General features: G+C 38.5%; 1 protein-coding gene and 1 long non-coding RNA gene across 2 annotated transcripts; both read left to right on the forward strand.

Moving 5' to 3' along the window:
- The first annotated feature begins 22,840 nt into the window (after positions 1–22,840).
- On the forward strand, positions 22,841–25,061 carry LOC122719347 (potassium/sodium hyperpolarization-activated cyclic nucleotide-gated channel 1-like). Its single transcript, XM_043945084.1, has 3 exons — positions 22,841–23,073; positions 23,431–23,595; positions 23,876–25,061. Exons 1-3 carry the CDS (start codon positions 22,841–22,843, stop codon positions 25,059–25,061), a joined length of 1,584 nt encoding a protein of 527 aa, XP_043801019.1.
- A 20,493-nt stretch (positions 25,062–45,554) lies between these two features.
- Positions 45,555–59,406, forward strand: LOC122719356. The gene is made up of 4 exons (XR_006347566.1): positions 45,555–45,619; positions 45,718–45,880; positions 56,687–57,139; positions 57,528–59,406. It is a non-coding gene; the product is annotated as an uncharacterized LOC122719356 (long non-coding RNA).
- Positions 59,407–72,089: the final 12,683 nt, after the last annotated feature.

Here is a 72,089-nt window from a genome sequence, read left to right on the forward strand (position 1 = left end):
ATACAGGGATATCTGTGAGTGTTCTCTCATTTGGTATTCACAGAAAAAAAAAGAAAAAAAGAAAAATTGGAACAAACAACGTTCTCTCTAAAAGTAAATAATTTTTTAATTTTCGAGGAAAACGATTATTCTTCTTCTACGACATCAATTATCCTTCATCTCGATCATTGCGATTGCATTCCATCGTACACAATTTTATCATCGTATCCTCGCAAACACATTACATTAGCTTCCTCGCATTAACCAACGAAAAGGAAGAAAACGACGAGGAAGCGGAGAAAGCTCAAACAAGTTGTTCGTCACCGCCATCTGTCTTCCCCAAAAATTCAGAGACCTCTCGACTCGGAGAGAATCACGCGAGAGCCAACGGAAATTCTCCTCCCTTTCCCCCCTCTTTTTCTCGACTGTGTGCATGGAGACACGTAGAAACGGCCTCGCGGTGAACCATCGCGAAATACAAGTATTGGGAATAGCACTCGAAAAACGCACGAGATATTCGAACGAAATAACGTGGAAGAGGGTGTATCGCGTCACTCTGACGATTGTCTTTCAATAATACGGGGACAGTCTCTTTGTTTGTCATCCTCTCGATTTATGCCGTTTTCTTGTGTGCACGGAGGGTTGGGATTGTTATTACCAAAGAAATTTCGTTCTTCCATATTTGATATTTCGCGTGTGATATTTTCTGGTATTCTGAATCTGAAATGTTCAATGAACAATAAAAAGTCAGTTTAGACTTCATTTAATCGGATGCAATTATGTAAGTATTCCACGAATTAATACTCTGCACGTAATGAAAAAATTTGTAGAAAATATATTATATTATGTATCATTTAATAAAGTTACTTAGTCCGATAGATTTATAAATTTTACATTATTTTATTTAATGCAAAGATTTGTCCCACTATTTATAATCATGCGAATATCTTTATAGATAGATATAAAAAAAGTTCCTATATTATAATCTAGATATTATAAAAATAATAAAAAAGTTCACTTGATAAGATATTATTTTTCAAATATCCCACGAATATATTAATAATATATATAGATATCGACTACGAAAAATATTCAAAAATATTCAATATAATACTTCGTATAATTTAATAAATTTAATTATTTATCGTATAAACTTACATTATTTTACTTAATTATTTATCGTATAAACTTACATTATTTTACTTAATTCAAACATTTGCTCCACAATAATTTATAATTCATGCGAATACCTTTATATAGATTTTGAAAAGTTAACATAAAAGAAGTTCCTATACTGTACTTACATAATACGGTGCGTTGGAGACTGCGACCCTAAAACCTCGATCACAATCCCACACCACGATTATGCATCGATTCGCCCATCCCGCGCCGCGGGATATTCTATTTTCGAGATGAACATCGTTTCGATCCGGTGCGAATTTTCGTGTAACCCACGTCGTCCCCTCTCCTCCTCTCGACAATCCCGAGAGTTATGTAAAAACGAAAATGTCCGGGGAGGGCCCAACTTCTCCGCGCCATTCAGAATCCAACAATGAAGTTTTCTGCATAATACGCGCGCCACCCGAACGTTTCGACCCGAGGTTTGACGAGCACGGATGGAAATGGGGGATCGCCACATATGCCGCGTCCTCTCACACGTATTATACCCGTTTACTCGATACACCACGAAACTACGAATGGCTTTCTGGCCCGGTCGAATCCTGGTCGCGTTCCATTTCCTCTCCCACACGTGACATCCATTCCGGGACGGGGTAAATTAATTAACATCGTTTCTCATTTTGTTCCCTTCCTCTTTTCATTTTGAGAACTCGAAGGAGCGATTTTGGAGATTTTGTTTCGAAAATTTATGATTCTCGATTCTCGAAAGTTAATTGTTAAATTAATTCAAACATAATGAGATTGGTTGATTCTTTAATTTGAACGATCACTTTTAAATAGTAAAAAATAGTATGATTTATTAAAAAGTAGAGGAACATTGTGAAACGTTGTATTTTTCGAATTCTGTTGAGAAACATACGCATATTTCGATGGGCGCAATTAATAAAGGAGAAGAGGAGATTCCACGAGACGTGATAAAAAAAGATCCATCTCATCACGAGGTCGTAATGGGGAGGCGAAACTTAAACGGAGGCGAAGGATCACAGGTACACACTGTTGGAATAGCCCATCCTCTCTAGTGATAAACTACCGCCCTAGGAACAAAGCTACGCTCTCGTAAACATCTTCTCACTCCCTCGACGTTACCTCCATCCGAAGTTCTTGTCTCATCGTTTTTTATCGTGCCACGAACGCCAGCAGCAGCAGCAGCAGCAGCAACAGGCAGCACGTGTCTCTCCCTCTCTCTTTCTCTCTCTTACCTCCTCCACCCCCGCGCTTTTCCACCTCTTGATCGCGAACCACGCGTTTCTTCCTTCCTTCTGGCTCAGTGAGGCGAGAAAAATAGCTTGGATTACGTATTTCTTTCTACGCCACGTACGTGCGCGTAAATAAAGAAAGAAAGAAAAAAGAAAGAAGATATCGATCGCAATCGAAATACGCAATCGAGACGATTACAACGAGGATCGTGTATAAGTCGCTTCTCAAGTGTGCGAGTCGTTCGTCATTGTGGAGATCGTCGAATCGAATATTGGAACACACTTCACGTGTCTTTACACTTATATAAGTTGTTTTTTTCTTTTTTTTTTTTTAAGGAATTTTCGCACTTGACTTCGCAAATAAAACTCCGACTAAAATCAGACAGAAAAATGTTGGAAAAACAATAAGGAAAGGAATCAAGGAAAAATTGTTGAATTAACAAAAATGAAAAGTATATATATTCGAATATATATATATAGAAAAATTATATAAATATTTCCATATGAAATTAATTAAAGCTAGTTAATGATCGTATTATGGGATTATTGGAGTTTTATACTACACTGTCACTTGGTAAATGCTCGTCGATATGTCGGAGGAAAACATGCATGCATAAATCAAGCTAATCGCGCAAAGAAACGTTGGGCGACATTTATTGGAAAAAATGAAGTTCTCGAACAGATGGGTCATCAGGCCGTGAAGAATCGCACGCGCTCCAACTGATTTATATTTCGTCCGCGTGGGTGGGCCCTGCTCGCTTTCGGTAGCGAACAGGAGAAAACTCTTTAATAGTTTCACGCGTGCTGCGGTATCGGTGCCTGGTACAGAACTACCGACCTGTCAAAAGGGAGGAAAAAAGAGAGAGAGAGAGAGAGAGAGAGAGAGAGAGAGAGAGAGAAAAAGTAAGTAAATGGTTTCTCTAAAATCATTAATCTCGAACGGAAACTGAACTTCCAATTTTAAAATCATTCCTTAATATATTAGATTTAAAATATTTTTTTTTTACTAAATTTAAAATTTACTCTATTTCTCTCTTTCTCTATTTTTTTTTTTTTTTTGAATTTGGAATTTTATTTCTAGGATAGAAATTATTAAAAGAGTGCAGATGTCCGATGAAAATCGGGATACGTCGATCGGCACGCGTCAGAAAGATGCAACAGCCACGAAAAAAAAAAACGTGGATCGAGAGTCCGAATAATTTAAATCGACTTACCTGAGATTTCTTCTTCTCCTTTTTTTTTTCTTTTTTTTTCTTTTTCCGCCAAACAACTAGCAGATGCGATTTCAACCACGCTTCGATGAACATCTTACTCCCCATTCAGGATGGTCACGTGCTGTTTTGGATTAATTTTTTTCGTCATCCCCTTGGACCTCGTTCAGGAATGTGGGCTGGTGCCAATAATAGCTCTTCAACATTACCATGTGGATCCATGTTAATCTTGTAAAAAAGAGATTTCAAAGACTCGATTATCTCGCAATCTATGTATTCATAAACATATAAACGTACATAAAAAAATCCACAAATCTAACTATAATTTTTAACATTCACGATTTACAGTATAATTCATGAAAAATGTTAGTTTCGATACGAGAAAATTCGAAATTTTTAATTTTCAAAAATAATGCAAAAGATTGATAGACAAATTTTTCATTCCTTCAACGACACAAATTATATTTGATAAACTTATATATTTGAGGAGAAAGAAATAAAATTTAATGAGATACAGTTAAAAATTACAGTTCCCCCCCCCAAAAAAATCGTGATCACCACGTTGGCGCTCACCACGGATACAAAACAGCTGGGGTTATTGAAAAAGCGATGGCGGTCGGCGCGGGATATATCAAACTAGGGCAGGGGGGAAGGGGGTTGGTCCGCATTAATTGGTGCTTCACCCACTAAACGAGCAAAGTTTCGAACTGATCAAGTTTCCTGCTGGATGACGGTCGCCCACCGACCCTTGCAACCCCCCTTAATGAAAGAATAAATACTTGATGCGGCTTGGATCCTAATTACATCGCGGCCGGATCAACTTGGAGGCGACCACCACGGATGAATTCGAAAGCCGAAGTGGAAAGGAGGAGGGAAATTCGGAAAAGGGGGAGAGGGGGACGGGTGAGGTAAGAAGAGGGTGCGCGCTTTAAGAGACTCTTAAGAAGGTTTCACGCTTTCGATCGGTGAATAATTGATCTGGATATCGGGGCTTTTCTTTCTTTCTTTCTTTTTTTTTTTCCTCGAAAACGTTAGCTACTTTTTAATTTTCGCGCCATCGAGATGAGCGGTGAAGAAGAGAGAGTGGTTAATAAATAAAGAATCGTAAGCGTTGAAATATGTCGAGGAGGAGATTCTCTAAATGGATACTTTGTATTAAAATTCATTTCGATTGGCCAATGAGATAAGTATTTTTTTAAGTAGTGAGAAAATTTTATTGTTATCCGGATCGTAATTTGTATGCGTATATTATTTTCAGATACGCGAATGTTTATGAAAAAAAAAAAAAAAAATACGCGAAATGTGAAAGCGATAACGGCCAAAGAAAAGTGTGTTCATAAAGTTCGTGTATATTTGCACAAAAAATTGCTTAGAGGAAAAAAAGTTTCAATTTCGACTTTTGATATTCGTTATATACAAAAATCACTATTGACAATATTAAAAACCAGCATTAAATTGAATCATAGAAAATAGATATTTCAAATTTGAGGTTTGAACATTAATAAATAATTGTTGTAGATCAACAAATGTTACATACTGATTCCGATTCCTCCTGATTCTGATCTAAAATTCTGATCGAATACAGCCGGAAAATGAACCATTAGAGGCAGAAAGAAGGATATTGCTTTACCGACGGAGCAGCGCGAGAACTAATTTCCAGTTTCTCTTCAACGTTACCACACGGCATGATCAAAAGGAATATTAGATTTTCGTCGAAGCTTAAAGGGCACGAGCAATGGCCGCCAAAGCAGGAATATATATATATATATATATATATAGAGAGAGAAAGAGAGAGAGAGAGAGAGAGAGAGAGATCTTGCACCCTTCATCGTTCCACCATAATTTCCGAGAATGAGATAAGCTACATCTCGCTGGACCCTCTCTCGTACGATGTTATGGGGGCTGCAACCCTCTCTCCGACGCAACCCCCTCGGTCTTTTGGGCTGGGGTTGTATCCGAAGAGAAGCTTTCGTGCAACTGACCAATGCGCCATTGGCTGGCCCGCTACTAATCAATAAATCGTTCTTTGCAGCGACCAAGCGAAAGCGCGCTTAGACACCCTTCGTTCTAACAGTGTCTTTCCGGTTCACCATTATCGCGAACGAGGGAATGGAACCTACCCACCATTTCCATCCTACATACGTTATGTTCTCGTTCTCGTTTACGATATTATATCTTGACGTTTTCATTCCATGCTTTTTGCGCTTTCACGAATATTAATTTTCAATTCGTCGTTTCCTTTTTTTTTCATTTCATTGTAAATTTTCTTCCATATCTTTATAGAATTATTATTAATTAATACAAAAGTATTATGGGGAGTAAGTAAATTAAAGAAGAAAATACTTATTATTGAGAATTGCATATAATTATATATTATATTATATCTAGTAAAAATCAACTACTCGACGAAACTTCAGAAATCTTAAGAAAGAAATTAATATTATTTCGTCTTGATAATTTTTTCTAGAAATCGTAAATATTTATCGACATTGATTCGGCAAGAAAATAAATCTATCCGGCAAGAAACAATGATAGAGGGATGAAGTAGAGGGAAGAAGTAGAAGGTGGAAAATGGTCAAATGGATAAGGAAAAGTATTCGACTTCGTGGAAACATCTCCTTTCCCATCGTTTTCTTTCGTCTTTACGAAAAGGCCAGGGCCATTGATCGATGGTGATGGAGATGCGAATAAACAAAAGTTTGCGGTGCAGGAAGAGGGTGGCCAGCATCATCAGTCATCGGTTTTGTCATGTGTGTTTCTGATGCCGACATTCTATAGCACATCCTTCGTATCGTGGCTTTTTTTGAAACCGCGAAAGGTGTAATGGGAAAATATCTACCCGTGTTATCGGACTTTACGTATGTGTTTAGAGATAATCCTTTCTTTTCAATCTTCTCTTTTAATTATAAAACAGTCGAAATTTTTTCTATTTTTAGTAAATTAATTTTTAATTAATTTTAAGTAAGAAGTATCTTTTTCTAAAGAGTGCAACACTAATTTTTTGGCAAAATTTTGCATATTGATAGAGATTATGAAAAATTGAAGATCCAAGTTTTAAAGTGTATACTTTAATAATTTCAATATCGAAATCTTCTCTATCAATTAATTTGAAATTATAGATTTTCTAATAATAAGAAGGAAAGATTCTGAGATGGAACTGAAATCTTTTTCATTTCCATAAAATTTTACTAGAGCTTGAAAAAAAAAAAACGAAGCACCCAGTTTTAAAAATTTTGCTTTCTTTGCCTTGCAGAAGGATCCTTTCTATTAATAATAATTATAATTAAAAAAAAAAAAAGAAAATAACGCATTGACAAGGACTTAACCTTCTCTCATGGTCGAGAAATTGAAAGGCGTGCAAGGGATGGTTTCATCGTATCGCCTCGCAGTTGCTGCACGTGAGCTCAGTTTGCACAATCGGCCGCGTTTTTCTGAAAAGTGGAGGGTCAACAATAGGCTACACCCTGGCCAGGTAAGGCCATTTTGAATACGCATAACGATCGCTCATTGTGATCCCCCGGTATAGTCCGTTCCTTTTTTCAAATTTCTGGAAAATTGCGGGAACATTACGCGATTCCAACGTTTCCGCGATGGGAATGAACGAAATCGGGGGAGAATAAAAAAGGGAAGGCGTTGAATTATTTTAATTCTACGAAACAGAGATGCAACAAATTGTTTCCCAAATATTTTCTTTTTCGAATAATGATAAAAAATCATCGCTCGAAAAAAATAAATAAATAAGAAAGAGCGATCGTTAAATCAATTTATATCCTCATAAAAGACGAAAAAAATCGAGAATTCAAGCAAGAAAAGGATTAAATAATTTGAAGAGAATTTAAATGATTGCTCGAAAGATTGCTAATAAACGGATAAGATTCTAATTACGTACGAAAATTCGGAAATTAACACGTTGCTTTTTAACTCTCTGTTAATTGAATGAAATTGGTTAAAAGGCGAAAGGGCAGATTTATATTTAGACGGGATGGATCGAGGGGTGGGATCCGAGCGAGGAAACAGTAATCCATTCTTGTAAGTAAATTTCTTTCTTCCTGTTTTTTCTTTCGCCTCTCGCGCTCGCCTCCCTTTGGGCATTACACGTTGTTCTACCGACTCGAAGTTTGTTCCGGCAACTTAAGAAGACATCTAGAAACGCTCTTAGGACTTCGGAGGATGAGATAGGGTCCGGTTGCCCCTGGATACCAAGTCGAATTTTCTTTCCACGGTTTACTTACCCGTTTACTTCCCTGCCGAATATGAAAACTTGCGGTATTATTGCCGTGTAACCAGACGTTCTAATATATTTAAACGTAAGTATCCTCGATATCCAGATTGAATGGATCATTCACGATATTTTAAACGTGTTCCATCTTCGTCTAAAAGAGAAAGATTAGACTGTTGAATTGTAAGTTTTTTTCTTTTTAATTACAGAACATTTTTTGTGATACAACAAATTCTTACTTAACACTATTTATCAGAGTTGTTCCATAGTTTTTACAAAATTTGAAATAAAATAAAAATTTGAAATAAAACATCCTTAATTTTATAATATTGTTAAATTTATTTCGATTAATAAAAATGATAAGATTTTATTTACATTTCTCGGATGTTGTAATATTTTAATTAAGGGTATAATGTATTGCATCTATTGAAATAGAGGCAATTATTTGTTTCGTCAAAAATAAAATTGCCATTTTTCCCGTTTTCCTCGTTTTCACTTCCTCTCCACTTCCGTCTCTGTTTTAATCGATCCTGTTCTCTGCGACGAAATAGAAGGATACAATTGTTCTTGCCGAAAGACGATCTTTCTATCCGGCGACATTCATCCCGACAAAAGAGAAACGAGGCAGACGCCATTTTCATTATGCCCTTTACGTGCTTTCACAGACAGTTTCGATACGAATCTTCAAAGACAAACTTCAGAATTTTCTTTTTTTTCTTTTTTTTTTTTTCTTTTTCCCTCCATCCTCGGTGAACTTTATCAAGGAGAGGGCAACTATTCAGGGTATATATCAGTGCATCACACTTTTCAATCGAAGCCAAATATAATAGTTGAGAAACACTGTCTTAAATTAAATATTCTATACTTTCTATATTTTCTTTGCGTATTTTTGATCGAAATCTCCTTTTAGAGATTTTATGGCATATTATAGCACTTATGTCCTAAATTTTTAGTAATTTTTATTTTGTCCAATCAATAAATTAGGTTATTGAAGGTTATTATTATTATTAGGTTAGGTTAGAGGCAATTATCGATTAATTTCGATTAATTTCAGGCGAAATATAATTTCTTAATTTTTTTATTTTATTTTATTGTATAAATGGACGATAATCATTAGAAATAGAAATTTCGTATCGCTTAATCGAACGTCTATATCTATAGACGTGAAATATTTCGCGTGTACGGATTCCGTTTAGAATTAACACGAAAATTGGAAGCCTGTGCCCTACATATGCGGATTAGGATCTCGCGTAACTTTGATAACGATCGGAATAACTAATTTAGGGGAACACTTTTAAGGATTGCATCACGTTTGAAGGGATTCCGAACTAAACGAATCCTGCTTGAATTAAAAGTTTTTTTTTTTAAATTTTGTTTTAAACACACGTTTAACAAAATCAATCCTCTTTCAAAAGCCCCCTTCACTTCCATTCAAGTGAAAATAAGAAATTCGAAACACCTTGATCAACTCACTCTTAATCAACTCGACAATTTTTTTCCAATCCATTTGCAACAAATTTCATCCCCTTCCCAAATTTCACTTAATTTTTATCCCATCCCTCTGAGAAACGAAACTTGCCCGGATTGTTATTAAGATATTATCATTCTCATGGTTCCTCGAATCTTATCTCGCCGTACGAACAATTAAAATCGCTCGGTAAGATGGCCGGGTATAAATTAAAAATAAATTAAATTCTCCCCCTGTCCCCTCTTCTCTGCCCAGGGAAAGAGGCAGGGCACAAAACGCGGCCGAACACAATTATACGTACTGTTCTCTCTCTCTCTCTCTCTCTCTCTCTCTCTCTCTCTCTCTCTCTCTAAGAGGGTAGATTGATAGAAGTTTAATGAAAAAATAACAAAGATAATTACGGGCTACGACTGCGGGGGTAAACAGTCGCACCCACACAACTCACGATCTCGGAATATACCTTGTATATTCCGACCGAGAACGGGATCCCTCCCTCCTCCCCCTCCTCCCTTTATTATTATTATACCGTACACCTGCATTACCGCCAACGAGATCATTACTCGGCGCAGCTTCTTTTTAACCGTTGTTCAATTTTCATTGGGAACACAGGTAGTCTCATAAGAGTGGAAGGGAGTTGTAATTATTTTCAACACCGATTAAAACGTTCGCCACGAGTCAGGAGATAATTCTTGGAAATGGATCCTTCTTCTTCTTCTTCTTCTTCTTTTTCTCTTTCGTTCGAGAGATCGTTCCCCTCTTTTTTTCCTATTTAACAGATTTTGATCTTATCGACTAATCAGAAATTTTGGGAATAGATAGAATTTCAAGCTGTTTTTTAAATTAATTCTGACGATGTATTCGATTTCTTCGTTCTGTGAAATTTAAATCAATCATATTTGGATACAGTGGATAAATTGAAATATTCAATTTCACTAATATTTTATCGCCTTATTAAATTTAACACGGAACGAAACAAATTTTCTTTCTAAATTGCCTCTTTAAATTTTAAACGGAGTTTAAAAGTTTCTTTGCTCTGGGAGCGTTAAAATGGCGCCATGTTCCGCCATCGTGCGTCGCTCTAACGATCCCGCGCACACGGATTACGTAACAGCGTCGAATAGGGGTTTGTTCCTCTTCTGGTTCCCCGTAGGAGAGCGGTCAGCTCTCGGGGTAAAAGGTTTCCTCCTCGTGCAGCTGTTAAACCCTTGACCTTCGCAGTTGCGTTCGTGTAAAGGGGGGCAGTGGGTCCGATGAAAAATTTGGAAGGTGAAACGCAGAAGAAATTGAGAAAACGGACGTTGCCCACTGACCGACGGGGTGCCCACGGTCCATCCGGATGACCGATTATGTTGTTCGGGGATGAATTCGTGGCAGATGCGCATGATTTGTCTTGGCGATCTTGTCTTTCAATTTTTTGTCTTTCACCAATTTTTTCCCCTTTTAGAAAAATTGTAATAATCACCATTCGAAGATTCAAAATTTGGAAGCTTTTGCTTTTTTTTTAATCTTCGTTTCTTCTTCGTTTTTTTATTATATCTAGTTTTTTTACATGGGATGATTATTCCAGGAGTTCGAGCCTTGTTTAAGTATGATAAATACTTTAATTAGATTCTACTTTTTTAATAGATAAATTGTATTGTTGCATCCTCAAAATTGACCAAGTTACGACATGTATTGATCTCGTTCCTCGAAGGATATAGAAACTGATGATTATCACCGAAGCCCTTCCTATATTCGAGTATCTAATATTATATTTTCGAGGAATAAATAATAATATTTGAACGATAAACAGGTAAGCTCCATTTTTTTTAATCGTGTTCATAAAAATTTTACACGAAAATTAAATAATTAAATTAAAAACTTCCATTCCAATAGAATCTATTTTAACTATCTATTCTTCCCTCAAATCTACACGTAAATCAAAAATAACTATAATTGATGAATTTAATATGTATTTAAAATTTCTCACTGTCTATTAAACCTATTAAATTCTGATCAAAATTGAAGCGAATAGAAGGAAGGGTGCTATCAAAAACACAACAATTAACATCTCATTTCCACGAAGAAGAAGAAGAAACTTTTCACAGCCATTACCGTGTAATTAGTAACGATGATCGCTTCCTGTTCGCACCCTCGTCTTCATTTTCACTCGCCCCTCAACCCGCGAGGTAAAAAGGAGAACCCACCACCCCTCGGAGGCAAACAACATGGTGACGACAAGCGTGGTGTGTCGCTGAACGAAAAAAAAAAAAAAAAAAAAAAAAAAACACCAAGAACGGCTGTGCGACAACGACAATTGTTTCCCTCCCTAGACATCAATCCGGCAAAAACCGCAAGAACCGCACCCTCTCACCCTCCTTGATCGCGCGCACGCGCGTCCTCCGCGTATTTTTAAACGTGGCTCTTCTTTTTTTCCCTCTTTTTTTTTTTTTTCCAATCTTTGCGTAGCACGAGCCAGCCTTCAATAATAAAATGATATCCACTCTATCTCTAAGATTTCAGGAATATGAAATTTACGATCTTGGTCCGAGGATTGGAGACAGTAATGGAAAGTAAATTTTTCTTAAGATTCTTTAATTATTTATGCGTTTCCTTCTTCAAAGTTTTCTCTAATGTTGAAAGAGAATAAACGCAACAATTGATGAAATGATAACGAATATATATATATATTTTTTTTCTTAAAAGATATTTTTCTACGTCAATTTAAATCAATGCCGCGAATTTTAAAAGCGTTTCGCTTTGAGAAAAAATCTTGGTGCAGTGTTCGGATGTCGACGCCGAAACGACCGAATGTCACGCATCGGAACTATCACGTGCGAACCATAAATTGTTTCTCGCACGTTGCCTCTCACGCAACATCCCATCGAATAACTATCGAATAGGCATCGAGCCACGATATTAACCGATAGACCCTCTATTGATTATGCGGTGCGTTACGCTGCCGATAAATTACGTTCCTTAATCCACGAAATCGATGCGGTTAACATCTCTTGCCCACCTTCTTTCCTCGTACGAGATAATCGTCAAGAGACGATTCGATTTCTATTATTTCTTCTTAAATTTATTTTATCGATAATTCTTTCGTCATCCTCGTTCGGGATAGGATAGGTGCATGTAATAATAAATTTTGTTGCAAACTGATAATTTTCTCATTCTCGTTTACATAACACAATATAGAAGATATTCCTTAACGAAATTATCCTAAAGAAAATTAAAACAACTCAAAAGATAATCCAACTTATCTTACCAACTTAACTTTATATCATATTTATATAATTGCTACAATATATTCAATTAAGAATGAAATGAAACATCCTTTCCAATTGATCCAATTGATTCCACCACGAGTTTTCCCCTGGAAAATTCTGGAAGAAAAAAAAAAAAATCAATCTCCAAGAAAAAGTACGCATCGGTAGAAGATATACCGAAATAAAGCCTCCTCCCTTGGAATTTTGCATCCATGGTTTATGAGGAAAACGGACAATGACAGGTTTACGATCTGTTTGCTATAAACAGCTCCATTTCCAGGAGATTAAAGGATTAGGTGTAAGGAGTATACGCCTGGGTTGCTGTCAATAATGGAAGAACAATGGCCTGTCCGGTAGTAAGACGGCGGCAAGCCGCGCTTTCAACGATTGTCCGTCGTGTTTCCCTAAACAGGGAGATTTCGATTCCTCTCGCAAACGGAACGGGAACAAGAACAGAGGGCTGAAAACCAGAGAGAGAGAGAGAGAGAGAGAGAGATATCGTGTCCATTCTGCGCGTCCACGCCTTCGAATCCCCTTGGAATCTTAACCAAGGACATCCACCACGCTCCAGTAGCCGAAGGGGAAGGGATTGTGTGTCGCGGACCTTAATGCTTCTTACTGTCACTGTAATACCGGGCTAATGGGGGAAGGGCAGAGAGAGAGAAAGTGATCGGGCATCCCGGCTCGCGGATAATTTTTCTGCCCAGCCACAGCGACCAAAGGTCGCCCCCCTTTGTCGTGCCGATACTGGAGTGTAAAATAGGATTTTGCTCCGCGTCTTGCCCACCTTGCTCTTATTATATACATTCGCACGAGCTTCCTTCCTACTCGCATTCTTCCATTTTCGCTTCTAACCGCGCGTTAGGCAGCAGCAGAGCTGCTAGATTATCGATAGTTTGGGATCGCGGTCTCAATAATGTATTTATCACTTCTTCCTTTTGTTTCAACTGCGATCTTATCATTACTTGGAAAAGAAAAAGTATTTATATAATATAATATAGAAATATCCTTTAACGAAAACAAACAAGATATCAGAATCTAAAAGATATCGTGGATAATTTTTGTGGATGGGTATTTGGAGAATATATATCTAGTACGTTATGCTCTTCTTTATAATCGTTGTTAAACAATTATGGAAATATTTCTTTTTCTGCGATGTTATCATTACTTGGAACGACGAAAAGAAAAAGTATTTATATAATATAATATAGAAATATCCTTTAACGAAAACAAACGAGATATCAGAATCTAAAAGATATCGTGGATAATTTTTGTGGATGGGTATTTGGAGAATGTACATCTATGCTATGCTCTTCTTTATAATCGTTGTTAAACAATTATGGAAATATTTCTTTTTTCTTCAATATCTTTTTTTTTTCTTGCTGTTGCGAACGAAATTTTGGACACTTGGATTAAAAAGCGGGCATTGGAGATCGTTTTGAAGGAGGGGAGAAACTCCTCAAAACAGGGGATGTTTTCTTCTTAAAACAGTTAGAAGGAGGAAGATGGGGGAAGGAAGGTTAAGGAAGGCTGTTTTTCGAGTGCATCCTATTTCGGTAACGCAGGTGGTTACGTGGGTGGAGCGGAATCATGTGTTGAGTGTGCGTTATGGACCGCAAGTGCCGCGGAGGCCAACCCTTCGGTCGTCAATCATCCCGCCTTGCCGATACGCTTCCTGGACAGGGTCGAAAAACGGTACACGATCGAGAAACTACTTGCTTTTGGCGTGTGCTATATACTCTCGAAAATTGGACGAAGTTTAAAAAAAAAAAGAGGGAATTAAATCGCAATTTTTATATAATGAATTCTTAAAGATATTTTAGGAGATATCGAGATATATTTTTCAATCGAGTGAATTTCGATCAAAGAATTTATTCGAATTATTTTTCCTTTTTTCCAGTTTCTTATAATTCTTAAAATATCTAGCCAGTTTATATAGAGAAGATGATATCGGGGAAAAATTGTATTTTTCCAGCATGGGCGCGCGTGACTTTTCGATATGTTGATCTTGGGTATCTGTCCCACATATTGACCACTCGATCCCTCCTTACCGGACATCCGCTTTCACCGCTTTCGTAGCGCCGAGGAGAGCACATGTAAACGGCCGACAGGAATCGGATTACGAAGATCCACGATGTGTTTTCCTCGAGGAAGAGCATCTTCCTTGTCCCGTAATTTGCCACCGGAAATGCACGTGGTGCTCACGACGACGTAACGTGAGAAACTTCGAGAAAGAAGGGTACTCCTGTTCGACGACGATCGTTTATAAAAATACGATAATTAGTCGAAATGATCGAGGAAACATAAACTTCTTCCCGCGAAAGGTGAAACTATCGTGTAGATTAATCGCGAATTACGTGATGTTTCAAAAATTATTGAACTTGGAGTAGACGGATCTTTTGATAAAATTTATCTTCGTAGAGTGATAAAAAGAATTCGCGAGGACCCCTTTCGTATCGAGAAAGAATTCGAACAACGCATTGAGGAGAGGATTGAAGTGAAATATCCGGCTCGAGATTTCTGTACAATATAGAATTGTACAGAATCGTACCGATCTTTTTCGAGTCGGTAATTTTGGTGTTGGATACGCCGCCGTGAACTCTTAACTCCAACATTTGGACCCCGCATTTACGCGGAAAGGATAGGAGTCGAAAGGGATTCCGTGCGCGGTTGGAAGGTGATTTTTCGGGCAAACGGACGCCACGAGTGAGGAAATGGCGGCACGCTTGATCGAATCTTCTCCTTCTTTCATCGCGTATAATGCCTATGTTTGGACACACGGACGAAAAGGCTTGGACTTTCCCCCGGCTCGGGGACAAATAAACAGTCGTTTATCTCATTGGACCGCGAATAAGCCTGGTCGGCCCGGCCTTTTGCCCTTTTTTCCCTATTTTTTTCGCTTGCAACCGTGCATCCCGTGCAGATCGTTGTTGCCTCCATTCTTAATCCAATATCCAAAGAAACGAGCCTTTAACTACGAATCCTCCGAGGAATCGTATTTGGTGTTTGGAAACGAAATTGACGATGGGATTGGATAGGGACCCGATCTTTGTCGTCGAGAGATTTCCTCTTTTTCGTGAATTTTGTGAGAAGGTTCTTCTTCTTCTTTTTTTTTTTTTTAATTTGAAAGGGTTGGAAAATTTTTTCGCGCGGCAAACGATTCAATCGTAGAATTGGAACGAATGATATTTGATGCTTTGTATCCAAGATGCTTTGTATCAAATTGTAATATAAAGCAAGAAACTCGTTGTATATAACTTCGGATACAAGAAATGATGGAAAATTATTTCAACTTGCTTCGAAAATTATTGTCCATAATTATAAAAAGAAATACATTTTTACAAAAAATTCAATTTCTCTAACCAAAGATATTTTATTTTCATTTCTCAAAATATAAATAAATTTTGCATGTCAACTCGTGTGTTTATTTTGACTTCTAGAATCCAAATAGAATTCCAAGACTGTCTCATATTATTAATACTTTAACACATGGAAAATCTACAGTGATACGAACCAAGAATGATTCCCCAAAAGTATCCGTATCTGAAAACTGTAGAATGAATTTGTGAATAAAACGACGAAAAAAACCATATTTACGAAGATGATTAATAGGAAGCCTTTTTCATCGGTTTTTTTCAGGCGTTCTGTGTTTTACGTGAGCCTGGCACACGCCACGAATCTTGGACACGCTTTCGAGGCACGCGCGCCATATGCTCTCCTCGATAACTGCGTGGCCACGATAATTTGCGAAACCACTCACGAAAAACGACTCGTCCTCTCGTACTCTAATCTACAGTTTGAATGGATCCAGAAGAACCGTCATTGATACTCGATTAAGTCGGGTTTTGAGAACACGAGTTTCATTTCTTTTTTTTTTTCGAATTGATGGACACGTTACAACGATTGCGTGTTTTCAATCATCTGTTGGATAGTTTCTTCACTGTCTCCAGAAACTCGAATTTAAATGTAAATCATTTAAATCTTGAATATAATTAATTTAACTTATTCTATAATAAAATAAATGAAACGTCTCTTCTTTAACCAAACTTCAACAATATTTCGTATTAACAATATAACCGATCTCTCCTTCGACCTAACCTCAAAATAACCATATCCATTTCGAATAAATCCAACATAGGATCGTATCACGTGTTTCCAGACACCGACAATTGTCTAAAATTCTCTGCAATAAAAATTAGAAAAAAAAAAAAAAAAAAAAAGAAAGAAAGACGACCACGAAAAACACGAAAAACCCAGAGAAAAAAATCCAATGGATTTCAAGAGTGGTCCGGTTGAATTCGAGAGAGAGAGAGAGAGAGAGAAAGAATATGTAAAAAAGCATACGCGGAAGCTGTCAGACGTAATCAGCGTCAACGGTGAGCCTCGGTATTGGAAATTCCTCTTTTTCTTTTCTTTTTTTTTTCCCCTTCCACCCGATAAAAACGCCGCCGGTTTTTCCAGGGAGGCGGCGGGAAAAAAGGGGGGCGAAGGGTCGACACGGGGCGGTTCGATTCGAATCGGTGGCCGCGTTTCCACTTTTCTTTACTTCCTTGTTGCGGTTCGCACGCGGTAACGTTACGCTTGTATCGTGTTACTTTTTCGAATCGCTACGGGGCTACATACAGGGTTACATAAAAAGGTTACGAGAAGTTGGGCAAAGTTCTCTTCATCGACTCTCGGATGAGACGGATGGACGATCCGTATCACGGATTTTTAAGGAAGGATCGGTCGGTCGGTCGGTCGGTCGGTCGGTGGAAATTTCACGAAAAACCGGGCCACCTGACGACACTAGTCCGTCGACCCGTCTCGCCTTACTTCGGAATTTTTCTCGAATCGAAGCAAACGCCGTTCCTTCTTTAACCGTTCGCAGAAACTCGAGCCACGCCGTGTGACGTAACAATGGCGATTGCTCCTTTTTCTTTTTCTTCTTCTTCTTTTTTTTTTTTTTTTTTCTCCGTCTCTGGGGACAAAACTCCTTCCGCCCACAATACGTGCCGATCTCTTATCTCGATTAGGTATACGTATTCTCCCTTCGATCCCTCTCCCATTATTCCTTGCGTAAAAGTTGCGTAAAAGATGGGATAATTTGTGCCAGAAATGTTTTTCTCTCTTTTTTTTTTTTTTTTTTTGTTTGATTTCCTTCTTCGAAAAACGCGACGCGCGCTTCGGACGGGTGATTTAAAAAATTGTTTCGCACGCGAAATTTGAGTAAAAATTTTAACCAAATTTTTGCGTACGTTATCGGTAACGATAAAATCTTCGTTTGTATTTCGATTGATTTCCATCTAAACGAGATGTAACGAGATGGAAAGGAGAAGAGGATAAGGATTTCTTGTCCAAAGATCACAATGATCCTCGAGACGACTTCTCGTCATTTTTTCCAATCTTTCTCTTTTATTCCCAGGCGGGTGTCTCGTCAAAATATCGTAAAGACTTTGCTTTGGGGTTAAAAGAAAGAAAAGAAAAGAAAAGAAAAAAACGATCCCCATAAAGTCATCATGGACCGTGGCTACCGTCCGAATCGGTGAAAAATTCAAGGTGGCTTCGTCGGGTCCAAGAAAAGGGTAGCGGTAAAACTTTGAAAGAGACGTTACGAGCTATCGGTTGGAAAGTTTCTTGGAATAAAATCATACGCGTTGCAATGTCGCGATGTTCGTTCGATTCGAAATTTAATTCAAATTGAGAAATGGATGAGGAATGATACTAGCATCTCCCTCTTACGATTACAATTCAATTTTATTACAATTGAAATTCTATTATATAATAATAATTGGAGAGGCTCACGTGAAAATAATCAGAGACAGACACCTCTGATATTTACCAAATCACTTTTTCCATTAAAATATAAATAAATCTCCATTAAAATATCACATCCATTTATCCATTCGTTCCGATCAATTTGCCAAATAATTTTCAAATAAATAATTTTAAAATTTAATAATTTTAAATTTAATTTTAATTTTAATAATTTTCAAATAAATAAATAATTTTCACAAAACGCAACATCGAAACGAGGAATTAATAACGCAAATTTAGCCCGCCTCGAACATTTAAATAAGCATTCAAACGATGAACGGACACGACAGCTACCGCAATTTCATTCTTCCTAGAGACACTGTCCCGTGTCCGTTTACCCCGGAGGTGCACCGTTTCCTTTTTTTTCTTTTTTTTCTTTCTTTCTTCCCCCTCCCTCCCTCCCTTTTCGTGAAACGTAGCCCGCGCCCTTTGTCTAAAGCATTCGAGCGTGCTCTGCCTCCTGGCGAAGGATGGAGAAGAAAAAAAAAAAAAAAGAAGAGGAACAAGATGAAGAAGAAGAGAAAGAAGAAGAAGAAGAAGAAGAAGAGAGAAGGACTGGTTGCTGGTCGTCGCTGGCGACCAACAAAAGGGCCAAGGGCAAGAAAAGGGAAAATTTATGTATGTACCGTGGCGTAACAGCGCCATCTGCGTGGAATTTCTTCTGGCCCATCAGTTTTTCGGTTTTCCGAAAGATTTGGGTCAAGCGGACAGTTGCGAGAAACCCAGTCGCCCCTTTTTCCCGGGCTTGGCCCGACCTAAGTTCGCCTAATGATCCCCGATTTCTCGGCGAGTTAAGACCCTTTCGAGAAACCCATCCTTCCACCGCGAATTCGCCATTAATGTATATAATTACATCCATGCGTATCCGTGCTTGAGCTTCTTTCATACAGCCGATTCGAGATGATAAAACGGCTTGGACAAATGAAACGAATGAGTATCGAGACGATGAAGAGTATATATACATTGTACACTCTTAGAATCTTAGAAAATTTGAGTAAAGGTATACGCTTTTTACGAGAACAAAAGTCTCGAGAATCGGTTAAGGGAGTAGGGTTGAAATGGATAGGTTGACAACACGGTCAATGAAAATGTTGTGTTGCGCTTGGGAAAAGTAGATTATTCTTTCTAGAGAATTTTCGTATCCTAAAGAGAAATATTTTCGAGAACAATATAACGTGTGACGTAACGAATGACTTAAATTTATGGGTTAATAGAAAGGTTAGAACTTCCAAATCTTTTGAACGAACCTCTCTCATTCTCCAACATCCACGTTCTTCCATAGAAATTTCTCAAGGAATGAGATGTGAATCGGCGGTGAATTTATTCGTGGACACGTGGAAAATTTGCGTAAAACTACTATTTTGTTAAAAATTGACCAGGAGAGAAGTAAGATGAAATGAGAGAGAGAGAGAGAGAGAGAGAGAGGAGGAGGAGGAGAAGGAGGACAGTTGGCCCATAACGACGATGGAACATTTATCTCGAGTGTCACTTCACCCAACTTTCACCGGCACAATGTCACTCCGTTCGTTCCTTGCCCCTTTTCCGCCCCCGTTTTTGTCCACGTCGAAAGTGGTGGCCCTCCAAAATCGTCGTAATGGAGCTTCATTCAAGCGGTGTAGCAACGTCGTTTGCATTTCTTGTTATTTATCTTCGTCGTTGGTACTCCCTTGAACGGGAGTTGGGCCACTTCTCGGCCCTTTTGTCGTAATAGATCCGCGATGATGTTACCGGGGATCAAAGTGATCCACCAACTGTCGTCCACGCTTTGAGAAAAATGGATATCATATCGTCCAATATATTATTTTTGTGAACGTGTTTACCTCTTCTTCTTCTTCTTCTTCTTCTTCTTCTTCTTCTTCTTCTTCGATAGAAATATCTTGTAATCATATTTTCGATCAGTTGGATAATTGAATTTTTCTACGTACGCTTTTAACGTAAAGGAAGAGATCGAGAAACTTTTATGAAATTTTAAAATATCTTCCATTTCATTACTTATTAAATTAATTATTTCATGAATTAAATATCTCATATTATACATTTTTCATTAGTTGGATTAGAATAGAATTTCTCAAATATTTTTTAATAGAAAGGTAAAGTTTGTATGAATTTTAACAATATCTTCGTCTATTTCATTATTCAATTACGTAAATTTTTAAAATTTCCAAATTTGTTGCTCAGAATATAATATACCTAACTATTATTATCTATTTTATTTCTATATATTGTATATTCGCATTAATATTATTTAAAATATTTTCTTGTAATCGATAAGAAAATAAGATCTAATATTTAATATCTGAAGAAGTCTATCCATCTTGAAATCGAGCTTTGTGGATCGAACATTTCAATTACCTCTGGTCACGGTGTCACTTTAAAGGAACGAATTATCTTCATCCAATGTCCGCCGGAAAGGATTGCGTTTTACGAAGCCGACGATCTCTGTGGAACGAATTCTTTAACGCGTAACTAACACGAAACCATGTTGCTCATGATGACTATATAGAGGGTTAACAATGCCATCCAGGTCGCTTCATGAACGTTCACCCATAAATAATTACAAAAGCTGCGACTAAACTTCGAAAGTAACCACTCCTTTCAGGAAAAAGGAAGAATTACGCTTTATTCATTATCGAGACGAATGTTCGAACATTCCTAGAAAGTCAACTTGTATTTTTCGTACATTATTATTATTGAAATTTATATCGAATTTTTTTTAACACAATATGTATCTTTTTCAAGAAGTATTATTAAAATAATTATATTGTTCATCTTAATATTTTTTTTTAATTATATATTGAATACAAAATTAATAATCTCGCTATTTTTTTTAATTTATGTTATACGTAATTTATCAATAAAATGATTTAAATAATCCCAATTACAAAGTACAATATTATAAATATAATATTGCTTTATAATAAGAGGGATAATAGTTCAAACAAGAGATAGTATAGCTGCATTATCTAGCGGGAAAATTTAGAATTAAAAGTGATAGATAGAATTTTACCCATAGAATAAAATGACGAATAATTGTAAAACGATGAAATTCTTGTTGCTCTTTCCATTATTATTTTTGTGTCATTTCTAACTTTATCGATTATCATAAATTAAGATTCTGACATTAGTAGTAGTTGGTATAGTTTTTCGTATAAAAAAACTATTTTATCATTATTATGGACAGATGGAAAGTTGCTGTGTCAATATGTTATCTGCAAATAATAAGTATTTTTAGCACATTTTTTTACAAAAGATAAATTAATTTACTTTTTAAAAATTTTATTAAAATTAATTTATCAATAAATGAAATTCCTAAGCAAAATATTTTAATTATTTAGACTATAAATGAAACATATATAATATACAGCATAAATATATATATACATAAAATAGATAAAATATCAACATATAAAAAAAGAAATTTATAAAAATATATCCAGAGAAAATCCATCATCATTTCTGTTTTGATTATTTAAAGAAGTGGAGATAAATTCTTTATTCTTATCTTTTCTTAATGCTTACTACTGCTTTTAAAATCTTTAGTATCTTTAATATTCCAGAGATGGCGTTTATGATCAATTCTTACATCTTTATCTCTTTCTAAATTTGAGGCTTTTTCTTCTTTATATTTCTATTCCATTATTTATAAGAAATTTATGAAACAAATCAAGATTTGAAATTGCCAGTATTATCAATAGAATTATGTTTGACAATTCTTGCTTTAGATATTGAAAGGTATGTTGTTGTATTTAAAGAAACTCTGAGTGACAGATGTAAAATAAACATTGATGAGATTGAAATAGTCCGAATGTTGATTTCAATTTTCATATGTCTATATTATATTGAAATTATATATATTAAAATTTATCATTTATATTTTGATAATTTATAATGTAATATACGTTCTTTTTTGTATTTCAATTTCTATAGATGTTTAACTATTTTGCTAATTTTTTATATTTTATCTTTATAATATTTTTTATATATGATTTTCACGCATTATCACTTTTTTGCGATAAAATCTAATAATTTATATCTTTCCAAAATATATCTTTTAATTATGCAACATTTTGTTATTTATAATATTATTTTACAACAAATCTGTTTTATGATTTCTATTAATATCTAAAGTTGATAAAAAAAGAAAATACTTAGTTTCCTTTTTTACCATCATCTCTCACATATTCGATATTATAATTAAGTTTCCTACAATAGATGTCACTCTAATACCATTTAACTATTTCGACATTTCATTTTTACATTGAATTGTAATATTTTTACATCGTTAAGATATCTGTTATCTACGTACAAGTTTGAATTATTTCATATTATTAAAATTTATTTTTTAAATTATTTTTTTAAAAACAAATACTTCAAATTATTTTTCTGTACACGAGTATTCTTTGTAAGTCTATGTACACTTTATTGTACTATTAATCAAAAGAATAAGCTGAAAATAACCTTTTAAATAATCTCATTATATAACAGCTATCTTTATTCGCTTTTAATCCTTAATCTTTACAAAGGATCTCCTTTCTTTCATCATGATGCTTCATGCGGAACACGAATGTGAAATAGCTGAAGAAGAAAATGACATACTGTTTCTTCCCGGTAGAGGTATATTTCAAAAATTGAGAGACATTTTATATCTCTCATTGTTACCCTCGCGGAAGAATCCAGCCGCTTTTTATTTTTTGCGAAGCAGTGCTGCCATAACTCAAGAAAAACGTCGTCAATGGCGAAGTTTTCCGAATATCATTCATCCATTCAGTTTATTCAGGTACACACTATAAGACAATATAAGACAAGATAAGTGTTATCGCCATCATGCCATTTGATAACATCCATTTAGAAAAAATCGTACCTCTTGTCTTCTGACATTTATTAATTTTTAAAATTTGTAGAAATTAATTATCGCCAACAAGATTTCGAGATATTAATTCTAAATAATATTCCTTTCATATTTAATAATCATATATTGTTATACAAATTCTTTTTTATAAAATGTACAAAAACAAATGTACATACATACGTATATATGAATGCAAAGGATACATCGTCTCGTGAAAGCTTTCAATAATTGTTCGCGCATCCGGTCTATCTGATACGCGCATTATGCTTTGGATCGTTATTACAGGCACATTTGGGACATATCGATGATAGTCGTAATATCCCTTGTACTGATCATCATCCCCTATCAGGCTTCCTTTGGAATAAAGGAAAAGTTAATGACTTGGACCATTATAAAGAACATCATGTTGTTAATCTTATGCTGCGACGTAATAGTGAATCTTAGAACAGGGTAAATATCTTAATTAAAAAATGTACGATTTTACAGCAAATTTTAATAATCGATCAATCAATTTTTTTTTTTTTTTAATCCTTCCATTTAATCCTTTAATCCATTTAAGACCACCAATGCTCGATCCTTAAGTATCCCAAAAATCTTGGATCCTCGAGATAAGATAAGATTTCTTTCTTTCTTTCTTAAATTCCTAATCCACTGTAAAAAGTTAAATCGTTTAAATAAAATTAACTCATTATCCTCACCCACAATCGAAAATCTTAAATTTATCCTTCAGGTACTTCGACAAAGACATGCATTCCACGGAGTTGGATCCAAAGAAAATAGTTGATAATTATCTAAAGCGTGGCACATTTATCATGGATTTCATCGGTTCCTTTCCAACCGATCTATTCTATTTAAGCGCGTTAGAGCTAATAGTAGCTCGCAAGTGGACATCCCTATTATGCATCTTCCGCGTTTTCTCTCTCGCCAATTACATCGAGAAGATAACCTCCCTCTACAATATACCACTAGCCGTCAAAGTGTTCGTCGTGTTAATCTTCTGGTTGCTGTTGTTTTTCCACTGGCAAACCTGTTTGCAATGGTTGATACCATTAATATCTAAATCGATGTACGAGCTGCAACGTCCCGCCAACACATCGTGGATCGAGGTGGCAAACTTGTGGGAAGTCTCCAAGAGCGAACAGTATCTGAGCAGTTTAATGCGCGCCATAACCACGTTTATGAGGGTCGGCCTGATTTACACACACCTGGACAACGCGGGTGAGGTTTATCTGATCACATTGACCCGTATATTGGGCATGATCGTCCCCTGGTTCATAGTCACATCCGTGTTGAATTTCCTCAGGGGTAAGAACAGCTCTCGTTTGAGGTACCAGGGTACCGTGGCCCAATTGAAACACTTCATGAGCCACAAGCAATTACCGTACTCCACCCAGAAACGGATCATCCAATATTACGAGTTCCGTTTCCAATATCGATTCTTTCGCGAATCCGAAATTATAAACACGATCTCGACCCAGATGCGTCACGAGATAAGGATGCACACGTGCCGGAAATTGGTCGAGAACGTGACGTTCTTTAACAATTTGCCGTTGACGTTGCTCGGCCAAATCGTGGCTTTGTTGAAGTTCGAGATATTCTTGACCAACGACGTGATAGTCAGGGTGAATCAGCCCGGTGATTGTATGTACTTCATAGCCTCGGGCACGGTGGGTATTTACACGGATTCGGGCAAGGAGGTGTGCCATTTGGACGACGGGGCGCACTTCGGCGAGGTCGCGCTTATCATGCCCAACGAGCTGAGGGTGGCAAGCGTGGTGGCTGTCGAGATATGCGAGTTGTACCGGTTGAATCGTGCCGACTTCATGAGAACGATACATCCCTACCCTATGCTGTGGGAGAGGATCAAGAAGATCGCGATCGAGAGGCACGAGAAAACGATGATACTCACTAAATAGAGGATTATTCTTTCCTTTTATAAGAGATTTTCTTTGTTATCAGTGATGAAGAAAGAAAGATCATCGAACGATTGATTGGAATCGTGTTATAAGGAATAATTTCCTTGTTTTACTTAATATTTAAGATTAACAGAGAGATAGATCAGTGTACTTACATATTAATGATAAGTTGCATAATTTGTTATGTAAGGTCGATGATTGTATTTTCGGTTTTTTTTTTATAATTACTGCTTGTAATTCGATTAATTACTTGTGTATAGAATTATTATGAAACTGGTGGATGTAAATCTCAATAAATATAAAGTTTGATATAAAGTTGAAATACGTATTAATTTTCTGAATCTTATCAAATCTTAATTTTTCTATGGCGATATTACGTGAAATTAAAATTATCATTTCATAAAATCCATTTTTCTTTTCTACAAGATTAACGTTAGAATTATTAAACAGTTATTTCCTTCTTTAATCTTTTAATCGACCTCTCTTCAAGCTTGCCAATGCCTTCAGTCTAATAATTTAACTTTCCTGAGAATTCTAATTTCTAATTTGCACTTGTATATTATACATCGCAATACCTGCTATATTTCCACAAAAAATTTCCATTAAAATCCAACCTCGAAATCGATTCTTACCAATTTTTCTAAATCCATCACCATTAAGAGACGAAATTAACCAAAAAGAAACAACATTATACATCGTAACGAGTCGAAACAAAATTATTACTCTTACTCTAAAGTCAAAAAATTCTAAAATAATAAGGATAATCCAATCAGACAGATAATCCAATCCAAGACAGAAAGACAATCACTTTACTATCTAACGTTTCTTTCACTTCATTTCTCATAAATCTAAGTCATAGTTAATATAGTATTAAAGATTTAAATTTAAAATTTTATTTTTCTGTATAAAAATATATATTCAAATTATTAAAATATAGAAATAATGATTAGTAATAAAATATATTTTAAAATATTATTTTTTGTTAATAAATAATTTAAAGGAACAAATACATTATTCACCTATTTATCAAAAACGCGTCCTATAGAGTATAATTTTAGCTCGATCTGCTCCATGAATTAATTTTTAAATAGCTCCATAAATTGTCTTTTAATTGAATGAACGGTTTAATAAAACATAATTACCGTCTCTAAATTATAAAATGAATTTAAATTTTTGATTTAAAATTCTAAAATAATTAATTACGATAAGACCCTATACAATTTTATTTAATCAATTCGTCCAAATTGAATTATTGATATAAATAAGTAAATATATGATTAAATTTAATTTTTAGAGGATTGATAAATTTAAAAAAAAAACTTTATACTGTCAATATAATAAAGATTCTACAACGGGGTGTATGGTAACTCTCTTCACCGATATGTCACGGGTCGATATATCGTTACCATAATTCGAGGCCAACCCCGGATGGAACCCCCGTTATATCATCGAGAGTCCGAGCGAATCGTTAATGAACGGCGGGGATAATGGCCGGGAAATTGTTAAAGGCGCATCGCGTCTCGAGCGAGCATCGAGCGATAACTGTTCCTCTCGGGGCTTGGCATTAGCGCGGAAGATTTATTGGCGCAATTGCGACGATTTTTGCGCGGCGTAACAGTAGGCTAAGGCGGCGTAGGCTCGTGGTGGTGAGGGAGGGGAGTTGCAATTTTCAACGTGAGCGAAGGGGAGGGAGGAGGGGAGGGAGGGCCCGTTAAGTTGAACAAATATGGGAAGAAAAACGCGCGGTTCGATCCAGAATGGCCTCTCGAATCTCGATCGATCGATTTGGAAATAATAAAAAAGTGCACGCGCGAAAGTTGAGATAAAAAGAAGGATAAAAGAAATTGGTAAATTTTTCTTATTGATAATGTTTGATAATTTGAAAAAAGGTAAGGCGATTTAAAAAAGATTTAGGGATTAATATTTTTTGTAAATTGTACATATATTTTTAAATTGATCAAGCAGATTGATTAAAGCAGAGGTTTAAGCTTCGTGTATTCTTATATCCCTCGGCTTGATCAGCGCGACGCGCAAAAGTCAAGAACCACGCCCACCAACCGTTAATTCTAAATTCTCACGAAACGTATCTACGCTGGGCATTATCATTAAACGATCGACTATGCATATACATACACTCGTCGAGTTTACTTTTCTCGGATAAAGTACCGTACAATATTTTACACCGGTTTACCGATTATCGGATTTATAACCGCGTACAAAGTTAAATCGATGCGTGAGATACGCGTTGTTTGCGAGCCTGCGTATATCTGAATAACATTTCGCCTCAGAATGATTGTTTCGATTGTAGGAGAAGGCGAATTTTTATTTGCAACCCGCATTCCAGGACAATAGGCTCATTAACCAGCGGAGAACAAGTTCTGTTCAGGCGCGAGAACACGGACCACTTTGCCTTCCATCTTGCAAAATTTTCCGCAAACCAAGTGTTATATAGCGTACAAAGAAATTTTATAACAAGTACAAAAGATTCCAACGAAATTTTTCCCGATATTAACCTGATATTAAAAGCTCAATCCAACAGATTTCCATCGATCGCCTTTCATCTCTCCTCCTTTTACTTTCCGATTCTCTCTAGAAAAAAAGATTCTAAAAAATTCTCCACACAAATTAACTCTCGAATATAAATATTTCTAAAAATAACAATTACTTCAAATAACAACCTTAAATGTTCCTCTCACAATTTGCTATCACCTATTCGAATTGACCTAATTCTCCAATTTTTCTCGAAGATCGAAACAATGCTCCTCCACCGCTCTTCTCGCGGAACGGATTCAATAAAGCAATTAAACAGGATCCACGATCATTTAACTTGATTCACGATGAAGTGATTTCAGAGAGGACTCGTTCAACTAGATCCGGGCCCCGGTTGTGTTATAAGGTTGATTGTCCGTCCTCCGTATATTACGTAGAGAATGCGAGGAGAGAAAACGGATCTGATTTACTTCACGATGCCCTCCCCCCTCCTTCCCTCCCCTGCTTATCTGGCGAGATTCGCGTGTCGAGTTATCCACCGAGCGACCGGTTCCAACCTCGGCTATCTACGTGCCGCGATCCAACGATAGCCCGCAAGCCCGTTATTAATGAATACGGTTTTCACTGGGGGATTTGGTTCGTTTTGTTCCCTCGTCGCGTAACGAGATTTCGTGGCTGCCCCGTCGCCGGGAATCACCGCCCTCTTCGGCTCCTCTTAGCGCGCGGAAACTCGACGTATGAACATTTATAATCAGAGCAGTAATGGATTAAGGTTAATATTTTGGAGTGATATCGTCGTGAAAGGATTCATTGATCGTTACGAATGAAGAATATTTTAAAATACTTTGTGGAAATTATTTGGAAACAGTTGACAATATATGATATGTTTAAATCGAACGTTTGTTGTTATGTAGACTGGTAATGGTAGAGTGAATATATTAAATTGTTTTGTCGAATTTTTATATATTTTAATCGTAAATATTCAATATTGCACGCAATACAGCGAAAAGATTGTGGATCATTGTGAATAAAAGTGGCACGAAAATCTTTAAAGCAAAGGAAATGGAGGACGTGATTGAGTTCATTGTTTAAAAAAGACAAATGATTATTGTATAAAATAGAAGGGATATCAAAAATCTTTGGGGAGTGTATGATTAAGGGAATGAATTGGAGAAGGGAAAGAATTAAATTTTTGTACACGTTTGTACAATATTATGGGATATATCATCAATAATAATGAAATATTTGTTTGTAGATGATCGAAGAATAATGGCGTATAGAATGAGAACGAAAAATGAAATTCGCTTGTTTTTATTTACGTTGAATTATTAAATGTTATTTCGCGGCGGAAATGTCGCGCTCGAATGATCAGCCTGTTTACGACGTTCCACCTTTTTACGCGGACCATGTTTTCGATTTAATGCGCGGCGCTTGATCCCCTTTTTTCGATTTTTGTCGCTTGTTTGTTGCAACGGTAAAATTGGCACGATGAAATGGGTCCGCGTAAGAGAGAACGGCGTTGGATAACTGTAAATTGTTACCGATGCATTCAATCCGGTTTTTATAGATTTTTTTTTTTTCTACATTGTGTGCACGAAGTGGCGATCACGAAGACGTATCACGTGGTTTTATCCATTTCAAAAATTGACAAACCTTGGGATAATAACGTTCGATCGAACGGTTTTTAATTAATATTGGATTCGAGAGAAATGACGACGATTTTTTTGCCAATTTTTAAAACGTAGAACCTTCGAGTATTGCACTGTTTCATCCAAACGTCCCTTCGTACAAAAGGACAAAGGAAGTAGAACTACTGTCCTCCGTGAATGCAGAGAAAAAACTCGTGCCCACGTCACTTTGATGAAAAGTTCTTTGCGGTTACAAACTAACTTTGTCTAAGACATTTTTAAAAAATCTGGCGTTCATATTTGAAAAATGCTCCAAGCCTTAATTAGAGTTTTCAATTGTCAAGAACGAGCGAAGTGAAAGTGTCAAAGTAAAAACACGCGCAAACACTTTGGGAAAAAAAAAAAAAGAATAAACTTGTTCCCTTCCTTTACTGTTTGAACTAGAAACATATTATACAACAAAGTTTCCGCATTCAAATTTCAAAATATAATCGCACGAATGGAAAAGAATTAAACATCAACCGATTCATTTTGATTTAAAGATCTCCTCATGGAGATTATTCATCTCGAAGATAGTTCCAAAATTAGCTCCAAGATCGTCGATAGATTTTCATTGTTTAATAATAGAAATATATTATATTCAGATAACTAGACTCGACAATTTCGTCATAATGGAGTTCTACCATTCCAACAAGCTACAAAATTACGATCAATATCAATTATCGAATTTCGACATTCCATATATAACACTAAAGCCTCTCTAACGTCTAAAATTCTCTTAAACAGCCAAATAACATTCATAATTCTGAAATCCCTTTGACTAATCTTTTTCCAATCTCCCTATCGTCGTATCAAACCCATACTATTCCTCTCTGCTCGCGTGATCGCGGTTTAAAACCACTCTCCTCCCCTATCCCTCCTGCCCCCCCTAATTGAAAAGAAAAACGAGGCTCCGTTCCATCTCGCGGAGAAACAGCGAGCGCGTTTCGCGTTGTGTCGCGAAAAAAGGAAAAAAAAAAAAAAAGAAAAAACGGCGCGCACAAGCGGGGGAGGCCGATGGCGTCGCGGTCGCGCAGAGAGGGCCGCCCATTCCGGGCGAAACAATGGTTTGTGCGCATGGACGCATGGGCAGAGTGTGGCGCACGGCCGATGACAATGAAACGCTTAGGAGGGCCTGGCCATTGTAATAGGTCGGCGATGCGCCTGCTTGGTAGAGAGCCCGGTCCCTGGTGCGGTGCGTTATCCCTACCTCCTCCTGCGAGCCTCCTCGCGAAATCCACGAGCGGAAAGAGGGACCTCGCGCGAGCTCGTGGGAGCGCGATAGCCCGTGACGCAACGGAGAGGGAGAATTCCTATTGTTATCAGACTCGGAGCGAAAAGCAGAGAGAGAGAGAGAAAGAGAGAGAGAGAGAGAGAGAGAAGAGAGGCCGATCGCTGGTGGAGAGGAACGAAGGAAGATGGAGCGAGACAACGAAGGAGGAACGGAGAGGGAAAGAGAGAGGGAGGGAGGGAAAGAGGAAGAGAGAGATCGTTGCGGGTATGGTTGTGTGGCCACACCCCGTGGAGCCAGCCAACGGGCTCTCCGCCGACCGACGACCCACCTGACCCCACAATGGCCAGATCCAAGCTCGGTGGATGCATTGTTCTTCCCTCCACGGCCACTTGAGCGAAAGGGGATGCTCGCTCGAGCGGATGGATGGATGGATGGGTGGGTGGGTGGGTGGACGGATGCACTGGCTGGAAGAGACGCGAGAGAGATAAACTGAGAGGGTGTATGAAGGGGGTGAGAACAGTGTATGAGGGTGGTGGCGCTTGTCCGCGACGGAACGTGCAGACAACAAGAGGAGGACGCGTTCTTCCAGGAGGATCCAGGAGTTAACGCGAGTGACGCGGATACATCTTCCCGCGGCGGAATCATCATGTATTGCTGGCAATTCGACTCTTCCTCTTCCTTCCTGCTTACTACTTTCGCTCTATCCATCTATCTATGTTTCGAGAGGGGAGATTTCTTGGAATGCCGCGTAGGGGGGACGAAGAGATTCTGTAGAGATTGTGCTCCTATTTCCGGCCTAGATAATGCCGAGAAAATGTAAACTTTTAGGAGGAGGTGAAAAGGGATGTAAGATGTTCCTTTTTTCTTTGTCGTAAGGGGCAAAGAGATCGAAACGCTTCACCGATGATTGATAGAACGCGGCTACGTAAGCTTGCGTCCACGGAGAGTGACGGAAAGTGAGCGTCGGGAGAGGAGGAAGTTGAGGCATTTCTCGGCCGAGTGTCCGGATCTTCGAAGGTCTTCACGCAGCCTCCTCATAGACGGGAACGTGGAGCAGAGCTATAGCAACAAAACCCGGCGACGGCGACCCTAGCTACCTTCTCCTCCACGGTGGGTCGATACTCTGCGGGCCACCACCCTCCCACCCCCGTTCCTGTTCCGTACTCTCTTCCCGTGTACTCTTACCCTCCCTCTCACTCTCCCTCTCCCCCGTCCTCCCGTTCCATCGCAGCAAGCGTGATCTCTCTTCGTTCTCCATCCTCTTCCCATTCCCACCCCTTCTCCTTTGCTTGGTCTCGCGTACCCATCTTCGCCCACCATCCTACCTCCTTCTCTCCCCCTCTCTTTCTCTCTCTCTCACCCCCCTCATCCCTCCTCCTACCCCCGTAACCTCCTCTTCTTCCACCTCTTCGTCTAATCATCCAACGTCTCCCCGCCGGTCACCACTTTTACCCTTCTCGCTGGCCCGCTCCATAGGTGTACCCGTTGATTGATCGTTTATCGATACGGGGAGAGAGAGACGGCCACGTCCTCCGCCTCCCCACCCTTTCAAGCATACGCATTACACATTTATAAGGGCGTTAAACACGAGCCACGGCATAGAGTGGTGCTGTACGACATACATCTATATACGTATAGTATACACACACCTACATATATATATATATATATTCGTTTTCCCTCTACCACCCCGCGTAGTCCTTTAGCCCTGGTATACTATATATACCCCCTCAACCTCTTCCTCTTCCTCTTCCTTTTCCTCTTCCTCTTCCACTACAGACCACCATCCTCCCCCGCCCCGTCCGTCCGTCTTGCCTCCCTTTCCCACCCTTTGAAACCAACCGGCCGCCTAGCTAACGGAGCCCCCTGGATTGGTTTTCTATAGGAAAGGGCATGCTCGATTGGTGTCGGTGTGTTTGTAAGCGCGCCGGGCAACATCAATGTTTCGACTCGGGCTCGTCCGCCCCCATTATTTCACCCCCGGCCGCGGAACCACTACCACCCTGGCTGCTGCCTGCCCATACATACCAACCCCCCTACTTCGCGGCCACCGTCCCCCGTTCCTTCGTTCCTTCGTTCCTCTCTCTCTCTCTCTCTCTCTCTCTCTGTATCTGTCTCTCCTGTTCCACTCTCCTCTCCCCCCGCCTCTCGTCCCTGTTTCTCCATCCTTTCCCCGTATAATGCCCGTACAGGCACGGCGCAGTCTCTGTCTAACTTTCACCCCGTGCGCTTCGCTACTTCCTTTCTCTCTCTCTCTCTCTCTCTCTCTCTCTCTCTCTCTCTCTCTCTCTCTCTCTCTATCGATCTCGAAACGATACGATCGGTCTGTCGCTATCATCGCGCGGTCGTAAACTTTCTCCACATACATACGCGCGTGTGTATACACATTCCCTATCTATGGTGGTACAAGCGATACTTATCGATATGGGCTTCCGTTTACCGTTGACTACATACGTAACTTAACCGGCGGCCCCGTGCACTTCCGAAACTACTGTATCAATTTTTAACTGCGAGCCGGATTTATCGAGGCTTATATTCCGTTTGCTGGGCGGCCGCGATGTCTATTGGATCTTGGGGATATTTTCAACCACCATTTCCCCTTTCTTCCTTCCGTATTCGCTCCCCTTTTCTCTGCCTCGTTGTTTTTCTTCTTTTTTTTTCTTTTTCGATTACCTTTTTCGAGTAGTAGTAGTAGTAGTTACGAATGTAACTTTGGATCGATATTGGATATGGACGAGCACAAAGGATTAATATTATAATTGGATAATAATTTACACGTGTGCTTACTGAAACTGTGTTTTTTCTGAATAATATTTGTTAAAAATTGGTTATAATGCGGGTAATTAATTCGGAGATATTTAACCATTTGGGTGAATTGAAATATGGAAAAAAGGAAGGGCTCGTGAAAGAGAGAATTAAACGTTTGAGGAATGTTATGTAAATGTTAGGATAGTAATGATCTTTTATTAACAAATAGGGGGTGAGACTGAAAATGTACCATCGACGATAATATTTGAAAAGAGAACGTTGAAAATGAAAGGAACAGTAAGAGAAATAATGTTTCAAATGGAAGTAAGACGATTATTTGTTACTCGACTACGAATAAGAAAAGCAAGAAAAATTGGTTCTCTAAGAATCAAATATGATAAATTGAACACGATGCAATAGAATATATAATTATTATGATGAAAAATCCAAATCTATCCACCATCATCCCATAACAACCTATAAACTCAAATCTACAAACCTCTATCCCCTGCCAATTCATTTCCCTATTAAACCATTCTCAACCACACTACACATTACCGCCCTCTCGTTCATTCATTCCCTCTCCAATCCAATCTCCCCTAAACACGTTACACGATCCTTGACAATTATCATCGACAAACAGTAATGCTTCATCGATCGATTAAAAAAGATGATATTTTATCCAATCCGACGATAATTATTGACAAACAATAATCCTTCCGTCGTTTTCCATTCCCTCTTATCTTCCATCATATCTTTTTTAACTCTTTACATTGAACTTTATTTTATCCTCGCAATCCTTTTATTTTCAATCTTGCTCGATTTCTCACCCACGACACGACTCTTATTTTGTCATCATCGAATTTTCATAAATTAAATAACGGGCGCATAATCGTCAGGATCATGATTCGAAATTTACATGAATTAATCCTCGATTTTTATATCTTTTATAATATCAGTAATCAAAATACAATATCAATGTTGTATTGATAAAATAAATGCGGAAATAATAATTCGAATTATTAAGAAAATCCCCACAATTTCACGTATTTATTGGTTTAAAGTATATTAGTCGATATAATCATTTTTGAAAATTCATTTCGAGGTCAGACATTGTCGAACGGCTGGCAAAAATCGTAGCTACCCCTATCGAATCTCGGCTCCCAACCGTGATGCGGCATCACGGTGTTGACCGTCCGTCACACATCCCCGATCTCGAATGACGACGTTTATAAGGTAGTGTCAACAACGGTGGGTAATGATGTGCGGCCCCCACGGCCGGCCAGCATAGGAGGCTGACAGCGGGTGGTCGGGCACCCGCAACGTATCATCTCGTCACGCTACATTGAGCGTCATTGTCCGAACTAAAGTCGCCGTTTATCGCTCAACGGGTGACGGACTGAGAAAATCGAAGGTTTCGACCTCTTTTCCTTTTCTTTTTTCTCTTTTTTCCAGTCTTCTTCTTCTTCTTCTTCTTCTTCTGCTTCTGCTTCTTCTTTTTCTTTTATTCGACCAGGGCAGAAATTGCGGAAGAAATAAGAGGAGAGTTATGGCGCGAGAATTCTTCATTTCGAGAATTTGTTGATTCGAAGTGCGAAAGATTTTCAGTGAATTTCTTCTTCTTTTTCTTTATTTGGTCGAGCAAAGCAATCGCGGAAGGGAGCAGCCATAGGAAGTAGAATAGGAAAAGAGTTATATCAGTAGTAATAGTAGTAATGGTGGTGGTAGCGGAGGTTCTTCGTTTTGAAAATCTGTCGATTCGAAGTGCGAGAAATTTTCCGGGTCGTTTTCTTCTGCTTCTTCTATTCGCTCGGACAAAAATTGCAAAAAAAGAAAAAAGAGAAGAAAAGAAAAAGGAACGGTTAGAAAGCGAAGGAAATTATCCGTTTTGAGAATTTGTACGAGTAGATTTTCTAATGCGGAGTACAAGTGGAACTAATGGAAAAGGTTGAAGCAATTACCGTGCAAATCAGCACCTGGGAGTGATAGAAATTAATCATGCAATCAGTAGACAAGGAAAACGGTTCACGGCTTACGCTAATAATTGAACGATGGGTAATTGAAAAGGTTTTATTCGCCAGTGGATTCTGTTGTAATAGAGATGAGAACGATGAGAACGAGAATAGAAGATTGTTTGATATATGAATTTTGCTCGAAGTGGTTTCGAGTTGATTCTTCGACGAGATTTAATTCTCGTTGTTTGAGAAGAGGAATTAAATTTTTCTTTTTTTCGAAAAGTACACTTTCCATAGACAAATTATTCTTTTCAATTTCAATTCGCAAATATCAACGCAACACTGAGAAATTAAACTGTCTCTCTTCAAAGCGCCCCCATTCGTAACAACGGTTTAAGAGCATCCACAGTTACCTACACGTAATACGTCGAAATCAACATCAACTACTCGGTAGACAAACGTCGTTTGTATCTGGGGACGCGGCGCCCCAAGCCGTGCCAATTGATCTGCATAATTCGAACCGGGTCCCTCCTTTTGCAGCAACCACCCTCCGCGCTAACGAGACCGCCCCGTCACAGGGACGGATTTCTGCAATTCACCTTCCGCCCGTGCCGCGCAGCCAACACTCGATTATCTTTCGCGGCTGTTAAAGCATTCACTGCAACTGGTGGGTAAAACGGAAGATATGACCGAGGCATGATTTGCAAGAGGGGGGAAGCCGCTTTAAACGGGGCGCCCTCCCCTTGGTGGAGGTCCGCGTAAAAGAAGCGTGTAGAGGCTGGGCACAAAAGGGATCGGTTATTAATCTATGTCAAAGTTTTCATGGATCGCGCCACTGCCGCCATTCGACCGCTCCAGCTTTTTTCCCGCTCGCGTAAGCGCAGATTATAATGGGGTCAAATACGAATAATTCGTTGCTTGGTACGCGTTAATGAAGTGCCCCTCTGTTGGAAACGTCATAATCGAGCCTGTTGAATGAATGAATGAATATTATCGCGACTCGACGGTCAACCATTTCCTTCTTCTCTCTTTCTCTCTCATTTTTGCCTCTTTTTTTTCTCCTTTTTTCCTTTCCGCTTCCGAGCTGGAAAAAAATCATCTAATTAAAATTGTGTACCGAGTTCCACGCGATAACGAGGCAGTTTGTATAATAGCGCGAATTCTTTTTTTTTAAACCACGAATTTTGCGGTTACCGTAAATGACGCGATATCCGAGATGGTATGTTTGTGAGGATATATTACACGTTTTGTGCGTTGTATAGAATAAGGTCACGTTCGAGGAGAAGTAGTTAATTTAGTCGTGCGAGAAAACCGTGAACAGTCACGGGATAATTGGATCGACATCGTGATTCGTATAAATTTACAAAACCTTTTTTTTTAGGTCGAGAAATAACGTGTAGAATATTTTATAATTGCCGGTGGAAATTTGTTAAATGTTTTGATGGAATATTATGATGTGTTAATTCAATGTGGTATTAATGTCCTGATTTTTTGGTTGGTGTCACGTTTGTGTACTGATTCCACCGAATGTTTCTACGACTGGAAAATCTTTTAATTAAAAATATTTAAAATAAATATATAAATATAAAGTTAGTTTTACGTGACTATATTGAATTGTTAATTATCAAATTCTTGCGATTAATTTTGAATTGTAACAAAACTGTGTAATATCGCATCATCAATTATCGAATTTATGTAATATAAATGATATTGTATTTGTCACTAACACATTTAATTTTCACGCTTACCTTCTCGTTTTTTCGAAGAAATCATTAATCATAATTTCGAATCCTTTTCAAATTACTGATTCACTACGCAACATTGGCAATATATTATCCAAACCGAATACTCTTCCATTTCATTCCTACAACTTGCATTTTCCAACTTAAAGCGAAGTAGCAATTAAAACGCAAATGCTCTTTGAATACATCTCAGAAATTCTCTGGACCCGCCATTCGCCAAGATTAAGTCATAGATTACCATCGATCGGCAATGGAATGCCTATCGACCGTGGAATCGTAAATGAAGTCATTTAATCGACATATGTGCGCCACGAACGGAACGAGAAAAACCGCATGATCGACGAGACAACTATCTTCGATTCTGATTACTTTCATCTCACGTAGAGATCGTTTCATTGGGAGCGCGCGACAGAAATTACCCGTGTCGCGGTGATTTTCGTTCTGAATGCTCGCGCTCAATATATAAAGGAGGAAGGAACGTCGAGAACGAGGGCGCGAGCGTTCGCGAAAATTCATAAACAGACTTTCTCCCCACCTTCCTTTTTCCCCCTCCAACTCTCCCTTCCTTTCTAGTTCCTTTTCTTCGCGTCATAATGAACGCTGACGGATAACCGACCGAGCTCTTTAGAAACTATGACTTGCAGTACCGTAACGCCCTCTGAACGAGTGTAATTCGCCATTACAAATGGCCGAAGTTACGAAGAACTTTCTCTTTCTCCGTCTCTTTCTCTTCGTTCATTTAGTTCATTATCGACTTCTTCGAAAGGACTTCTTGCCTGCTCGGGATACGAGATCTGTTGCGACGGTTACGGAGAATTCCTTGGGCGAAGCTGCTTGTTTCGGGTCAAGAGATGACGTTTCAAGGAAATCGTGGTGTGTTCGATTGTCGACGGAAACACGGTAATTTCTTGAAGGCTTGGAAAAATATATTCTGTATATGGCGTATGCATATGTACGTGTGTATGTATGTGTGTATGCGTGTATGCATGCTTGTTACTCGAGGATCATTATTCAGTTGAAGTTGAATGGTTCGTGGTAAGAGGATTACGCTAAGGAGATAGCTCGGTGTTGGACATGTTTGAGTTTTGGCGGTAAGTTTGAGTGGAGGAGATTACATCGTTCCAACTTTCTTTATTGTATATACTCGGATGATTTTTAAATAGAGCTCGTAATTTTAAAAGGCTTAAGCGACCAAATGATAATCAGATAAATTGTATAAATAGTCTAAATGTTGATATAACTATATGTCATCACAAAATCATAATGGATAGTTTCGAATTAAAAAAAATTACGCATAAAGTTTTCAATTCAGTTCTAACGTTACAACAATAACTAAAACTTTATTATTATTGTTGTTCTAACCTAACTTTTTTAATATTTCTTTTAACCTCTTTCACGCAACACTAATAATCAAATACTTTATATACTAGAATACTTTGTACACTTCCAAAAGAAGACGAATTCCAGCTGAATATTGAAGCAGACGGTCAATTGCTTTCGACTTATCCCTCGTGAGACACGCGCGTGTGTACGCGTTTTCTTTCGCTGCGATTGCACGAATGCTCGAGCGTGTTCCTATAACTTTTTTCGACGGTTGTTCCTCTTATATCGTGCGACTTTATTCCGCGAGCATGCACCAGCACGGTACATCATCCTGTACGAATTCGTGGCAGCGACTGCTGTGCCAATAACGATGCCCGAGGTGGAAAGAAGAGTCAAAACCGAATCGTCACGGAACTCCACTGTTTCTTCATTGCTTGGATACACGAAATCTGGGGTTCTCTATTATTCGTAAGTAGTAACGATTAATTAATTTTGATTTTAATAAGTCAACGTACAATTTTCAGTTCGTCGATTCATGAATCTTATAAAATTGACACGTTCGTAATTAGAAACTGTTTCAAAAATTGTACGCATATGATTAAAATCATATCAATGTTTCCAACACGATGTAATAATTAACGTGTAAATTCAATTATCAATGACACCTGTCCGTTTTGTACCGTAGATCATGACCGGATAATTTGATGAACTTTAAAAGGGGACGTTTAAGAGTCTGTCTGTTCTTGTGCCACAAAAGCCTGTTTGACTGGAGGCGATACGACATGCAACTTTGTTCAGATGCGGCTTCGGTCTTATCCGGGCAAACCTGTTTCCAGGCAGGCGCAAAATTTACTTTTTGATGTATATTTTAAGTACGGGTTTAATATCCTTATTACCGTTCAGATTTTAAACGCATTTGGTCGCTTTCTTCTTGTCACAAGTAACATTTTTTTAATTCAATATTCGAATCTTGTTCGAAATGTTTATCGTCACACAATAACTTCGACTCAAATATTTATTTACTTCGTGAATTTAATTATTCATGTACATTATTTCTTTAGCATATTTATTTTATTATGATCACGTACATTTATAAATATTTTGAAAAAAAATGATAATCATAGTTATTAATTCTTTTTTCAAAAAATTCATAAATTACACTGCTTTTAAAGTTTATTACCAACGACACTACTCGATAAAAATATCGCGGTATTTAAAATAATACGTTCACAATAACAGGCCTCTTTAATTCAAAATTAATGTCCATTATAATTCTCTACGTTCCATTACGCAAATAGCAATCAACAGTTATATGCGCGCGCACATTCTCGCCGTATGCGTGCCTACCATTTCTGCCAACAGAAAAAATTCCCCTATTCTATCGAATAATTTTCTCCACGCATTTCCAACATGTAACTCCTTCGAGTATCGACTTTCGCACGTAATGGCGCGTAGCGAGGTTAATCACACGACTCCAAACACCGGCCAACAAATTCGGCTCTTTACAATGCACGTGTTGACCCTAGCCAGAGATATCACGCGGAAGTTCATTCGTTTTCTCGCGTCGTCTACCCGTGAATTTACCACACGGAACACGGTACAATCGAACGATAGATAGGAAAGGTCGTCGACACACGCACCTAAGCTTCCTCGTCGATTCCTACTTTATGTTGAATAGCGTGTACTTATGGAGCCTTGGTTAGGTTAGGGGCAATGGCAGTCACGGACGAGAGTATCCAGTAAGTATATACATCGTTCGTGCTTCAAGCTAATCGGGTGATTCCTCAGAATCGATCGTGTATTGAGTAACGAAACATTTGTGTTCTACGATATAGTTATTATTAGATAGGTTAGGAGAATCGTTTTAGATGAATGACTGGTTTCATCGTGCGTACAAAGTGTCCTGCGACGTGTAGCGCGTGTTACCGTATAGGTTATGTTTCTTTGTGAAAAAATAAATGGAAGGATAAGAGCAAGAGTTTTTGAACACGGCTTTGTTTTTGAAAATGAACGATTTTCAAAATGTAGTGTACACGTAGGTAGTAGCGTGCATTTAACTTTCATATCAATAAATCAATGATAGTTCGTATCGATAAGAAACCAGTAGGTAATAAGTAAACTGCAACATAAATCACGTTTACGAACGTATGCACGAATAAAAAGAGATACGTAAATTAATACAATTTATTAAGTTATTACGTGCTTAAGAGTTAACGTGCACCTGGTACATTTTCAAAGTTGATTTTTTTCGAAGATGAAGACGATATTTAAAAATGTTTATATTTCATATTTCATTACGGAAGATCACTTTGTGGTAGATAATATGGGCTATACTTTTCGAGCTATCCTGTTTAGCGACGTGCAAAAATCTAGTTGGATGAATTTTTCGCTACATTCTTCATGCGTTAATTCAATAATTTTTTAAATATAATACTAGACTAGTTATTTTTATTGATGATATCATCTTTTTCTGCGTGATATGACTTCGTACATTGATTAAGGTCTATTTTGAATCAAATTAAGACTTTTACACGCTACTGTAGAACATACAGTAGAAAGTAATTGAAGTTTCTGGGCTGCATAACGTGGATAACTCGATCTGATCGTAAAACTTAATGCATAATCGATTTCTTTTTGTTTTAATGTAGAAAGCAATGTTTCGGTTAGAAACAAAGATCATTAAATTAGCCCATGATGGTTATTGTCGAATTAAATTCACAGTATACGAAAGTGTTGATGTTATAAAATAAATACTTGATGTCGTAAAACGTACTATATATACCAGTTATAAATATATTTTATACGTTAAATTGTAATAGTTTAATGAACGAGGAAAGAAAGAATGAAATTAATTTTAGTAAATAATAATAAACTCCTGTATTACGATGATCACTATAATGTTCCGCGTTGTAAGCAGATAACATAATCGTTAAACGATATTGTGCTTCTGGAATTAAACCATTTATGGTGTGTTTTATCTCTTTTATTTTGAGAATCTTTGAAATTGGTATACCACTTTCTTCCTTATTTTCTTTCTTACATATATCGATACATGCATTATGAATTCCTTGCTAACTCGTTCCCTATTTTTAAGATTGGCTTCTACATTCTTAACGTTTAAAAATATTATATCAATTATAAATTAAATTAATTGTAAAATTAAAGCAAAATAAAACATACTCTATACACATAATAAATTTAATTATGTATATATGTATGTAGTATTATAATTAGTTTAAGTTTAATTTTTGCACGGAATACGCATTCAAAATTATACTCGAGTATCGAGAGAGAGGTTCTCTCGACGTGGCCTCGCGTCAACCCCCGCTGAGGGTCGTAGTGTTAAAGCAGTAGCGTGACTCCGCTCTGCCATCCCCTCTGCTCGATTGCCAGGGACAAACAAAAGCGTCTTGCGGTCTAGCAGCCAGGTTCCGTGACGATGCGGCACAGCCGCGAGACCACAGGACCACCCGATGTGCCGGGCATCCGAATTAATTATTTGTTTTAATATAAGATCCGCGGGGTGTGATTTAGTTGGCCGCCACGGGGCCAAGCGGACGGGTTGCGGGCATAAACAAGCCGGTCTGCAAGTTAAAACCGGCGAACAAAGTGCACGCCGATCGTCTCTTGCTCTGAAACGAGTCACTGGCCTCTAAAACGAGCGCAAGGTGATCGGGGTGCGAGAGGTTTAATGGTCCGAATATGGAATTATGGATCGAACCAAGATAAAGTTGGTGTGGAAGTCAATGGATCGGGTTTGATACGGTAAGATTGGCGAGTTGAAATAAGAAATTTAATTTCAATAATAATTTTAGATTCTCATGTAATTTCATGTACGTACTGAATTGACACGATTGAAAAATTGAGAAAATATCGATCGTAACGGTGAATTGGTCTTTGATTGTGTTTATGCTTGTTTGACGATCAATGGATTGAGAAATGTGCAAATAACATAGTTGCGATATCTACGATTTCATGTAGGATCGACATTCGACATGCATGGAAATATCGAAAATGGAAATCTTGGAAGATGTTTTGAAGATATTTTCAAGATTTCAAGTTTGATTTTATATCTTAGAATATCTTGTTTTAAAAATATTGATTGATGATAAATTATGGAACCGTAATAAATTATATTTTCTTTTCTAACGGTAAAATTTTTTGATATTTCGACGCGTAATTAACTCCTACGTTTTTTGTGCGACATCTTTTTATCTCTCAAGAACATGTTCAAGAATTTATACTTTATTATTAGTAAAATAATTTTTCTTTTATTATTTTTAATGATTGAATACGTTAAAAGAGACACTCATTTGCATATCTGGAATTTTATTCTGCTCTTTTTATCGAGATGTTGCAAAGGATTAATTTATGTAGAAAGTAGGAAGGTAAAAAGATATATTCCTTTAAATCATTCAACTGTTTCCTCTGCTATCTTTTTTTTTTTTTGTTTTTTTTTTTTTGTTTTCTTTATAAAGCACAAGGAAGAGACATAACTTGTTCCAGTTGCGTGACTTGTCCTGTGCGTTAAACTCGTTAGTAAAACTGTCTATGTAGCACACCTGTATCAAGAAATATTTGATGTCGGGATAAAAGATTTATTTCGAACCACCGATGACTGAAATTAGGACTTACTATAAAACCTGTCTGTCTGGATTTATCATGCAAAACTCAATAATAAACTTTAAAGCCTTCTTATTCAAATACAGCTTTCTTTCTTTTATAAAAATAAAATTCAATATTTTTCGTAATTCGTAAAAAAATTTTCCTTTTAAAAAAAGCATTCAGATTCTTCTATCTCTGCACATCATCAGCAAAAAAAAACAATTTTTTTTAACGTTTTTAAAGTTTTTTTTTTAATATTCCAATCTAACAAAAAAATTCCAAATGAAAATCCATATAATATAATAAATAATATTGAACACAAAGTTCAAGCATTAAATTCCGTTTTTTATGACTTCGTGAAATCGGCTATTTTATAAACTTCACATAATTTTAATCTTAATTCAAATATAATCCGTTTAACATAACTTCAACCGAATGCCCAGCCCTCAGATAGAATCGTTATCCAAGAAGATCAAACAGAGCTTTCTATCGCTCGATTCAAAAGCCAACGATGATGGTCGTCGACAATTACGAGTCAATTAATTAATTACGACGGACACACCGCCGGTTGATCGTACGCGAATATATTCCCGGGTCCAACTAGTCAAGACCATTAAGCGCGTTTATACTGAAAGCGTATAAATTCCACCCTATCGGACGATCGACGCTGAAATCGAGCATAAATAAACGGCAAACTGCCTCACCAGCTGTCCAGCACGACGCGTTAAAAGGCGCTCGTAAATCTCCCACGTAGCTGTCAATAATGTAATTAGCATAAGAAACGTGGACTCTTATCCGCGGACACGATACTCGCTAATACTTATTGGCATTTTTATATTAATGAATATTAATCGTTCTTATATGCGTGACGATCTGATTGCGATATTGCATCTCGATCACTTTTACAATATGATGTAAATCTTCGTTCTGACGGCGGAATTGTTTCACATTTGAAAAGCGAAGGGAGAAAATTAGAGATTTATTAAGAAGGTGGAAGTTGTAAATGTAATTTAAGTTTCCAAATTTGTTGAAATAGTTATTAAATTAGTTATTAAAAGGATTTTCGAATTTTTATTTATATGATTATTAGTTTTTGTCTCAATTTTTTACGAATGTAACATATATGTAGAATATGCCTCACGTTGATGAATACTATTGTAATAATAAAACAATTTAAAATACTTCATTTTGTATAAATATTCCTATTTTTAAAAAAACCAAAAATGCTAATTAAATCTTGTAAAATCACTAAAAATATCCTCATCTATTTTTGTTCTTCATCTTTTGACTTTTGAAAACGAGAGATAAATACTACTTATCGCATAAGGTATCGATATCCTTGTTGAGAAACAACAGAAAAAGGGGGAGGACCTAAAATCAGAGTCGACCTCGGGTTGGGAAGCTCGTTAATGGAGGAAAGGTCGCGTGTAGAGGAGAGTAACGTTTAGAGCTATTGGCCAGCATCAGGAGGTCGGCAGCCCACTAATCACCGCTAATGTTAATATTATGCAGCGACCACAATGCTCTACGTGGAATCTCGATAAACCACAGGCGGATCTCGTCGAGATGCATGCATCGCTCGCATGCGAGCCCCTTGTTCCAGCTATGGTATATCCGTGATTCTTCTTCCTCTCATTCGGCTGTAACAGGATGGACTTGAATCATTCGACGCTTCCGTGTTTCAGTCAGCTTGAAAGAGTTTTTGTTTTCAGTTAATAATTGCAAGTTGCATAGAGATATATAATTTTGTTTTGACTGATTTCAAAATGGTAATTATTTAACTTTATGTGTTATGTTACTTTGAAGGAGATTAAAAATTTATCTCAACCAACAATCAAAGAAGAAATATTTATTTTTGTCATACTAATAAATCTTGAACTATAAGAGAATAATAAAATGATGGTTATTTACTTTTGTAATATTTCTGCTTCATATTTGAATAACTTTGAATAAGAGGATTAAAAATTTATAAACATTAAAAGAAGAAACGTTTATTTTTGTTATATTTATATCTCCTTAATTATGAAAGAATAATAAGATGAAATTATTTTATATACTTTGATTTTTGTAACACTGATATTTCTTTCTTAGATAAATCACTACAAAACGAAAATATTCCTACATCAAACTCTCTGTCATCAAATCCTACCAACATAATGCTCATTCTCATCATACCTTTGTAACTTTCCATCAAGTTTCGCGTGTACACTACCAACTCGAAGCGTAACTCTATTACATCTTCGTCTCGTTATCCGCGGGAAGAATAAAGGGAATCATGGCTTCCGCTTGTACGTTGAAACTCGGTTCATAGATCAGCTTGCGGTTTCTATAATTTGAGAGATTGAACGCCGCTTATACGCACCCGCATCCACGAAATCGCACTGCTCTTACAGAGAAGGGAGAAATTAATACCCAGGCGAAATTACCATTTATTTTCACGTCCCCGGCAATCAGGGAATGCGCGGCTAAATGTTAATGGATGACCACTGACAGCAAATTGAATACACGCATCGATTTCAAGGCGATACCCTGCGTGTATACCGCGACGTACCACTTGATCAACCGTTGACCTATCAACTCGTTCGTTCGTAGCGACATCGCCCGGACAGGAGATAGAATACACATTTCAAAGGAGACTTGTGGGACACCGTATTGCCACGGGTGGCCAATTAGAAATGCGCCAATAGCCGGGGTTGCGTTAGTGTGCGTGTGTGTCACCGTTCATTGACAAGGAGTGCAGGTTTTATTCGTTCGATGAGATATCGCGAATGATCACGCGATTACCGTCTAAAAGGTAATAATAGCGTGCTGCCCGTCACACGTAATCGTGCAAACGTATAATGTTAATTACGCAGTACAGGAGATTAATTCGATTCGCGGTTGCCTTTTCAGTGTGGGAAACAGCAGGCAGAGTGTAATGGCTGCGCGAAGGTGCATCCTTCGTTAAAGATTATCCTGCCTGTTATAGTTTTAATGTGTCTTTTTTGGAATCGTATTTGTGGGAAAAGAAAATGCAAATTGGAATATTTGGATATTCAAGATAGATAATCTGCAAGTAAGTCTAAGATAAAATATTTGTATATTTGAGGTTAGGTTAAGTTAGTTGGCTTTTAGGATATTGTATAAAGGATTTTCTTGAAAAATAATATGTATTTGTATATTTGAGTTATTATTTCTGATAGATCCAATAAAAATAGATCATATTTAGGATGTATCTATAAATATCAATAATCTTAGAAAGAAAGTTGCTTGTACATTGTTTCTTTCCAAGCTTATACTAATAATAATTGATCATTCTGTTTTTATTTATGCTGTAATTATTGTCTTAGATTATTTGGCAGATTGAATAATTGAAAATTTTTTATCTCACAAGACATCTAAAGTATAATATTTGGATATTTAAAAGAATAGCTTGTTTAGTAATTTGCTTAGCTTTATAAACTATTTTATAAAGCTAAAATGTTCTTAAAAAGAATATAATACAATATAATTCTGATTTATTGCTTTTAATAATATCAATGCAAAAATAAACATTCATATTTAGCATAATATAATTGTACCAAAATATCACATGATTTTGTAAATATCAATTGTTTTTGCATTGTCTTTTTTCAGATTTGTATATAATAATTGATCATTTTGTGTTCCTTTATATTATAATTATTGTTCCAAATTATTAATTACATTAACAATTTCTTATTTCATAAGGCATTTTTAATAAAAAATGTACATGAATATTTGAGTGCTTTATTTTTAATATATAAAGTTATAATTTTCTTTGAAAGAATGTAAATTTGATTTATTATTTCTGATATATAGATTCAATACAAAAATAGACAATATTTAAACAATATTTAGTCAGATATATCTCATCTATAAATATCATTAAACAAAATAAGGAAATACTTTCCTTATAGTTGTTTCTGTATTGTCCCTTTTCAGCATTATAATAATTTATTATTTCATGTTTACACTTACAAGATTTAATAATTGAAATTTTTTTATGAAAATCCTGTTCTCATCTACAATTTTTTCTTCAATTCAATCTGCTGAAGAGAATATACCACCAATTTGTCGCCTTTCTAAAACATCTAATCAACACCCAGTGTTATTTTCTATAGATGTTGAAACATACGTGTGTCTGAATCTGTCAACAAAGAATATCAAAGAGACAGCCATCAACTAGTACAACCGAATACAATTAGTCATTTGTAATCACACGACACGCTTCAAAAACATGTTCGTATAATACAATATGCTCGCTGTTCCTCTTATACGCAGGAATTACGTTTCACAATATTCTCTCGAGTTAAACTGTCTGTTGCGACACATCCTCGCCTGAAATATATTCTCCGTAATATTAATTTATCGTACGTAGCGGGCACCTACCGAAACAAGAACGAGTAGCAGCTCTGTTGCAATGGAGAAGATAAATTGAGACTCGCGAAAAGATTCAAACTTATACCGTTCCAAGATAGCATTGTGATGTGTAATAAGAAATTTGACATCAAAGGAAATTGCAAAGGATCTTACAAACGTCATCATTGCACTTCAACTCTTGTTTGTTTGTTGGATACCTGTTTTGTGTATACCTGAACACATGTGTCAGAGAATGTCTGAAAGAGATCTCTTCGTCTACGTGAATAATTTCTTCTGGGATCTAAGAATATTCTTCACGTTGATACATCGTGGAATTCTATTTGAAAACACGATTATTGAAATTCGTTGATTGGCAATAATGCATTGTGCATGTTTGGTATTCAAATTTAAATTTTTTAAAAATTCTTCCAATATCATTTCTTCTCATGATTAGTTTGTGCAAGGCTTAAGAAGTAAATTAATAATTTCAGATTTTTTTTCATAAAAGTATTATTGAAGTGAATGCGTTCAGTTATTTTCTTGATTAATAAATATTTAGTATGGCGTAGGGACGAAATATCATTAATGAGACTGTGAACAATTTCTTTGATAAATATCTTTAAAAAAAACATTCTATTTTACTTAATGATATAACTTCGTGATATTAAATTATGCTGAAAGCAAAAAAATAATTCGTGAGAATGGAATTTTAAATATTTTTTCATCTTTTTAACAACGTTAGGATGAAAATATGATAAATTGTATATAATGACAAACAGAGGAGTTATATATATATTTTTTTTTAAATTGCACCGCCTTAATTAATTAAAAAAATTATAAATAACGATTATTGTGAAATTTATTCATGTGGTAACAATCTCATGATGTATTAGTTAATGCTTGGTATCCAGCTTTGATTGATTTACTCGCAAATTTTCCCTTTAATAACATCTTACGCGAATTTAATCGCTATTTCATATACATTTAATTTCTGATTGCTCAAGATTCACTTTTCCAAGTATTTCTCCCTATCCATCATTGCAATTTCCCATGATTTCACTATTACGCCTCAATATCAAACATTTTAATTCATCGTCAAATATTCGCAACATCCTTTAATGGATCCATTATCCCTGTGACTAATGAACTAACCTCGACCATTTATCGTAAGAATAGCAGGTGATCCCCAGCGCCATCTATCGAGCCTGCTCGGCACGCCGATAAATCTAACCTCACCGATCGAACCGGTAGCCTCTTCGAGAGATCGTATCTTCATTTTCTACGTTTCGTCGGGAGAGAGAGAAACTGCCGAGAAGAACGGCATAATAAGAAACAAGAAGAAGTTACCGGTGACTACGAAGAAGTTCGGAGAACGCGCGCGTCTTAATTAAGGCGGCGCAATGACAAAGCGGCGCGCTTTTTCTCCGTGTCCCGGGCTGAACGTGAACGTCGTGCGTTTCTGTGCGCGCGGAAAAAAGCGGGAGAGGGAAGATGGAGGGGCGCGTAGAGGTATTTCGGAATTGGGCTACCTTAATTGGGGGGGCGCTCGGTGGGGCACGGGGTGCGCTTTGTCAACGTGGCGCGGCGCTTCCGTATTCACGTGATCGGGGCGTGAATTCCGCGTATTTAAGTGTCCGCCACGGCGTGCTCGCTTTCTCCTGAACCCGGTGCTCGGGTAATGATCCCTTTGTCCGAGCCGAGTGAACGCGACTTTAAGTGAAAACGTCCATTCACCGAACGACAACGACGCTTTGCACCCTGAATATATTGCACCGATTGCGAGGGGAAGATAAGTACCGAAGACTGAGGTCCGTCGGAGCTTCTCTCTTCCGGCGACCAGTCTCAGAGGGCCACCTTTATTTCCACCTACCTCCACCTTCTCCACCTCCTGCACTCGTCCTCTTTCTTTCATTACTTTTCTCGTCTTTTCTCTTTGCTCTTCCTTCTTCTTCTTCTTCTTCTTCTTCTTCGCCGTTTTTCGTCACTCTCGTTTCTTTGCGAAGAAGAAAAGGAAGATCGCTCGAAATGGAAGGGGACAACGAGTTTATTCATCGAGCGTCGAAACGATGGAATACCGTCATAATAAGATCCCGAGGTTGGACGGTGGCGTTCAGTGGCACCACGACACGCGTTAAAAGCCGATTATTATTCCAGCCGCCGCGAGATCGCGCGCCACGCGGTTCTTCGATGGCGGACGAGTCACGTGGAAACCGTCAATTGAACGTGGAGAATGTATTATATGGTAAAATTGTATTTGCTTCTCGCATGGGGGGATCTTCAATTGATTGTATACGCATGATTCGTTCAAGGATTGTCTTTTGTCTCGAAAATTGGATGGAAAAGTGAATGAAGTGAAAAAGACGTCTCCTGTGTAACGCGATTTGAATGGAAAGTTTTTATCGATATGAAAGGGAAAATGTTTCTTGAAATGCTTTTATTGATTCCAGAATTTGTTCGATCGATACACGAATGGAAGATTGTTGGGAAATCGGATCCGTTCAGAGTGACGGGTGTTATGGACATAACACTTTCCTTGTCTTTCAACTTTTTCCTTTCAATATTTAGTGAAGTGCATACGGTCGAATCGAGTGGTCTTTTTATACGGTGAATTGATTTTACGAGAGTTCCGATTAAAGAATGCTTTGTGGGGGCAATAAAACGCTTCTCTTAACAAGTCGAATGTTTTCTGTTAATTAAAAAGTGGAATCATATGAAGGGAAAACGAATATCCTACTCATCCTCCTCGTATTATACATTCACTTTTATATAGTAAGAGATTTAACTTTTCCTTTTGATAACTTATTCCAAGATTTTTTTTTTTTTTAATACGAAGTGAAAATTCTTCTTTAAACATCAAACAAAACAAATTAAAAGAAGAAAAAAAAATTCATTATAAGATACAATTAATAAAATTATTAGACGGAGGTCAAGGATCACTTGACATAATTATTAATATCTAAAATAAAAAACCTCACGAAACCAACCGTTCTCACCACCGCGATAATGAAGTGATTTTCCTACTCCAGCAACCAACATTCCCAACTGCTCAATTTATTCACAACTGTTCACATTTCTCTCCCCCGCACATACCATTTCAACGATCCCGTTACCGCACACTGTACCCACTCCTAGAAGGCCGTGCAAAGTACGTGCAAAACGGCCGTGCAAAACAGATCCTTGAAACGACACACACCGATCTAACGGCGGTTACTCGACGTTATCAGGCCTCGACCAGACAAATATCGCGAGGAATTTCGTTCTTTTCACTTTTTTCCCCCCCCCTCCTCTTCTCCCTTCCCCCCTCCCGAGATAAAACTCGCCTAGATTTACTAACACACAGCGTTATCTCGCGCCGCTGTTTTTGCCGCGCATTAGCAAGAGTGTAACACCGGCCTGTCTTCCCAGCCAGGAAGCCAAGCACCAACGAGAGATCGATTCTCGACGTGTTTACGCGGACGCGGATAGGAAAAAAATTAATTAACACCCTCCCACGGGATAAGCGGCTTATGTTCAGATAATATTGGACGACCATCACTATTTAATAGACTGGTCGTGGTGGATCTAGGCGGGAACCTACGGGTGTAAATAAACGCCTGGCGAGTGGCTCTATTAATAGGATTCCAGAGTGGTTAGCAGCAGGCTGGAATGTTTTTTTTCTTTTTTTTTTTTTTTTTTCTCCCTGGAACCATAGATAGAGAGGGACGTGGTATTATCGGTGTTCTCGTTACCGATCGGTCGATCCAGAAGCAGATCTCGCCGCGAGATAATCGCGCGAAGATCTTAAGACTGTTAAGTACGAAACACAGGAACACTCGAATAGTGCCGATCAACTAGTCAACGATCGAGAATCGAGACGGGATGGACCTATCGATCTTTCAGATTTCGAATCGAGATTGCATCGATATGAATTTTAATCTATTTTCTGTGGATGTTATCCTGGCTTATCGAGTAACAGGACGCATCGTGTACAGGGATAATAATATCAATTTGTTACCAAGTTGTTCCGGATTGTTATCGAGTGAAATTTAAGATTTCGTTGAGCATGAAAAGAATGAGAAGAAATTTTAAAAAATATTAAAAATATGGAGATAATATAATGATGTCAAGAGAAAGAGAGAGAGAGAGAGAGAGAGAGATATTCAAAATATTCTGGATTTTTAATATTCAAGCTTTATATACAGTGAGAGAAGATCAAGAAAAAAGAGAAGGAAATAAATGGAATAAAGATTGAAAGAAATGAAATAAAAGGAATGAAAGTTTCACTGTTCGCATGGAAGTACGAGAAAAAAATAAAGAAGAATTTTCTATACCTTATAGAAGAACTTTTTGAAATGAAGTACACGTATGGTTTGATGGAACAGTTGAATGGAAAGGGATCCCGAGGTGAGAAGGTTGGAGGCTTTGACCTGGTGAACCAGATGTTTTTACGGTGATGTAATTGCTGGTAATGGAATGGATTTTACACGTTGAAAGATGAATTGTGATGATCGGTATTTTTTTTTTTTTTTTTTTTTACTTTTGTGAATAAATCAGCAAAATAATTTGTACCTGATCACTAATTGAGGAAATGTTAAAGGGTTGTATTGTTAGGAATCCGATTATATAAGCAGGAAATTCTTGTATAAAAAGTTTGTACAAGTTATTATTAACTAATAATGTCTTTTTTTGCAGTTGCAAACGTTGAATACCACCTTTAATAATTGCATAAGTGCTTATGATGTTAGAATGAGTTGTAAAAGTTATGTAACCTCACCTAAAAAGTTATAAGCTGTTGCAAAGTCATCAGCTTCGCGCATACAAATTATACATGATGTATTAAATGATTCTCTAAAATATCTCAAATTCAAATTTCATATTTCAATAATATAATTTTTAATTTGCAATTGTATTGCTTCTCTTCATTTCAATGTACACATTATAAATCTATCTGAAACTGAAATCAAAGAAATATCATATCATTCAAAGACTTATGCAACTATCCTTCATCATTTCGATAAACATTAATAGTTTCCTAAAATAAATAAAGTGTTCTTTCAAACCTATAAATCACCCTCTACGTCCTCTTCGAAGCATTAATTTAAAAAGGAAAACCAACAAACAAATGAAAACATGGACACAACGATCATAAAAAAGCTCCAATCAACTCCAGATATCAAAGAATCCAATTAATCCGTTTCCTGTCAATTCGTCACAACCGAGGTACATAACATAACACAAGCACCAATATTCGCCACTAATTCACACCTCGGACACGATTACTGAAACACGTAAAACAACTCTTCAGTTATCATAAAAAATAAAAAAAATAAATAAATAAAAAGAGAAGAGAGAGAGAGAGAAAAATAAACCCAATCAAAGACACTATAATCACCAAGGATACTCCGATAGCCAACCTGTTGAGGCAGCCGCGGGAAGCATTGCATAAATCGCGGATGATAAAGCCAGGACTTGGGACAGAAATGGCCGTTAATTCAAGCATTATACGTTTAACGAAGGACTATTAATAGAGGAGGCCCGGTTGCAAGGGGACGAGTGTGTCGCCTTTTGAAAAGCGGCCTGCAGCGGCTCGCCACCACATATTTGCACGTAGTCGCAGATACGTGTATACCTGCCGTGACTCTGGCGGTAATTGCGGATTATATTACGGCTTAAAATAATGAAAATCTATTAGTTGGTAGCGGTCTGTTGCAGGAGACCACTCGTTTCGAACGCGTGTGTAATGAAACGGGCAAAAAGAGACAACGTTCTTCGATGGGGACGGGTAGATTCCGTTTCGCATTTAAGTGGACGTTTGTTAAATTGACCAGTGAACTGGAGCGCCCTCTCGAACGGCCATTTTTGTTTTTAGATCTACCAGGGAACACGTTTTCATTAACGCGTACGCGATCAAACGCGGTTTTTTCTTCTTTCTTTCCTTTTTCTTTCACAACTCTTTTCAGACAGTTTCCATGAATCGATTTTTTCACGTTACGAGATTTAAAACGTGATAACCTCAAACGTTATTATACCTCAATATACAACATACTCTTTTCTTTTTTCTTTCATCATTCACAACACGTTAAACGCTTGAAAATTTCAAAGAGAAAAAATTCCAAAAATTGGAGAAACACGTTATCCAATATATCCTAACGTCGAACCAAGAAAAACCAAACACCTCTAACCCCATCACCCTTCCGTCAGCACCCTTCCATCAATCCCTCCCTCTATACAAAACCTCAAAACGACCCCCAAACGCTTCCACCCACGCGCCAACCTCTTATCCTCCTCCCAAGCACATATATTCACACCAAGCGTACAGCGTTTACTCTCGTAAAACCTCTACACAGAAATCTCTCGAGTCGAAGATGGAACGTGGAACGTACGTAGACTCCGCGTACATAGGAAGGAACGGGTGTCCCGCAGGAATGCGCGCACAAAGGAGGAAGAGGAGGCCGTCGTCGGGACGACGACTCTGTCGACGATCACCGAGGCCGGTGGGCCTCGCGGAGGGATCGAGCGAGCGGCGTCTCGGTCGGTCGGGGTCGGTGACTCGAACGGTCGCCGATCCGTCAGTCGATTACTCCGGGGATCTTACGTGAACATGGAAACAGGTTCTTGGAATCCGGTTCTCGATTCTACATACGACTCTAATCAACGCGGCTAGATTGCTGCATCGTATAGGCGGCCTGCTATACCTGTACACGCTGCGTTGCGTTCGTTATTCCCTTCGTTCCGAGGATCGCCCGTTCGTTTGTTCCTTTCGCCACGAATCGACTGCCGGTTCGTCCGGCACGCTGGAAAAGAACGAACAGATTAGATTTTGGATATGCAGATAATACGTTGAGAAAATTCGTAGATTCTTTTTTGGATAAATTGAGCAGAGTGAGGTTAATAATAATAATACACAATCGACTAATTTAATGCATATATAAAATTCCTTCAAATTCCTTTCCTCAATTTACAATCGTATTATGCACCTTTCGAACCGGTCGATCGTTCCACCCTGAAACATCAACATTGTTGCCAATCTCCCTCTCGATATAGGTTTTAAAGGAAATGGCTGTTGTTGCCGCTGATCGAGCAAACGGACAGCGATTTTATGCGAATGATTCGGCCGGCCACGGTAGCCGCCAATTATCGTTAATTGAGATCCCGAAATTGCAACGCGGAGGCGCAGCTGCCATGGATGGATACCGATCGAGGGAGTGGTGGATCCAGAGAGACGAGAGAGGATCGAAGCGGGGTTTAGCCGGGGCAGAAATGATCGAGCTCGTCTCCTCCTGCGTTTGGATCTGTGTGTGTGTGTATGTGTGTATATGTACGTGTGTGGCATCGTGAACGCTAATTTATATCAATCATAGCCTCTGCCTACAACGTTGTCGCCACGGGAGGCTATCGCTCGTGGCGATTCCCTTTTAGTACTCTTTGCGTACTCGAGGATACTCGTGCGTGCGATTATTGTATTTGCGCGCGCACGGTAGATAGAAGTTAACGAGATAAAGGAGAGATTTTTGGGTGTCGGAGGACGTTTAGTAGATAGGTTTTCCAATTTATAGACATAGTTTTGCTTCGTACCAAGAGGAAATCGTCGATACATGTTGTACAACATGTTGACGAGGATAATATTAACTAGGAATTTTGAAACGAGTAGCTTTAGGCTGATGAGTTTATCCTTTGCGAGGTTTTAATCATCCTGCTTCTATAATTAAACGATTAAAATTGTTAAGGTTTTTTTTTGTACACGTGTTTCGTGGAATGCATTTGATCGAGAAGAATTACGGTAAATCTGGTGAGCATATAGAAAGTTATTCGATCGAATGCAAAAAAAAAAAAAAAAAATAAAAAAGAAAGAAAAACGTTCGTTCACCTCCGCTTCTATTAATAAGATAAGTGTACACTGTCAGCGTGAAGCATTATAATAAGCATGCGTGCGCAGTGCAAGAGGTGAAACTCTGTCTTGTATTAATCCGTTGTAACTGTTTCAAGCATAGACAGGGTGAAACCATTGATCGAAAGGGACTATATAATCTCTGACAGAACGAAGGAGTACGTACGTACGTTCAATGGTTGTGGAAGAGTTTATCATAGCGCTCGATCATATTTTCTTGTCCCAACCCCCTCCCTGTAATTTCTTCTTGTTCTCCATATTTAAACAAGTCGAGAATCCATTGCGTGAACGTAGAATCGATTAAAGAGGAGAATCAGCACTGCTTCCAGCAGTGCAAAATAGCTACTGCTTATTCTACATAGTTTGCCGGATCGTTCAAGGCCACGTTAAAAGTGTTTCCCACTGTTTATACCTCGATGATTCTAGAACAAACAATATTCTCGAAATATAAAATATTGGTTTAATTTGATAGGTATGTTTAATCTTCTATGATATTTTTCGCTTCAGAAAAGCAGAATTTTATTGAATTTCGAAGTAGAAATATTAATTTTGTATATTTGATTAATTTTACAAACATTTTAAAAGTAACATTTTTGTGAATTTGTATGAATTTGTTGGCATACGTATTTTTTAGGATTAAAAAAAAAAAAAAAAAAGATAATTTCGATTGTAATTTTCAAATTAAAGAATTATTTCCAATATTTTAAATTCTGTTAAAGTAAAATAAACATTGACTTTAATTAGATGAAAAACACACAGTAAATTCAATATAAGTGTACGTACGTAAACTTTTCGATATATTTTAGAACGGATTTCATCGATATGTAAAAAACGAAAAACGAATTTGATTCAAGTGTAACACTCGATTAAAAAGATACAAAATATGTTATGAGAACATGGAAATTGGTCTTTAATCAATACAGAATATCAAAAATATTTGCCTTCAAGTATTAGTGTATTCAGCTAATGCAATTATTTACACAGTTTGCTTAATATGAATTTTCATAGGTCGTGTAACAAGGTTTGTTAGACGTTGTTGTTCAATAAGATATAACAAAGAATTACCTGTTTTAAATAACCTGTTTAGCTCCTCTATATATATATATGCCACGAGATTGTAAATTAACTAAAATGCATCCCGAACGTAAAAATCATTTATGACTTAATATCTGAAAATTTTTTTCAGATATAATTCTCGCCATGTAAAAAATAGCGAACCAATCGCTTATGTAGATTCTACTTTGCAGGACCTGTTTCTCCCAAGGCTCCCTGTTTTAAATATATATAAAAAAAAAAATTCTTATCTACTTAACTCGATCCTTGTTATCTTCCCTTTTACACGTTTCAAATTTTCACTTGAAATATGTAAATTTCTTTTCACAATTGATTTCAATGACTTTGTTATTTTATAATTCCAATTCAATCCACCTGCTTATGCATCGTATTACTTACGAGTACATTTTAAACGCATAAAATTATTTATTAATAAGAAAGAAATTAAACCGGTGATATATCCCCAACAAATAAAATGTAAAATGTTGTACGTGTTTGTCGTCAGATGTTCATCGAGGTATACTTTGTGTTTAACAACCAGCATATATAAATATAATGCTAACAAGCAATTATCGAATACAGGTCCGATTCCAAAGAAGAAAAGCGGCCCGACAAAGAAGAAAAAGCGATGGTTTATCGGTGTCAATGAGATGCGCGGGCCATAGTCCTGATCCAAGGTTGTCCATCTGCTGCGCTATCTATCCGATACACACTGTATCCAACGCGCAATGTGTCCACGCCTCGGCACGGGCGCAATCGCGACTGCGCGCGCGCAACACTTTCGGTCAGCCTCGAGTGAAGAGACATCTTTGTTTGGATAAAGTCGTGGAATCTAAGCGGATGTGTGTCTCGGAAATCTGTAACAATACGAAGAGGAGAAATCAGATCTTGAACGCAACACGAGATAAGGAAAGTTGAATGTAAAGAAAGAAAAAAACTTATATAAATCAATTTGACGTATTTACGGATGTAGCATTAACGATGTATTTGCCCACGTATCGTTGCATGCATGTCATTTATTTTTGGATGAAACAGGTCAGTACATTATATCTTGTTTGGGAAAACATTTCGTTTCCACTTTAAGTAATTAGTATAAGAATAATTTATAACCTCTAAAAGAATTTGGAAAGGTTAATCAATTAATTTTTAATAAGTATAATTTATAACCTCTAAAGGAATTTGGCTTCGTGAAGTTTGATCGCTTAATTTTTTAACTTTTAATTTTTTATCGCTTCTTAGATGGATTTTTAAGGATATCTTCACGCGATAATTATTCTTTATTTACTTAACCGTTTATCAACGATTTTTATCAATTTACATCGTAACACATCGTAACGATGAAACGATCAATTGGGCGAATATGTCGCCATCTGTATTTCCATAATATATTTCGTATTTATCGGTGGATTCTTTTAATTTGCAGTTAGGAAACGAAATAACGAGAGACGATGGCGGTTTCACCTGTTCGAACGTCTTCACACTGCTCACCTGTTGTTTTCGATTCCGAGACCCGTCACAGGATTATTAAGGATTTCGTGGACACGAGAGGGCGCAGCCAGCAAGAAGACCAATTAAATTTCGCCCGTCACGAAGCGAATCCCTCGGTTAAAGAAGCTGCTTGCTTAGGGCCCCCTCGAGAATAATGTACCGCATTCCAAATGAGGAGATTTACACAATCGGGGCGGCGGCGGACCCTCGCCCGAAGCAACAAGTCTTTTTGCCGGAACCGTTCCAGTGATCGTTCTTTCCTGCATTTCTTTTTTGCCACCTGGATTGCCACCGTCGCGGCAATTAGGAAGTCCTGATTTCTGAATTACGTTCACCGGCCGTTTTTTTTTTTTTATCGGTTAGATCGCTGGGGTCGAAACAATCGACCCTTCCTCGACGATCGCAAAATGAAGAGAGAGCATCTAGCGGAACGTAATAATAAGATTAGTATTTATTGGAATATTGTGTAGAAATTTTAAATTAATCGTTGCCACGATATTTAGCGATTATCGCACTGGAAGGATTTCGATTATCTTATCTCTTTTGATCTCTTTAAAAATGTTGGCAAGATGTTGTTTGCGTATCGGCAGCCACGGCGGAACAGATTTGAATATTAAATGTTTGGAAATATCAGTCGCTTTATTCTGCCTGATATTACAGTCAACGTAAATTTACGTATTAAACGTAAAGTGGATTACGATTATCGGGAGCCGCGTAAGCGTTCATTGCTTTGGAATGTATATTATATAAAGGCGGATTCTTATTTAATCGAGGCGGAGAGAAATAGACGAGATGTGAATGACACGTTACTTGGAAACGCACGATTATTAAAATCCTCGTGTTTTTTTAATATGAAATTGAAAAATAATTTTGTTTCTTTTATCGAGAAAATTTTACCAAACGAAAAACAGTTCAGACTTGATACATTGATTGATATCAATATTCCAATATAATTTGAATATTTCATTGAATTTTTCTGTATATTTTATTTTCTACATTAACCTGAAACCTGAAACTTGAAACTTGAAGTTGAATTGTGAAGTGCGTACTTACAAAGATAATCTTATTGCGCGTAAAATGTTAAAAGTCAAGCTGTTATTGGACAAATTATCGAATCATATCATTTTTTTTTTTTGTCACACATCCGTCACATTCAGATCTAGATTTTTCACACTGCTATTGTATTATTCTCGTATTCTTCCGTTCGCTTCTTCGCGAAAACAACATCCATCATCGTAATCGGATATTCCAGCAAAAGATTGCCTTCTCCCTAACTATATCGATTATCCAGCAGGGTCATTCGAAAAGCGGATACGTAATACATCATCGTGGGGGGAATTGCAGCGACTCGGCGAAATGCAACTCGATTCACGGTACGTGAGGGCAGGTGTTGCCGGTTTATGGCAATTTTGCGAACCGGGTTGCAATTTCGAAAGGCAAATAACCGACACAGGATTCGGTGGGCATGATTGCGATAAGTGCATCGGTACGAAATCCATCGGGACGCCGATCGAGGCCGCATAATCGCGTCGATTCCGAGTACGACATGTTTGTAACACGTTGTTTGTAACACGTTGATACATGAACCGGATAGCAGAATCGAGGGCAGAAGTGTCGATGGAATGGAATATAATTTCCGCGTTGCGCTCGTCGTGATTTATCATTCTTTCCATGATAACGTGAAATTTTAGAACGTTTGTGTTAAACGAATTATGTGCAACGATTCGTGATAAGGTGATTTGAGATTGGGAATAATCATGATTTAGAAAGAATATCGAAATGATTTCAAGTAAAAAAAAAAAAAAAAAAAAAGAGACACTAAATCTAAATTGAATATTTTAACGATAATTCAGATTATTTCAAATCTAATTTAAAAGGATTTTCATATACTGTTGATATGAGTATGAAAGTGCTTTAAAGCACTTTCTTAAGTTTTATCTAAATTTCAAGTTATTCCATAACTTATTAAATAAATTAAATCGATATTTTAAGTCGTAATATATATCGAAAAATATAATTTAGTATATTTAATCTTAAAGTTATATACATTTATATGGTAATGTCGAAATCGTATGCGTGGGTTATGATAACGTTATGATATAAACGTTGAAAACTTCCAATCTTTTTTAAATTGTAGGTAATCATGCGTGAAACTTGAAACACGACATTCTTGATTTCTTTGATTTCTTTCTGTATCTGTCTCTTTAATTATCCAACATATGTCGCATATTGTGCTGCCTCTAACATATTTTTCATTCAAGTGGAAATCGTATTATTGGTTCTAAATGGATACAATTTAAACGATCAAATCAATAGATCAAATTATTTCTTAAAATATTCAAGAAATAATTAATAATCCATCATCAAAAATAAACGATTTAAACGAATTGATTGAACTTTTAAAAACTTTCTACATTAAAAAGAAATATTGTGACATATGACACGTTTATCCACGTACTTTTTTCAAGTGTATATCTCGCAAACATCTCGAACAACTCCATACATTTCCTATTTTGATTCACAAACGCGTACGAGCATCGAAATAAGAGTCTCGTTTGCGGTTTATATAACCGAGCCAGCCCGATTCCTTTTCCAGATCGAAAAGGCGCGCGAGGTTGTTTTTTGCGCGACGCGCCGTCCATCCAGAGGTGTGAAACACGATTACCACGGCGCTTCGCGTCGAATTTGGTATCAATTAACGAGATCATCTAGATACCGTCGTATATGGCGAAGTTATTCGCGATCGGCGCTCTTTTCCGTTTGGAAAAGTTACGCCAGCCTGCCACGACCTCTTCCGCGTTCGACATAATTCTCGTTAAAATATTTATTTCATACCTGCCTCTACGAGGGATTCAATTAATTTCCTTCTCCTTTTTCCCTCTTCTCGCACGCGGCCCAAGTTCCTCGATAAGTCGAGCAGATTTTCAACGAACGAGATAAAAGAGGATCATTAAGAATTTAAAACCGGGTTTCTCCTCTGCCGTTGAAACGTATCCACCTCGACTCGACTTTCTCCGACTGTAGTGGATCGCTTTTAAGAAAAATCTTTCTTAAAAACCGATATAGTGATACGATCTCATAATAATCGTTTAAATTTTTTTTTTTTTAATCTAAAGTGTCTCTATTGTGCAAAACGAAAATTTGACAGATTTATTTTCGAATAATAAATTAATATTAAATATCGATCGATACCATGACAATTAAAAAATCGTCGTATTAAATTCCATTCCATCCAATCGATCTATAATCAATAATATAGTAGTGTTACATGGCGCCACACCTTCCATTACCCAACGTCGCGCGACATTTCATTACGAGATCCCCTATTACGATCCATTCGCTCTACTACCGCCACCGTACGTACGGTACATCATAAAGGACACAAGCTCGTCCGGCAGCGGCGCGCGCACATGAAAGCGAGAGACAAGTCGGTCGAATCGGGTGCGAGCGTGTTTCATCGTTGACGCGACACGGGGTCACGGAACGATCTGTGAAAAACACGTGCACGGTGTTGGCACGTTGGTGTCGATGCATTATTGCATACCTGTAACACGGTAGACGGAGACAATAACAGTCGTAGCAACGCGGCGTGCACGGTCGAGGATGTGTGTTCGACGAGCACCGTGCACACACGACGCGTCTTGGTTCGCACGGGGGCGACGAGGGGTGGAGGAAGACAGGGGAGTGCGAGGCGACACACGGCGGACAGAGGAGAGCAGCACGGTAAACTCGAGACACACAAGGAAGAGAGGAGAGAGAGAGAGAGAGAGAGAGAGAGAGAGAGAGAGAGAGAGAGAGAGAGAGAGAGAGAGAGGGAGAGGGAAGAGAGCGCGCGAGATACGTTCTCGGTGGGAAAGAAGAGGCCTGTAAGAGTGGATCGAAGATGTAAGGAGGCCCGTGCATCACCTGTGTCGGCCCACGGCTATTGCCGCTGGCGTGCCGATGCAACCTGGCGGCCCGAACGAGGGGTGCAACAAGGGAGAGGGAGAGGGATCCCTGGCGGAGGGAGTGGTGGGGGGTCAGCGCGGGGCCTGTCAGCCGGTGGAGGGGAGGTGGACCGCGCTGCGTGTGTGACAAGTGAGGCCCCGGGAGGTATCGGTAACCACCACAATCGCGTGGACGCGTACGTGGCCGAGGGGGATGTGGACCGACAGAGGAATCAGTTGGAGGATAGAGGAAGAGGCGGCCATCGAGGATAGAGGCGAGGAGGGAGATGGAGTGATCGAGTATTCTCTGTTACCTCTGCTGGGGCAAAGGGTGGTGGAGGAGGGAGTAGCGTTCTGGAAGCGAGAGAGAGAAAGAGAGAGAGAGAGGAATCGCGCGCGGCTGCCCTCCGGCGCTCGTCCGACGGCATTCCTTCCACAGACCGAGTCGCCTCTTCATTCTTCTTATCGGCTCCTCTTTCTTCCTCCCCTTTGTATTCTCGGCCGCCTCTCGTTCCTCGGCTCCCACCCCGGCGTTCGATAGCTCGGGTCCCAATTTTAACCTCGAAAGACGCCTAAACACCCGACTTTGTCACCTGCCGCCCCTGCTTGACCCTCCTGCGTTCCTTTTTCTCTTTTATCGTTCGTGCTTCACGACCACACGTTGGATTTCGTGCTCGTCGTTCCTCGTCGGTCGATGATCTATCGATATCCGGACGATGTTTCGGACGACGCCATTTTTTAGGGGGAGGAGGGGAGAGTATCGTTTGGATCATTTTGCATCTGGTATCCCTCTAGCGGCGGAAATTTGAGTCAGGAGTAGTGGCACGCGTTCTAAGTAAATACCGAGTTGGTATACGTGCATCGTGCTTCCGAGCATAGTGACCAAAAACGCACACCTTTGAAGGAGAAAGTTGGGGGAAAAAAGAAAAGTTCAATTGTCCAACTGGTTTCACCTATCGGACAGTGGAATTTAATGCTCGAAAGAGCACACGTTTGGATAGACAAAGACGGAGATATGTAATCCTAAACTAACGAGAGATATAGGTTGGAACGGAGTAAACAAATTAAAGCTGAGACTGGTGAGATTTTCTACGCGATGTTGTGGCAGTAAAATGGCTGGTTGTAACGTATCTAGATGGATCGATAAAGTAGAAAAATGATTTTCTATTTATTTTATGGAAATATCGAAATGACATTAATATCGTAGCATTGGAAATTGGAAAGTAACGACAAACTATATTTCATTAGCGGAGTGTTCGATAAAACGCGAGATATATATATAAAATATATAAAAGTTTGTCGAGGTAAGATGGTCCAACGTGATAACGCGAGAATCGATCAACATCCGAGTAATAGCTCGTGACAAGAATGATTTCTCGACGATCGCGTAATAGATTCATGAGGAGGGAGGAAAAAAAAAAAAAAGGAAAAAAAAAGAAAAAAGAGATAAGCGGACAGGCCAATGAATCTCGTCGGTGTAATTAAAAGTAATTTCCTTAAGCAGCCGGGTATCGGTCCAGGCTGAATTTCAACGCGAGATAACATCAACGACGCATAATTTATACGAAGCGCAGAAAAACAAATACATTTCCGACGGCCGGGTCATTATACGTTGCGTTATTTATCCTTGATGATCATGAAATACCGGTTCTCCGCGAGCCGACTTACAGTACAATAATTAACGTACGATAGTAATAACGATAATTTCGAGATCTCGCGCAGCATTCCGCGCTACTGGACGCAACCAAGCGGCTGTTGGCACATGACCGCGCGGCCCTTCATTCATCGATCCTCTCGCTCGAGGATCCTAACCTAGAACGACCATTCGCTCGTTCAGAATTTATTCCATTCATTTCCGTATTGTCGTCTACTCGAGAGAAACGCTGTATCGTGATATTAGTATCCATCCAAAGTTTGCGCGACGAAATGAAAATGAATGACAAATACCTCAAAATTGACGAAAGAATCATTATTAATAACTTTATCCTTGAAATGACGTTGATGGAACTTACCATCAAGATGTGTAATTGTTAACATTGTTAAGAAGAGTCTGTTTCGCTTTTGCGTTTTTTTCAGATTCGGATACAATTTGCTGCCCCGTCGTGGTGGACGTCCTCGTTCCGGTGTACAAGAGCTAGAGGCCATAAGGCCCCGGTGATGCCCTGCGATCGCCTTCCGACGCGTACACCACATATATATACGTATATAGCAGGGAGCGTTGTTGGAATGAGCGCCGCGGGTCGTTTCCTCGGCGATTTTTACTCGCGGCAAATAATAAATTATCGGCCGGCCGTGCGTAATCGGGCTGGAATATAATCTGCGCATGGACAACCGTATCGCGCTGCGGTAGCTACGGAGGCTCCCTCTTAGCCTACAATCTGTCTTACATATTCATTATGGCTGCAGGCTGGGCAGGTATTATCTTAGATGGTCGGTTTGGAACAACGTATAGCTTGTAATTTTCAGGGGGCCCCATGGACTGCCCCTCTTTGCTCTTCCTCCTCCTCTTCGCCCTCCTCTTCCTCCCTCCCTTTTCTCCCACACCTTCTAACTTCTAACCTCCCCAGGTTTCTCAATCTCGTCCCCTTTGTCTTTCTTTTTTTCCACGTTCTATTTATGGAGATGTATAAATTGTACTTACTGCTATCCTTCTATGCTTGGTATCAAAGGTATCAAGAAATTTTCAATCGTTGATTATTATATTATTATTTATTGATCTCGTACAAAATTTTGGAATAAGATGCTTGTTTCCCCTTATTCATCCAATTGACTGTAACTAAAAAATAATATTATAATTAATATTACGCATTTTGATCTTGACTCGATCAAGTGATTCGCCTGTCAATTAATCAATAATAACGTGAGACTTTTGCAGTTGTGCAATTTATAATTATATGAGCGAAAGGAAGAATCCTTAAAATATTAAAAATACATGGAACCATAAAAATAGTATGAAAAAACTATAAATGACCAACTTCTTGATGACGTGCATAGGAATTTCTCTTTCGCTTGATCAAGCTATACGCTTTTTGATTTGCGGTCACCGATGTCATTGAGCAAGTAGACTTAACGACCCGTGGATTTCGTGCGTGGTTCAGCTCGTACACGCATGCCACCAACACATGATATCGACGGTTAACCGTAATTGCCGACCCTGCGCCCGTCGTCTACCTGCTACTCGACGATCCTGGTATTCCCGGAACTCTGAGCGGCGCCTTCTCCGGAGAACAATCACCGTCCATCGGCCTTGCGATCGTATTACCCGCGTCACGGTTACTCGTGACGCGCGCTTTGCATTTAAGAGGCTGGTACCTCGCTTTGGAACGATCGAGAGGACATCTGGTGTTCTTATTGGCGGTCAAGGATCATTTGCTCGTTTCTTGAAATTATTTCCGTTGTTGAATTTGTTACAAAAATTCTTTCTTTTCTTTTAAATTGACGGTGGATTTTAATTTGATAAATTAATTAGGAAGAGAGAAATAATTGTAATATAATATTTATTTGAAAATTTATTTCGATTGAAGCTATCTTCTTTGAATTAGATGAAGGGTGTATGGAGAACGGAGGCAAAGGATGAAACGTTGAACGCTATGATTGGCCCCTCCCTCCTTAATAGCTTTGAACGGCTAATTGATTTCAGACGATCTATAATCTGTACTATAATTAAAGCCGAAGTTTCTGTTCATGATTATTTCTCTGACTATAAATCATGTCAAATACGATTCTTCTAATCTAATATTAATTGTTTTATCGTATGCTTTTTTATTATGACACTTCTCTCTTTTTCGTTTCAAAAGAAAAAGAAAAACATTAATTCGTTACGATCTATTAATTAAAAATAAAATTAAAATCAAATTCAAAGACGTGTACAACGCAAAAAACCTAAAAAAACCTAAAATAGAAATAATTATACTCATCGGTCCAAAGATGATGATACGATCGATAATATAAGCTTACCTCTGGATTCTTCAATGATCTTTCGAGCGCGAATTACGCTTCGATTCCCGATAGCGACATCTCTTTTTCTTGACATCTTGCAGCCGCTCGTGGCTCTTGCTGGGCGGTTACACGAGCGGACAGGAAGAGAAGGTGTGAAGAGAAAGGAAGACAGGGAAAGGGAGGAAAGATCCGTGGCACAGAGAGCAGGTGGCACGTGAAGTGAATGACTGGAGGGACGATGGTGGTGGCTGCTGGTCCCGAGACGGAGAAGGGGAGAGAAGGTTTACCGTGAGCGAGGTGTGTAACTCGAGTGAGCGGATAACGCGAGTTTGGTGAATGAGGCGAATGAAGTGAAACGCTCCAAGTCGACGGCGCGTGCAACGAGTGGGTGATACGCTTTCTAATTATCGAGATTAATCCGACGGGAAATAGAGACGGCCGTGTGCCAGGTTCGCGCGCTTTGCTCGAGCCATGCCGTTCTCTCTCTCTTTTTTTTCTTCCTTTTTTTTTATCCCCCTTCGGCCGCCACGCGCTTTGCACCGCCACCAGACTTGACACCGGTTCCGTTATTTTCCTGCATGCAACCCCACAACGTGACCCGCATTCGAGAGCTCCACGTTTATCCACTCGCCACTTTGATGGAAAACTGATAGATACCTTTGGTCCTTGCTACTTTGTCACCCTTTTCTGCTCTTAATGTATATAATCCTTTGGATCAGCCAATCATCGGAAATGAATTTTGAAATTTATCAGGACGAGTAAGATTATTCGCGATATTGATTTCTGAAAAAAAGGTTCAAGAAATTTGATTATTTTGAAGGAAGTGAAAGTAACCCTGACTCCTATTAGAATTTTTGCAAGAAAGAAAAATAAGAAGAATCCGAAAACGGACAAATTTTCAAGCAAATGAAATATCCTTAATCCGTAATCCTTTTTAAGCAAAAATTAGATGCAAGGATACAGGCGGCATCAGGATCGAAGAAGAGGCAGGAGATCGAGGAGACAGACTGGAGGCGCATTAGCATTGTTTTGTAGCGGCGACGGCCTCTTACAAATTTCCTAACATGGAATGTTGCCGGCACGAAACACCTTGCAACCGCCGCCGCCGCCGCCGACGCTCGCTTGCCTGGGACCTGGAATCAGGGCATACTTGTCGTTCGCCAAAGGCGGGGTAGGAAGTGCACCGGCAACAATAATCAATGGAGTTGCTGCATTGGGGTGTGGCGCGCAGTACCGGCGCCTCCTTGCTGTCCGACGTACTTCGATCGTGCCCCCTTGCCAGTCCTCTTGCCTTCTTCCTCTTCCAACCCCTCGTCCCTCCTTTTCTCGTTCTCCCTCTCGTTCTTCGCCCACCCTCCCTCCACTATTTTCGCGGATATCGACGAGCCACCTTGCGCCCTTCTTTCTTCCACTTGGACGCTGCCGGATGAAACTCGGCTAGACGTCTTAGGAAGAGAGATTGATCGACTCGGCAACCGTTTTTCGCGCGTTTCCGGTTTCTTTATTCCTTCTTTCCTTCCTTGCTTACGTTGGCGGAAGACCTCTACGATGCGATGTCGGGTTCTTCGTGTCGATGATCAATTTTGATGTTAACGAACGTAGGTTCTGGAAATACGATACGAGTAATTTCAATTTATAGTAAAAAAAAGAAAGTGAAGTTGATTAAACTTCTCTCCCGTATTTCTTTTTTCTTTTTTTCTTAGGAAAAATGCAAGATTTTTTTAATTTTCTTCTCAATTGGTAAAAATTACGTATACTAATCATTAACTGATAAAAATTTCGTATCTGAAAAATTGATTATACCTTTTTCTCAATTAAAAAGAAAAAAAAAAAATCACGTTGACAAACCTCCTCTCTATCTCTCTTCCCAACGTTTCCCAAAAGCTTTGCCGAGTTTACCTATATTCATCACTTTCCCCAGCTATAAATATCTCTCGTGATCACATCTGCATACACACGCTCAATTAATTAAATCTTGGTAATAATTAGCCGCCGACCAATGCCGAGGCCTGAGCGGCGATTATCAGGCGTATTAAGACGGTCATAAACACAGGTTGTCGCCTGGCCCTATCGACGAATACGGGTGGTTTCGAGCGGGCCAGGTAAAAGCGGCGGGCGTTTTCGTTTCGGGTTTGGGGACTGGTTCCAAGCTGGCGAGGGCACGCGTGGGTGGAAGACCAATCACGGTAGCCGCCGTGGCGTGCATTGCGGAGCGTGGTGTGCAGGTGCACCGGAATGGAACGGTGGCAAAAGAAGCGCGGCGTTGCGCTGGTCAGCGCTGACACGCCCGGTTGCCCGCGCTTCCGGCGCCACCGTCGAACGCGCCACGCTCCACGGCCTCCCGGCGGCGCCTTACGAATTTGCAATTGCACACCGCTCCGCGGCCAACTGCAAGTCACGTTCCGTTGTGCACGCCTGCCTGTCCCCTCCAACGCGTGTAACTAAAACTGTATCCATCCTGGATGGAAATTTGTCGAGGGGGAGGAGATTCGAAGAGAAGCGTGAACGATCCTGATTCGCGAGCGTAATAATCGTTGCTAATTAATGGGTGGAGGAATAGCAATTAAGAAGAGGGGGGGGGGCAGTGTATCGAATGGAATTGGGAGTGGAAATAATTTTTTTTTGAAACGATAATAATCTTTATTCGTTCGTTTCTTCCCAATTGGACAATTTTATTTTTATTTCCGTTGTTGATAAAAATCAATCATGGTTCAGAAGAGTTGGAAACGAGGGAAGGAAGGAGAAATTTTTCATTCAACTCGTTCACCTCGTTAATTAACGAGCTCCCCTTTGGACTCGATTTCGCATTCTAACGACGAAACATTCTCTAGGAAGAATGATTTTATTTAAGCGTTCTCGCGGAAACGCCACCAAACGGCGAGCCGGGATATTTGAACGAGCGGCGCGCGCTCGTTTCTAAAATGCCGCGGTTAATTAACATAAATAAACGCGTACTGCACACGGCATAGGAGAGGAGAGGAGAGGAGATGCAACGGCGTGTCTCGTCGGATGTGTAATGTTCGAAACGACAGCGTTTTCTCCGACAATTTATTCGAGAAGCAATTACCGGCTCCGGTAAAGCTATACGTTATTACGGCTAATTGGAAATCGACACTATCTAGAGATGGACAGAAGGCATCGTATCTTATAATTCCTGCGTTAATCACTTTAAGTGGAAGTCGGTAATTAGTACTAAGCGCGGCAATTTCGCCTTCCGATGTATTTACTACAGCGGCCGCGATTCACTTTGATAAAATTAATCGCGATTACGAGGCTTCTCCCTCCCCCTCCTCCTATCCCCTTTCCCCCTCCCCTCCCCCGTCGGTTCGATCCTGCGCAAACTCTTCGCTCTTTTCAACGACGACGGTCGCCATTGTCGATCGGATGCAACGACTTTCTTCTTTGAACGTTCGCGACCGGGTCTCGTCGTTCTCCGTAAATTCTGCACGGTTTCGCAGAACGGTTATGGGATGGGCTCCCTCCACGTCGAGATTGCACGTCAATTGAAAATTGTCTCGTTAAGTAAATGGGGGGCGCGGAGTAAAGAGGATGATTAACAACAGTAGGTTAGTTACGTGCGTGGCGGCGCTAGTGTTCCCTGCTCGACTCGTTTCAGAGAAAATTTTTTTTTTTCCTGGATGGATGGAAGGCTTTTTTCAAGGCTTTGTGTATTTAAATTTTTTTTTTCAGTGTGCAAGTTCAATTTTCATCAATCAATTTTGTTTCGCACTAAGCAAAGTTTTTTTTCGTAATATAGATGTTATTTATAGATCATCGGTTAGAATTTTTGTAAATATTCGGTATTATCAATAAAACTGATAGCGGCCGTGTCATTTGCATGCCATGAAAATCGGTTTTCGATCGATCAACAAGATTATCGAGATATTCAACGACAATGAACAACGAGACGCAAATTAATAATACAATGATATATAAGATAATTAAGATGATTGGAAATGATTTTCTTCTCGCTGACGAGGCAAAGAATGATTCCAACGATGATATAGATATTTTTTCTTTAAAGAACTAATAGAATCCGTAGTATTTAAAAAATTATCTAAAATTTTTGCCGATTCATAAATATCAATGGCACGAAAATGTCACACGCTGTGCAACACACGATACGCTCGCCGATTGAACACGCTCGAATGCCTTTAATTTATAATCGATGTTCATGTACCGATCCTTTTCAACTTTCCCGTCCCAAGTCTTTCATTTCGATCGTCCCTTAATATTCTGAACCATCATTGTAGAATCTCAAGATAACGTTGCCATTTTGAAAAGTGTGAAAGAAACATGACACGGCATACGTAAACATGGTGGCACTTACGTATTCTGTAACGATTATTGGCTTTAATGATATAGTCGCTGCTTTTTCTTTTCGCCGAGCAATAGCAATGCAAATGTACGGATTCTCACACCTCCGTTGTCACAAAATTAGTTCAAAGGAATTCGATATTCTTTTACCAAGCAAACGTATTGCCTCGATTCTTCTAAAATTAAACTCACTTAAAACTTTAATAAAAAAAAAAAAAAAATATCGCGAATTTAAATTCTCTTTAAATTTTCCTCTATCACAAAAATAGTATGAATAAATATATATAATTACTGAACAAATGTTTTCGAAGTGCACACATGAATACATAATATCTGATAAATCGTAAGTCACGTTTCGAAAGAACGATAAACACATTCAAATAATTTCTACAATTATCAACACTTATTATTCTACCGGAGCAAAAATATGTTCAACAGGTTTACATTATTATTATCGAATAATAATATAATGATACTTTATTTTCTTTTGGTCTCGAGTTTCTCGATGAGGTTAAGTATAACAAAAAGCATCTAGAGGATACGATAATCCTGAGCCAAAGGTGGTTCGTTCCCACGTACACTTGAGAGAGTAGTTTTTCCGATTCACGATGAGCTTGCAAAGCTAAATGCTCGGTAGCTCGAAATCCCAGATTGTAATACCGGCCTCGCCATTGTCCGCTCATTGTCCCGTTGAACGAGGAACATTTTTAGACACCACTTAGGCGCTCCTCCATGGGGTGACACGCAACTCATCCTTATCTCCTCGCCGCCTTTTTTCGTTCTCACGCGCCTCGTGCCCATTGTCCGACACAAGGCTTTTAGAACGGCACGTCATCCGCATTCTAAGCGCGCGTTCATCCGAGGAAAAGTGCGGAGAGATTTCGCCTCGCATTGTATTCTATTTGTCTCGTCTCTTCATTCATCAAGATTGCAGAAAGTTTAGATTGGAATCGTAGAGTCTTTGTACAGTCTTTGAAAAAGTTTTGCATGGATAAGACGAGAAAATATTGATCGCCAATTTGAAATTATAAATTGCCGAGAAATATTATTTTATCTTAATATAAAAATGTTTAAAGAACCGTGTTGAAGCAAGGTCGAAATTTTATTTAACACCTTTGTAAATCGTAAAAAAGAAAGAAACTATAACGAATATAATAATAAATTTATTCTGTCATAAGGGTATATATATATATATATATATTCGTAATTTTTACTGGCTGTAAGAAAATCACACGCGGCAGGATACAAATTACCGATTATCGAAGGTTACGGTAGTTTGACGACTGAGATTCGATGATCGAAGTTCGACGAATCGATAAACAACGAAGAAGGCGGGAGAATACATGGCCAGATCCTTAACGATCGATCGAGGGATCAAACAATATGCAACCGAGCCAAGTGGATGGCGGCGTTTACGGTATCAGGCCCCATTTATATTGCGCGCGGTCTACAATTTCGAAACACCTTGCGCGTTTCTTTTCACGAGGGCTGCGTTAATTGCCATGCGCGCCCGTCAAGCTGAATAAAGTAAATTACACGAGGCGATGCTTACGTGTCGTGAATTCCATATAACCGGCCCCCCCCTCTCTCTCTCTCTCTATCTATCTATCTCTCTCTCGTTATTCCAACGGTATTATTCGGTCACTCTATTGTCCACTTCTTCCTCTCTCCAACACAGGTTTAAGTTTCATTCGCTTCGCAAGGATGATGTATTCAACTTCAACGATCTTCTTAAAATATATTATAAATACGAATAAATTTCACATAATCGTAATTTTCCCTCGCCGATACAAATTCTTCCTCCACTCTTCTTTATCCAAATATCATTATACCTTCCTAATCAACCTAATCGTCACCTCGTACCTCAACCTCGTCCATTCTTTTCCTACACATCCTCGTCGCCGCATCGATCTTACGTTAGTGAATCCAACAGGGAAGGAGAGTGCGCCTCGAACCGAGATCTGAACGCAAAGCGGAACACGATTTGCGGCCGCCGGGTAAAACTTCGTTTAGCATCGGGGTGAAAGAAAACCGGTCGCGTGCTGCGTGTTCGCACGGGCGAGCAGAGGGGCAGAGGGTCAATCTCCTCGCGTCTTCTTATTCTTCTCCTCCTCCTCCTCCTCCTCCCTCTTCCCCTTCCGCGTAACTATCTTCTTGTTTTCCTCCTCTTTTCTTCTCTTCTCCTCACCTCGCTCGCCACTCTTCCTCTCCCCTTTGCACCCGCGCGAGTTCGCTTATTGGCATCGTCGGATGCCTTTTCCTCCTCCTCCCCCTCGTCTTTTTGATTTTCTTCTCGTCCCTCGACCATCCCGTCT

This window comes from Apis laboriosa, unplaced genomic scaffold (assembly GCF_014066325.1).
Source record: "Apis laboriosa isolate Shangri-la unplaced genomic scaffold, ASM1406632v1 scaffold74_cov149, whole genome shotgun sequence".
Taxonomy (NCBI): Eukaryota; Metazoa; Arthropoda; class Insecta; order Hymenoptera; family Apidae; genus Apis; species Apis laboriosa.

Coding starts and splice junctions, on each gene's coding strand:
- LOC122719347 (XM_043945084.1), top strand. CDS start 22,841: ATGCTTCATGCGGAACACGAATGTGAAATAGCTGAAGAAGAAAATGAC. Junction 23,074..23,430: donor CATCCATTCAGTTTATTCAG/GTACACACTATA, acceptor TCGTTATTACAG/GCACATTTGGGACATATCGA. Junction 23,596..23,875: donor ATAGTGAATCTTAGAACAGG/GTAAATATCTTA, acceptor TTTATCCTTCAG/GTACTTCGACAAAGACATGC.